This window comes from Netta rufina, assembly GCF_964035555.1.
Source record: "Netta rufina genome assembly, chromosome: 5".
In the NCBI taxonomy this organism is placed as follows: Eukaryota; Metazoa; Chordata; class Aves; order Anseriformes; family Anatidae; genus Netta; species Netta rufina.
Genome location: NC_140128.1, coordinates 47,342,222 through 47,414,310, shown reverse-complemented (window position 1 = coordinate 47,414,310; position 72,089 = coordinate 47,342,222). Strand labels below are relative to the sequence as shown.

Sequence of the window (72,089 nt, the reverse complement as noted above, 5' to 3'; positions counted from 1 at the left end):
GGTATGAACAATACGAGCTTCTGGGAACCAGCTGGGCCCAGCCCCCCCAGCTGGTGCTCCAAGATGGTAACTGGGAGCGTGGGCATGTGTCCACTCAAGGGAATAATTGAATGTGCTCCACGATAGTTACCTGGTCCTCACAACAACAGCTGGATCCTATTCAGGGTAACAGCTTAGTTCAGAAAAGGTGCTCTAAGAAATATCAGCTGTGATCTCTGTCTCCACCTGACTGGATCCTCCGTTGGGGAAATTTACAGTAATCGTAAATTTCGGGTGCTGCTGAAAAGTTATCAGTGGAAAACATGCCCTTATTCCTCAGTGTGCAAATGTAATTATTATGCAAAGTGCCGTAACTCTTCTTGAAATTATTTGCATTTTTGGTGCAACTTTATATAGAGATGCTGTTAGGTCTGAAATACTCATTTAATCATTGTAGACCAGATTTCCCAACTCCAATTCTATTTTTACCACTGCACACAAGCCATTGTATATCTGAATCCTTGAATGCTCTTGCAGACTGGTTGCTTCAAAGCCCAGATAAGAAAAGTTTTGGGCAGACATAAAATAGACTCCCTCATAAACACCAGAATCTCAGTCTTGCCATCTGACAGAAAGCAATGGGCAACTACTAGATGGGCAATCTACCCATCAGGCACAACAGCTCTGACCCACACTAGAATTACTAATTAAAAAAAAAAAAAAAAAAGTTACTCATGCTCTTGGCAAGTTACATATTGCCATCTGTAGTAGCAGATACATCACAACCAGCATTTCTTTAGAAAATGAGAGTATTTTATTCTTTCAAATATCTGCAGAAATGTTCAGGTGTTGCTAGCAGCTTTGCTGCTAATTACACTTAAACTAAAGTGAAATATAATAAATAAATAGACAGATCATGAGATAATTACAAGGTGCTTAGAATGTCAGATAAATAAGAGAATAATCAATAAACAAATATTTCTAACAACTGTTTCTGTGGAAACTGGAGACTGATTAAACAGAGATACAGATAGAGTGACTCAGGTGCTGGGCCCGAGCCAAGGATCTGCTGAGTACTCATCGCTCGTTCCCAGCGCAGTCGGTGCTTTCTGCCTTGTAGGATTAGACCCATTTGCGAAGTGATGCATTGTAATGTTTGCAACTAAATGAGCAAGAAGGATTTGGCAAATGCTCTTCTGTAAGAGGTGTTGGAAGTTGGTCCATCCAGTATGAGGCTGCAGCCATCTCTGGTTAAAATATGGTGTCTGAATAAGAAAAAGCAGGACATTACACAGCAGTTTTGAAGATGGTGTTGGACTCAGTTGCCCTGAGACATGAATCTGGTGTCAGCCATGCCCAGAGAGATCTGCGTTGCCTCTAGTCACTGTCACAAGTATTGAGAGTCTCCCAGAGGTCCTATCATATCTGCCAACCCCCTGCATATGCTCCAGCTGCCCTGAATTGGTATGTATAGTCAACATGCAAATCTAAATGCTAGTGGTCACATTTTTGATCATATAGCTTCCCGTTGCACTTCCAGTCCTGCTGTTTTGCATGGTTTGCAAGTCCTTTGTTCTTGTGTGTCAATGTCCTTCATCTCTCAGGTGCTCACTGCAAGTCTAAATGCTGGCTGACATTGCTCCATCATTGCAGGTGGTGTTCTCCTCCGTCCTCCCAATGGGTGACTGGGACCCAGAAAGAGGAGGAGAATGGGACAGGTAAATGGCTGAGGGGGTGGTGTCTAGACCTAGGCTTTGAGTATTTTGATCTTGGGCAGGCCTTTGAGAAGCCGGTTATGTGGGCTTCTGATGGACTCCGACTCAGCAAGTGGGGTACAAGTGCATTGGGGAGCAAGCTCTCTGGATTGATTACCAGGACTTTAAACTAGGTTCGACAGGAAAAGGGAGTTATTTATGACAGAGAAGGGCTGGAGGATGTTGTCACTGCTGTCACTGTTGAAGATAATAGGGAAAAACCTCCGAGTTGTCCCATAGGATTGTCTGAGGGCTCCTCAGAGAAGGTAATGATCCTGATACCCCACCCAGAATCTTCTTGTGTCCCTCTAGGGGCAACTGCACCTGCTGCTTCCCTAAAGTGCCTGTATACCAATATGCATAGCATGGGAAATAAACAAACAAACAAACAAACAAACAAATATACAAAATAAACAAAATAAAAATAACAACAATATAAAACAGTAAACAAAAATAAAGGTGGGAAATAAACAGGCAGAAACAAGCCTTCCAAAGACCTGGAATGCAGCTGGGAAGGTCCTTGCACACTGAGGATGTTGTTCCCCAAGATTCACACAACCACAACCCTTTCCAAAGAAATCGTTCAGCATCGTCAACCACAGCCAAAAAGGCAAAGGCAAAACTATAGCGATAAGCCACTGGTCAAGCAACTGCTATAAACTCACCAGCCGTGGCCAGGAAAAGCAGCACTATCAAAGTCAGGAGTAGGTATTACCAGGCAGAGAGGTGCTTCAGTTTGAGGAAGTGTTTTAAACTACTGCCTTGAGGCTCCAGGAACCTTCAGGTCGGTGTAACCCACTGCCTCCTCATCTACTGCCCTCTCCTGACAGCTACGAGTGACCCTCCCCAGACAGCAGGGCCTGGCCTACCCCAGCCTCCTGCCCAGGGCCTCCCTGCAGAGCCCCCAGCCCCTGGCCCTGCTAGGTGCCCCTCTCGTGTCCCACATCTGCGCCCTCCGCCCAGGCTCTCTGATGCACTCACTGGTGTCACAGAGCTGGCAGCGACCTCACAGTCTCACTCCTGCCCTTATCCCCTGGTGACAGCAGCCACAGAGGCCAGTGTCACACGGAGAAGCATCTCCAGAGGATGGCACAGACACTTGTCTCTGGTCCCAGCATGCTGGATGTCCTGGGGCTGGCACTGCACAGCTGCCTCTGCCTTGGCCCCGGCCTTGTCCTGCTCCTGGTGGCCTGGGCCACCCTGCGCTGCTGCCGCAGCACCTCAGGCAAACGCCACCAGGTAGGAGGGAGGCACCAGGCCAGCCCTCCTCGGGAAGCCTGGCAGTGCAGGGAGGCTGGGGACTTGGGTGTTCCCCCTGCACCGTGGGATGGGACACGAGGCCTCTCGGTGGGCTCAGCTGGGGCCAGGCTCACTGGGGTTCTGCTCTCTGCCAGCAGGTCTGTGCTGGGAGCCGAGGCAGGGAAAGGCACAGGACGGTCCATGAAACAGGTAGAGCTCTCCTTGGCCCTGGCACTGGCTCCTGCATGTGCTGGAGTCCCCCAGGGCCCTGCTGCTGCCCGGGGCTGGGCCATGTCCCAGCTGGGGGCAGCCAGGCCCCACCTTCAGAGGCCACTGGCCACCTGGACCAGGCGCAGGGCCCATCCCAGCAGACACTTGCTCACGGCACTCCACGTCCCCCATCTCTTGCAGATGCTGAGTCAAGCACTCATGGCTGTAGGAGCAGCCTGATCTGGATCGGCAGCAGACCCTTAGGCCAGCTTCTGTGTTACGATCTCAACTGTGAACGCTGCAGCCAGGCTGTCAGGGAGAGGCAGCAGCGGCTTCTTGCCAGGCAGGCCGGAGCCTCCTGCTGTCCACACTCCTCTTCAGACTCCAGCAGCTCCTGTCAGCACAGGGCCACGGGCAGCTCATTCTGCCCTGCCAAGCTAACATCCATCAGATCCTGGTGGCAGCCAGTGTTGCGGAACAGAAAGCAGAGGAGACCCTTTCCCCAGTGTGCAGCGATGCCCCAAACAGCACTGAAAATCCATGGGGCAAACACACTCCCCTGCGATGCTGGGTCTCTCAGATGGGCTGAGGAGCTTGCCAAGATGGCTCCCAGGCACCACGAGGCTGGCTCGCCCCCCATTACAGGCTCTGACACAGCTGACAAGGACGGCAACCTGCCCGCTGGTGCGGATCCTCATCCCATGAAAAGGCTGGAGCAAGGACTGGACTTCTGGAAGCTGCTGCGCATGCACACCCTGAGGAAGTCCATAGAGACCAAGCTGGGAGCCCTCCCCACCATGGTGCAGCACTCCCACAGGAGGTACACATACAGGATGGCACGCCACACAACTCCCACACCGCTGCACTCCCATCCTGCCCCCTCCTACTTCTGCTCAGCGGAGGCTCTGTTCCTGCATGAGGACGTGCGGGAGTTCCTGGAGATGCACATTCGTGAGAAGAAGCTGCACCACCAATGGGGCTTGCCTGCAGGGTCACTGAGAGGACCCCAGGCACTGCCATCTGTCTCCTAACAGCAGTGTGCAGGTCTCCACGTTCAGCACCACCCTCAAGATCCAGGGTTGGGCACCAGGAAAGCAGGTGTCCGATGGAAAATGTCCCCTGTTGCCGAGGGACAGAAGCTGTGAGGGAACGTGGAGGCCTCCCCATCACTGACTCTTCCTATTCCTGTTAAATCCATTAAACCCATTCCTATTAAATATCCACCTCTTCTGGGCAGCTGCACTGATATGAGTAGAGATGTCGGGGAGGGCTCTGAGGCTCACCATGGTGCCAATGAACCAGGGCTGTGGGATGAAGAACATGGCACCCCTAACCATGCTGTCCACCTCAGCAGAGTGGGACTTCCAGAGAGCAGCCCCTATGCAGGGCTCATGGGACCATTTTGATGTCCCTCTTTGGGCTCTTGCCCTGGGAGCACCGGCAGTGAAGTGAAAGGCAGGCGCAGGATGGCTCTGGGAGAGCAAAATCTTAGCTGTCCCCATCCTCATTAGGCGACACCACCTCAGGGTGCCAAAGGGAAGAGGAAGTCCTGATGCGGGCAAGCAAATGAAGAGGGGATCATACTCACATTGGATCTGTCTCTCGACACATGGCCCACGAGAGGAAAGGGGCTGGATCCTCGTCTCTGCTCAGAGCAGAAGGAGGTGTCTGACAGGACAAGGGGCAATGGCCAGAAAATGGAGCACAGGAAGTTCTGCACCAATACATAAAAGAACTTCTTAATGGCGAGGGTGACGGAGCACTGGAGCAGGGTGCCCAGGGAGGTTGTGGAGTCTCCTTCTCTGGAGATGTTCAAGGCCTGTCTGGACACCTACCTGGGCAGCCTGCTCTAGGGAACCTGCTTTGGCAGAGGGGTTGGACCCTGCCAAATCTCTGGAGGTCCCTTCCAACCCCTACAATTCTGTGATTACCACTCTGGTTGCCTGGAGAGTCCCAGGAGAAACCCCTGTTCTCAAGCTCTGTACAAGAGTAGGAGACTTCTCCAACCTTGCTGGCAGTGCTGCAGATGGCAGGAATGCATCTGTGTACTCAGAGATGCTCTTGCTTACCATTCGTGTATAGCAGCCACCATCACCTCTGTGTTTGTGGCTGCTTTGTAAACACAAAGTCCTCTTCCCTTCAAGGATGGATTTGTTTTGGGAAGATCTCACTGTGTTTTTGTCTGTGGCTGTAGTGACTGGGCTGCAATGAGAACAGTGCTCCTTCCTTCATGCAGTGCTGGTCCCCACCAGGACACAGAGCCTGGGGTCTGCCCATCTCCAGCCCACCAGCATCACCTTCCCTGGCTGCCTGTGAGGATGGGAGCTGAGATGCCAGCTTGTGATGAACAGTGAAGGACATCATGATAAAATGCAGGTCACTGCTTGATACATGTGGGCAGGGCAAATGATAATCAGCAGGCACAGGCTGATAACTTCTACCTGAGGAGGAAGAGAAAGAAAAATCATGTTATCGCATTTAAATGCAAGCCAAATGCTCGCCCACAGTCATTTTCAGGCAGAAAATTTAGGTGTGGTCTTCAGCCTTTTCTATTTGTATCACAGATGGTGAATACATTAACCAGCTCGTCCCAATTTTTAGCTGTGACTGTGTATGTTTCCTACACATATTCCTCCATTTGCAGAGACTCCCAGTACAGGTGTTATTCCCCACAAACCTGAGCTGGTAGGGAGTCACAGTCATGTGCTAGTGATGTAAAAAGTGGGTCATGGCAGATGTGGTAAGGTCAGGGTTTGTAAAATAATTCCCTGTCCCTCCTGTTTCTTATAAGATCTCTTTTTAAAAACCCATGTCTCTCCATAGAGTGATTCTACCTTGTCGTGTGTACAGCATCTTGTATTACCAAATACGACTGTGGAATCCTTGCATCACTGTTGTATAAATGCCGTTAAATATGTTCTTGATTTAGGAGAAACAAGATTGTGTCTCTCTCTGTTCATATCCTAAGATCAGATCTCTCACATTCTGGATATTTAAATCAATTTAATAAAATAAATAAATAAAGTAAATAAAAGGCTTCACTAGAAAATAACACATTTTTATGCATTTCAGTATAAAAAAGAATATGCAAAGAGCAAAGAAGTTTCACAGTTCCAGAAATAATTACAGTTACATATTTGTTCTTAATCTTCAGGTCAATCTGGAGCACTAATGTGCTCAGTCAGAAAATTCAGTTGATCAAAGCAAACCTTAGCTCCCAGCTTAACATTAAAAACTAAAATACAATATTGTTGACATAAAATAAGCAGGCATGCCCTAGAGGTACATACGAAATGTCACAGTTTCATACAAGACCGAATTTAGGATGATACTAACATGAAATACAATGCAAAACATGTCAATAACAGAAAATAAAAAGCCTTTTCTAAGATGTGCTGCCTGTTCCATGCTTATATATATTTTTAGAGAGGGACTTATTGTTCACAAAGGAAAGACTACAAAAATATGTATGTGAAAATATACAACAGCTTTTAGCTGTTAAAAGCACTGCAGAGAATTCGGGAAAGACAAATATGTGCCTATTTTTTCTGTTGGGGGGTGGCTTTGCATAAGCATAATTAGGAACCTCAGAGAACAGTTTATTTTAGGGCAAGCCAAGGACTGAATCAGGGAGTCACTTTTTATCTTATTTTACTTCACTTCTTTCTGGACCACTGCCAGGACCTGCAGGACTCCTGTCTGCTCGCTGCCGCTGCTGCTCGCTGATTATTTCCCCTTCTTGCATAACCCAGTCCCAGCCCCAAAGTCTAAGGCATCAGGCACCGCAGCAGTCAGGGGGAGTCAGCGTGCTTAACCAGACCTCCTAAATAATTCATGCTCCTTAAATGCCACCAGTGCTCATTCCCGGACACCCGCCATTTCGTGAGACTCCTCCAGGTGTCTTGCAGTGGCAATGCTGATGCCTGGCTTGTGTCCCCCTGACCTCCTGCAAGGGAGGGAGGTGAGGAGCCACTGGGAGGGAGCTGGGGCTGCCAAAAGGCTCCGCATCCTGCTGCAGCTCTCTCTCCTGCCCTTGGAGAAGGGTGGGCAGAGAGGTGAGATGTGCATGGGGAGTGGGAAGGCGGCATGACAGCCAGACTTGATTTGGACTTGGTTTTGCCCTCCAGAGATGCTTGGGATCTGCTGTCTCACAGGTTCTGCCCCATCCAAGACCCGACACTGGCCTGGGGACAGGCAGTAGCTTCTCCCACCCGCTGCTCTGTGTCAGCATAATAAATTCCCATCGCTTCCAGATCCATTGAGGCTTTCCCAGTGGAATCAATCATTTTTCAGTGACCTCAAGTTTCACACAGATCCAGGGACTCTGGTTCAAGTGCGCTGTGTGTTTTTAGCAGTTATGGTCCCAGGCTGGCTTCAGAATAGCTCCGACGGACTTGGCTGTGTTTGGATTTCCATGTCTCCGGTGGAGATGGCAGTGTTTAAGCATTAATTTGTTCTGCTTGAGCTTGCACAGGAGGCAAACACAGAGGTCAGCCTCTGCCACGTTGAATCATGAGGGCCTCTTAGTTCTGCCTGCCCGCCTGCCTGCTTATCAAGGTTAATAAGAGCTGGCACGCTCCAGGGACCCGCTTACACTGATTGCTTTAAAATCTTTCAGAGGCCACGCTGACTATCAGGGGTACAATCAATGGTGTCTGTCCCCCTGGAGTTACGTCTGCTTACCCTAGTTGTTAATTTATCTATTAGAGTGCTGCTGAGATAAGCCACCTTTCTTAGATCAATATTTATTTGAGCTGAAACTGCACTGAAATGGGGATTTAAAGCATTTGCATAAACAGACTGATACAGGATCTACTTGTGTACTGCACCTCCCACATCAGCAGTGCAAAGAAAGTTTAAGAATTTAATGAAATCTTACTCCTCTGGGGCTGACACCAGACATCCCAGTCACTGGAGGAAGGAGGAGAAGATCCTTCCTTTCATGTGGTTGTTCATCAGGTTCCTTGATCCATCAAATAAGCCTACAGAGCAGCTTTGGTCTGGCCCAGAGCAGCAGACCAATGTTTCACACCTGAGCTGAACTTCTCTGCTGAGCTACTGCCTGAGGCCCGGACCCATGAAGGAATGAAGGTAGTGTTTAGGTTCAAGAGCACAGTCCCAGAACCATTGCCTATGTCCTACACATTTAAAAAGTTGTGAATCCCTAAGTTCACGCTGTGCCTAAAATAGTTTCCTTATTGCTTGGCAGGGCATCTCCACACTTACTGCACATCCACACTTAGGTTAGAAATCCGAATCTCTTCCCATTAATCTTCCATGCCCCATGTAAGAGTATTTGGGCATAGCACAGATAACTACTGTCCTGAATTCAGGGCAAAATTTCAAAGTGATTTCATTTCAAAGCAGTAATGCTGTTGGTGAGGGAAGAATGGGAAGGCAGCATCCACTTTTTCAAGAGACTGTAATGATGGATGTATAATGAAGCCTGTGCTTTATCTGAAAGAGAAGGCTCAGATGTTTAAGTCTGGAGTGGGTGCTGAGCTATGAGCACCAGCCTTACACAGGCACTGGTCTCATGTCACAGAGAAACGCCTGCATTCGGGGGTGGAAACATGATTTCTGACAGCTATTGTCAACATTTCTGTTTCAGAGCTGCCCTCCCCAGCCTGCTGTCGGACAGAAACTCTATCTGGAGGTCGGTCATTGCCCCAGTGTACCTCAGCAGAGCCCGTCTACACAGGGCCAGCCAGGCCCTGCCCCCAGAGGACGGGGACAATGGATCATCTGGCAGCAAAAATGTTAGGTGGAGTTTCCTGACAGAGTGCCTGAGTGCCAGCTGCCCTCACCCTGACACTGAGAGGTCAAGAGGATAATCCTCAGTGCTACATGAGGCTAGGAGGTGCATTTTCACCTCTGGGCAGAAGGAGCAGCACAGAGTGACAGCAGAGCAGAGATGCTTTGGGGAAGAGGATTGGGTTTGCTGCTCAGCATCACAGCCTGGACACCGGGCTCCCTTTTGGCTATCCAATATGATCTGAAAGAAGCCATAGGTAACACACACTGCTTCATGGCCAATCATTCACAGACGCTGCCATCACAGCCAGGGCTTTGCGGTGATCTTACAGTAACAGGCGTCTGCGTGGGAGGGAGCGGGGCACGTTCAGCATAATCCATCCGGAGGTCTTCTCAGTACAGCAGGGTTCACTGGAGGACTAGCTGAGTGTGCTGGTTCAGAGGTCACTAATGCAATTGTGCGATTAATTCTTGTCTGGGCTTTTGCTTGCTCTGAACGCTGTGCTCGGTGGGGATGGGCAGCGTAATGCGGCAAGTCACTTCCACAGCGAACTGTCCCCTGACGGAGGTGACTGCTGGCCTGCCAGCCCTCCTTCAAAGCAGGCGTGAGTCACTGCCCCTGGGGGACAGCGAGCGCTGCAATGACACTGACAATTGAGAGACAGTGAGGTGGAACAAACAAGGTAATTTCTTAATAAATATTTATTTCCAGGAAACATATTGGGCTTAATCCTCCTTCCCCGACGTTAATGAAAGCTTTGCGCTGACAAGAGGTACTACAGAACTTGCGATGTGTTTTGACATCTGTGGATGAAAGGTTCTAAATAATATCTGAGGATTTATGTATTCCTCAGTGAGAACACGAGCTAACCCACTGGATAAATTAATAAACACATTGTTATGTTAAGTGTGGCAAAACGCTTCTGATGCTTAAACTTGATGTGTTGACAAAAGGAAGCTGAGGATTTGGTTTATTTCATTTTACTAAAATTTCATACTTCAAGCTTGCCTGAAAAATCTCCATGTGCTTACACTTTTAAGACAGTAAGTCTCCAAAAAGAAACAAACATTTTAGTGCTGTTTCACAGACCAAGAAATTGAGATATGCAAAAGGTCACTAAGACTTTAAGGTCATGGGACCGGTGAACTAATGGCTGTGCCTTTGGTTATTACAATATCCAGGAAGAGATATTTAATTATTTTCATTGTGGAAAAAACTCAAAAGGTCTTAAGAAAAGAAAGGCACCTTCCTGGTGTAAAAAAATCACAAATCAGATGTTCTTCATGTTTAGATATGTAGTAATGGCCAAGAAAATTTACTGTGCGCTCACCCTGCTATATATTATACTCTATCCTAACTCTCACCATGAATGCTACATTTGTGGAAGACCACAGTGGTTTTCTCTGCTGTGTGGAATATTCGCTCCAGTCTTTAGGGGTTTCATTGTTAGTTTCCCAAAGCTTCTTAGAAAATTTTATCATCCATCCACCCTGCTGGATTTGCTGGATCACTGTGCAGCATTGCCAGCGTGTGCTAAAAGCTTGTGCTTGCTTTAGCAAGTAGGTCTGCAAAGTGCTGCTGTAGTTAAGTCAAAGACCTTTATTCTTATCTTCTTTCATCTAGATTCCTGAACTTATTTTAAGCACTTGTACAGTGCTTTCTGTGGTAATGGAGAATCTTCTGAACACCAAACCTGATCTCAAAACTGAAATGTCCATCACAGTGATGTTCAGTGGTAACACAAACCACAAATATGTTTTCAACCATTAGACTACATGGTACATAAGTACTAAATGCATAAGTACTAAATACAGCCTGGTATGGAGTACTAGAAACAAATTACAAAATATATCATGGGAGTGGTTCTGTTTTGCAGGTACAGCCCACATCCCTCCTGTAAAAGAAGCCCATAGAAATGACCAAGCGTGCACCTAGCTATTAACTTCCAGCTGCCAGTCCTTCTGGCTTAGTCTGGTTTTGTATTTTCTGCACCCTCAGCAACTCTACAATTATTCTCCCAGACTGGGACAAAGTAATGACTAACAGCTCACTTTCCAGATGATGATAGTTTCTTCAGAGTAGAATAGAGTTGGATTTGAAAGTTTTTTTCTTTTTAATTCATTTTTCCTTCAGGTTTACTGATATATGCCTGAAAGAGTTCAGTACCCTGCCTTTTGTTCCTGGACATCCAGTCTGAAGACTACACTGATATCTATGCAATGAGGTGTAATGCTTTTTAAAGGCTTATTTTCATGACATTATACAGACCAGGTCTCCGGTCTCTTAGATGTTTTACTGGCGGCTTCTACTAAGAGGCAATGCCACATCAAGTCACAAAAGGATTTAAATGATAAAGCAAACAGGCAAGCAAATATAAATATAAATATAAATATAAATATAAATATAAATATAAATATAAATATAAATATATATATATAAATATAAATAAATATATATATATATATATATAAAAAAAAGCCTTTTGATATTTCCAGCCACTTGCTTTCTGTTCTACCTGAAACTACCTGAAATCTGTTATATTCCTGTGGGAATGAGGTTTGGCATGATTGTGCTGTCTGCATGTCTCTCTGTACGCCTTCCAGCTTCAGTGACATTTGGTAGAGGTAATGGTCTAAAAGAGACAGTCCTTTCCCAATTCTCCTAAATTCTCTAGAGGTGATTCTCCAGAGGAGGCTGACAGAGAAGGAACCAGGGTTGGAAACTTATGTACCGTTAGACAGCAGGGGATTCAAGAGGTAAAGTTGCTTTATACATCCCAATCACAAATAAAAATTCCATGTTTATACCGTATAATGTACAAAAACAATCATCTCAGGCAAAATATCCTTGGGAAATCAGTTCTGCCTTGTTATGGTTCCCTAGTCTTGTTCCCTGCATTTTTTAATGTGTTTCATCCACTTAGATGACTCACGGGGACAAGGACTGCCTCTTAATAGACGTCTGTACCCAGCACAGTGAGTACCAGTCTCCGCTGAGTCAAGAGCTCTTCCACAGTGAAGGCAATTACGCTCTGATGGCGCCTGTTCACTATGCAGCAATAACACTCAGATCAATCAGGTCGATCATAATCTCCCTTTTCTTCTCTTAGAAGTAGCTAATGGAGATTCTGCTTTCCAATACCCCTCTGTTATTAATAGGAAGAATTATTTATTACCACAGAAAAAGAAAAAGCCACAGATGAGAAGAAAATTCATTCCAACAGAGTGGAGACTCTTTCTTCTGTAAGTCTTTCATACTGGAGTCAAAACATGAAGTCTGTGCAACAAGGGGGCAGTTGGAGTTTGCACCAGGTTTGTTTGGATGTAAGGGAGTGTACAACCCAGGGTGGAAGAAAACCAGACGTCCCTCTGCTCTCTCGTTACAGAAGGGCATGCCTTTCCAAATGGGTGTTGTCTTCATCCTCCCATCATGGCTACTTATGTCAAAACCTCTTCTTGTCGCTTCTTTATGTGCAAGGAGAGTGCTGCAGGAGCAGGGCAGGGAGCAACTACAGATGGTTGCTGCAGACCGTCTGGGCCTAGTGCCTGTGTTTGCCCTTAGCTTTTAACCAGATGTTCAGGTTGCTGTGGGGTGCTTCCCTCTGGTCACAGCAGTGAGCAGTGATTCCCCTCTCATGTCCCAGCAGCTAGCATGCTGCTGACTCCCCTGCCTGATGCTCTCTTTCCAAAATAATTGCTCACAAAGACCAACCACTTCAGGATGCTTTTAGGATGATCTCCGCTACTGACCTTTTCCTAGCCCTGTGAGACCAGGCAGGCCTTTTGCTTCCTGCTTGGCCCTGCCAAGCCTAACACCTGCCTGCATCAGCTCAGTCTCCTGCCTCCACAGCCCTTGATCCTCCTCCGCTGCCCTCCCGTCCCCACGCAGACGCCAGCCTGGGCACCGTGCCCAGCTGTGGGGCCGCAGCGCCCACTACTTGCCCCGCCAGGCCCACGCGGCCTGCAGGGACTGTCCAAGCCCATGCCATGGAGACGCTCCCCTCCGCCTGCCTGCACCACCACAGCCACTGCCACGCTCCTGGCCCTCATTAGCACTGCGCTTACGGTCCTCGTTAGCACTACTCCGCTCCCCTGGCCAGAGCAGTAGTGGGGCTGTACACGTAGATTTAGTTACCGTGGGCTAGAGGCTGAAAGGAAACCCTGCGTTACAGCTCTGATTACACTTACATGGCAGGAGAATACTCCTAAGGCTGCAGCTGACATTTTCTTTTTGTTTGCATTTGTTTTCTAAGCTGTTCTTCCTCTTCTTTGCTGTGTGTGATCTTTTTATTTATTTATTTATTTTTCTTTCTCTTATTTGTCTTTGTGCAGCTGCTCATGAACCATCTGTGAAAGGCTTCATCCCTTGTAGCCATGCAGCGTAGCACTCCCTGAGCTGCACAGGCAGTCCCTGTTACAGATGAGGGCAAGGAAGAGGATGGAAACAGAGGGTGGTGGCTGCAGGCCTTTTGGGAGGAGGCAGGAGCAGCCAGTCCATGGTTTGGACTGGCTGGAGACTTCAAGACAGCAATAGCTGTTTCCCAGGCAGCCTGCTCTGATTCCAGGTTGCAGAAGGAAAATCTCTCCCCACTCAAAGGCTGCAGAGGATACTGCCCATTGCTTTTTCTTTCCAATGAGCTCTAGCACAACCTCCACTGCTCTAGACGCTGCTTTGCTTCTCATATTTTCAGCACATCATTCTCCCAGTGCAGTTGCACCCTAAACAATTTATAAACTTCAAGGTCTTGCTAAGAAAACATTTTCAAATGTATTATCTTTTCACATAATTTGTTTGTGATATAACAGCTTTTTTTTTCTTTTTTTTTTTTTTTCTTTCAGATCATGCCATTTTATTACATCTGCCTCAACTTTCCTCCTCTTTTCCAGCTCTTAACTTTACATTCCACCATTTCTTTCTCCCTCTTACAATGTCCGTGTTATTTAAGTGCAAAATAATAAAGGATGATGTGCTCTAAAAGATGTTGCATCAGGTGTAGTCACACTGCAGAAGGGTTCTTTAAATGTCAAAAAGGCAATAGCATTATTCTTCCAATGGAAATTATCAAATGAAGAAACATTAAGTTGCTTAAGATAATTTGTAATGTTCAGCACTTCTTTGGGAGCATTCAAGTATCTGTGTTTCACTGTGTTCTTCTTCAGAAGGAAATAAATCGCACAGCCTGAGAGGTCCCTCCTGTATAGAAATGCCATAGTGTGTGTGTTGGCACGAGCTTTGCTCCTTTGGCTCCAGTGCCTGCTGTCGGTGCTGCTGGCCTCACACATGCTGCAGCGAGGTCTCTGTCACTGAGAGAGTCCATGTGCCTGATTCGCCTCCTCCCCGCAGGCTGCTGGGACCAGCTGTGCCGGTGGGCAACATCCTGGTGTGGGAGAAAAGCTGTGGCATCGCCAGGCAGGCAGCCTGGCTGGCCCAGATCTCCATAGGAGCTAATATTTGGGTCTGGAAAAGATGAGAGATGTCTCTCTGTCACTGATGTGCTAAGTGGTTAATCTGAGCAGATGAGAAGTAAGCATTCAACAAATAAGGGGGCAGTCCACCCTCTAACAGCAAGTATTTGTTGGATATGTATACCACAGCACTCAGTTACATCGGTTCGGTTAATGGGAGCTCACCAATCCCCCAGCCATGTGTTCTAGGTTATGGGAACCTGGAAAGGACATATGGTTCATACGGCATATAGACATACATATGAATAAGTATAAATGTATTGTGCATGTGTGTACTGTGATTCAGTATTATAATCAACGACGATCTTTCTTTCTTTTTTTTTTTTTTTTTCCCCATTACCTTGAGACTGGTATCCTGTGCATACTCAGGTGGCCTCTATCACCACCACTCCTGAACCATTACTTTGCTTATCTGCACCCATCCCATTTACAAAATCAAAAACTGGGCTGAGGCAGCTGTCTTTCTGCTGCACCAGGCTGCTGAGCTGCAGCTAATTTGGCACCCCCTTCAGGTGGTGCTGAGTGTTGATGCCTTGATGCCCTTTTTTCCACCTGTACCTGCAGCACTGCTGAGAAGGAAGAGCTGGCCTCATTGCTCTGTGGAGATGTAAGGGAAACGACTCTGTGCCCCTTGAGAACACCTCAGCTGCCTCTGTCTGAGAGGCCTGGATGCAGGAAGGATAACAGCAACAAGCATGTGGCAGTATTTTTATTTTTATTTTTTTCCAGGATTGCTCGTATAATATAAAGAGTGCAACTTCATGAGGAAAGTTAAACCCAGGGAAGGGCACCCGTGCTTTTCCTCACTTTCTCTACTCTTGTGCTGGGCACATCAAGCAGTGGTGCCACAGGCTGGTGGTGCCTTGTTTTCCCCTTGGATCTGTCATTTACCCTCTACTAAAAGCACAGATTTCACTTGAAAACAAACCAACAGAATGTTGCTGATACAGAAAGCCCTATCTACAAGAATAGATCCCAAGTGTGTTATTTTTACAGTTGCCTGATTGTGGAGGTGGGACTGACCCCAAGCTTTCTGCATTTGACTTGGCAGAAGCCACCAGCCTCATGCCTCAGCCTCTTGAGCATTAGTCTCCTTCGCTCCAGACGTATATGTGTCTTTGCAGTGCAGATTGTACACAGCACACATTGTTACTTGTTTCTTTTCTGCCTGGAAAAATATTTTCCTTTCATGTAGTTCAATGTCATCTAAATGAATGCTTGCTGTCTTTCTGTCATTCTGAAGCACAAGTTGATTCTGCAGACAGTGCAGCACATAGCATTCAATGTTTAAGCTGCCTATTGAGCTCTACCCAAACACCATGGCCTTGAAATGAATATGTTACACCACGGAATAAACTCATTGCAGAGAATTATGACTAATTCTGGTAACTGGATTTAACAGATTATGTTTATGAAGAAGCTGTTTCATTCTTTTCATTTCATGTCACATCCTATTCCATTTAAACTTGACATCCTATTTTTTAACGGAACAGATGCCACAACTTTAATGACTGAGAAACAGTATCTCATTAGTCTCAAAAAAAAGAAAAAAAATAAAAACAAAACCAAAAAACTTCACAGCTTATCATCAACTTTCATGAGAGAACTTGCAGACAGAGCAGGAAAGTGGGATCAGGAACCTGATGAGGAATACAGAGAAATGTTAAATAAATTATTACTTGTGCATTATTAAAAATAATAGGCACACTTCTATAGCTCCTGTCACATAATGAACTCAAAGCCATTCATAATTAATTTAAGAACACCAGGTGGGTGAAGTAACTATACCACGTTGTTTTTATGAGCAAAGAGCTGAGATATCAGGAATTGAAGTGTTTAAAGTAACTCAGACCCCCCTTGAGCAGCACCAGTGGGTTTTTCCCAAAGGGCACTCTGTCAGGTAAATAACGTGGGCAGGCATCCCTATTTGTTTCCCATATTCCAAGCTTGTGGAGCTGGGACCATCTGTCTGTCCTGCATTTGGCTGGAGCCTGACCTGTGTGTCTTAGGCCTTGCCCGCACTAGCCCAGTACCAGTAACTGCACGGGATGTGGGCTGTTCCGCCCCTTCACCACGAAATCCCGAATTGCCAAAAAGATGTCTCACAGTGCAATGCCGTGACAGTGCACTGAGGTCTTGCGTCACGTCACTTACTCTTGGTGAAGTCTGAGAAACTGTAATGCTGCACAGGACAGGGAATAAAACAGCCCCCCAATGCACAGGCACTGCTTTAACTCATGGATAGACGGACAGAAAGCGCTAAGACTGGGAGCTGCCATGCCAGCTGCACCCAGGAGGGGCAAGAAGATTTCACCTGCTGCTGAGCTCAGAGAGGAAATTAAAGCCCTATCCCAGAAGATTTTCTAATGTGGTATATTCCAGAAAAAAGAAATGACATTTACTGGCATACTGACAGTAACACAGCAGAGTGTTTTATCAGAGCTTAAGTCAACTGTGCAGCTCGGATTATTTCCACTTTTGTAGGCTGGGCTGCAGAGTGCTGTGGGAAGCAGTATTTCAGGAAACAGCACGGCAAAAGAGTCTGAGCTGTGCTCACCCAGGAGAGCGTGACTTGCCCTTGTTTCCGCTGCGATGCTTGGCTTTGCAAATGGCAGATGTTTCTTTTTCACAGCTTTCATCCTTATTTTACTTCTTGTCAGCAACTGAGTCAAATTGCACTGTACGTGTGGTGTCCTGTGACCGTGTTCCTCATCTGGAAATGACAAATTTTCTGTGAAACAAAATGATATCTTCTTAAGTTGTCATTTTGCTCCAGATTAAGGCACACTGAGGTGGGTTCTGTCTGCACCTGCTCACTGCATCGCACAGGGAGCAGCAGTGAGGTCCTGCAGGCAGAAAATACTATTTTTGGTTCTGTACTTTAAAAGCTTATCTCTTCTTGCTCTTCCTAACATTGTGTGCTTTATCTAGTCATGTTTTAGAACTACTATGAAATTCTGCATTTAAAACACTTCCCCAGAAATCAGTAGGCTCTCTTTGGTAGAGAGATAAGTAGGAAGAACTCATCCCATGTCACAGCTCTGAAAATAAAGCTCCTGGCAAATTACTGTTGCTTCCTTCTCATTTTGCTTTAAATTTAAGCTCTTGCTTGTAGGGTTGGCATCTGGCAAGAAGTGTCTGCAAGTGGCTCCAGTACTGGGCCTGGTAAATGCTCTTCTGAAAGACCCAGGGAGTGTCAGGGAAAGGGATGGCCATGTTCTCTGAAGATCAGCAGGCCTCCTCCAGAAGGCAATGTCTGAATTGTGAAAACAGGTAATTTTTTATTTGTGTCATGGCAGAAAGACTGTCAGGACTCCAGCTGCTGACAAATGGATAAACGAGCTGTTTCTCACGAAGGTTACCATGAGTTTTAGCTGCACTAAACATGAGATTTCCTTCCCCAAGGCACCATCCTTTTCATGGGAAATACCTTGGTAATTCTTGCCACTGCTTTAGAGCATAAGTGTACTACAGGGACTGCCTTATAAAATGGGCTATGTGAAGATTTAATGACTGCTGTGATATTTGTAATAACCCGGTGAACAGCATACTCTTCTCTCTGTATTTGAAAGAGAATGAAGACAGGAAACCTGTGATGAAAAATGGCCCCATGAATAATTTATTTGACATAAAGCTGTTTTGTATCTTGACAAAAATCTTGTAACCCTGTGACAGTGGAGCTCCTGAAGCAGCACAGTTTGCTTCCAGGGCAATCTGGTTTTCTGTTATCTTCATTTCTTCTTTTGTAGCAAGAGTCTTGTTTACTGTTAGATATCAGAATTCATCATTAGTAATTATACATCAGGAATTTTCTATCTCTACCAGCAATTGTTTTGCCATTGTGCACTGCACATTTGCAGAGTGAACAAAAGACAATTTATTGTATATTTAATAAGAAAGATATGGCCAGGAAACATTTATGTTTTTGTGAATTAACAAAAAGAATGAAAGATCTGAACAACAGAATTATGTACAGGTTTGGCTTTTGATTGCATTTTTACCTAGTAAAAATGACATTAGGACTAGAATTAGATTTTCCAAAATCAGATTTTCTGGAAAAAAAAAAAAAAAAGGAAAAAAAAAAAGGAAAAGAAAGGGTTAACTCAACTTTTTTGTAGTTAGAAGACGGCATGCAAAAGAGGCATTTAATACCACCAGGGAGCCATCCAGCATTTATGCAGATTTGACATTTTCTTCTTTCTCCACTGTTTGCACCTGGAGCCCAGGGTGAGCGGTCTCCCCGTGTTTGCTGTCTCTAAATGTCTCTGTCTCGGCAGCTCTTCGTTCAGGGCCTGTGCACACACAGAATGGCGAGGACCTCCGGCCCAATGTAATATGAAAGGCCAAGGCTTGCCACTCACGGCCTTGGCCTTACCTCACTGTGCAAACAAGTGCCCTCCTCTCCCTTCTGAGGCACACGCCAGCCTCCCCCCCACAGAAGTCCCAGGGACTCGTGGCAGGAGCAGGAGGTGACACCAGGACAGGGAAGATGCTGTGGCCCAGAGGAGAAGTGCTATGAAGTGCTGTGGCTTCACCAGAGCCAAGGAAGAAGCCCGGACAATGCTACATTTTTATGTAAATCACAAATATAAATTTGAATCATGAAAAAATACCACCCCAGAGCTGCAAAGGCTGAAGGGCAGGTTAAAGCCCCAGTCACCAGGGTATGTGTAGTCTGCTCCATCATCCCGCCTGCTATGTCCTATGCCAGGGGACGGCCAGCCCAGAGTAAAGGGCAGCTTCAGCAGTAAGACAACATCTGCATTCAGGGATAGAATGCATGGCTAAATCAGGAAGCCGCACAGTGATGATCTGTCTTCAGTAATCTCTTCAGGGCTTCCTATTCCCCTTTGCTTTTTGTCAGCTAGGAAGGGTGTGCAGGTGATGGGGAGGGGAGGCTTCTGATTTTCAGGTGGATCAGCAAGGACTCTTGTGTTCGCTGTGCCCTCATTAGTGCTCTTGAGGGGCACACTTCCCACAGATAGTACTTAAATTAGCACCACTTCAGTGCTATTCAGCACATATTCTTTCATATTTGAAATTGGAAAGAAACTTTCTGGTCCTCTCTCTGATCCAAGAGATATTTGTTGCAGCAAGGTTGGTATCAGCTAACTTTGATTCAGATCTGCCTGCTGGTTTGCCTTTCACCAACCTATGAGTTCACCTATGAGTTCAGACACTGCAGTTTGTGCTTTCTTCTCACCTGCACTGTGCAGTCAGCTGTGAACTTGGCCCTTGTGTAACTGCTCACAGCACACTTGGCCCCTTTCATGCTCCGTCCTGCTCCCTCCTTCCAGAGGAGCTCATTCACACATGGCCTCCAGCAATTCCTGCTGCTCCAGCAGGAGCCCAGAGTACCTGTTTGTGTGTTTGTGATTTCCCTTAGTGAAATGAATATTTGATAGAGCATGGAAATGACTTGTGGCAATGACACCTACCATGGTTATCAACACAGTATCAGTGAACTCGGCAGTGCTAGATCCTATTTTCAATACAATTCTTTCATTTTATTCTCAGTCATTTCTGGTACCGCTTATTGCCTTGGTCCCCCAGCACCTCTGCAGCGTGGTGCCATTTAAGACGATAATGCCTTCTCTCCAGAGCACCTTCCCAAATGGTTCTTAGCTGCTTGTAGGTGTCAGGCACACCCTAGCCACCAGCTGGCCTGTATTGACTGTCTGCTGTCTTACAGGGCTACACAAGCAAAGATCTTGCTGCTGGGATCCAGCCTGTGCAGACTTTTTGCTTTCTTTGAGTCCCTTTGCATTGGGTCCAGGGCAGCAGGACCCAGGAAGGCAGCATGAGCTCGTGCTATATGAGCACAGGGTCCCTTGAGGCACCATAAGCACCCCTGCACAGTACGAATACACGATCTTGTGGCTGTTCAGGGCCCTCTCATGCTACTTGTGTCCACCAACAAATCCAGCCTTCTGTTTGTTACATGTAGGGTCACAAAGTAGAAAACCATGTGCTGTAAATGCACAGCGAACATGCACTGTAGGGGAAATGGGACTGGAAAGTGTCCAAATACATCTCTTGCTTAGAAGGGGTGATTTGGCTGCTGTGAGCTGCTCGAGCATCTCAGTGAATATTATCTCTGCTGCCACCATAAATTTTAGAAATCACACAGAGACTTGAGACGTTCAAGAGATTCCAGTGTATTAAAGCAAGAGGTGGTGGAGATAGATAAAATTAAATGCTGTGTGTGTCTACTGTTGTACCTAAACCTCCAGAGCATAGAAAAAGGACATTGGGTTAAATACAAGTTATCAGGCTGGAAAAGGATGAAATTCTTGCCACTGTCAGTGTGATCAATTAAATGGAAGGTAATTTATTTTCCAAATGTGTGCACTGGGACAAGTCCAAAGCATCCAGCTGACAAGCCCCACCAAAATGGACTGACTATTTCTCTTCAAGCAAATGGAAAGGCTGAACCATATCCAGGGTTTCTGGGAGCTTTGTAGCAAAGCTGGCCTGAATGGAGTTGAAGCTCATCTGAGGAATGCATTTCTTTGGGAACAGGCAGGCTGATACCATCAACAGCTGTACAGGCAAATAAATGCTTTTGAGGTCCCATGGACAAAAGTCACTGAGCATACAAACAGTGTGGCAGGATGAACACATCATGAGAGAAAAGATGAAATTAGGTCATCAAACTGAGCAAGGAGGAGAAACCACACTTGCTATTTGTTAGTGATTCTTTGATTGCATTGTAACACAGATCAAAAATGACTTCTATTTCTAGCCTGTTTTTAAGAAAACAAAAAACAAACAAACAAAAAAACCCTCTTATTCTAGAAGCTAAAGGTATTTCCTACTTCAGCTGCCATATGCCAGCCTGCTCCAGCTATGCATCCCAGCTGTAACTCGCAGGAAGGGGCTGGTGCTCCTTGTCATAACCTCACTGGTAGCACTGCCAGCACCTGGGCATCCCACGTGCCAGCAAAGGGAGGCAGAAAGCAGCCTCCTGAGCCTCCAGGAGCCAGGAAAAGGCATGGGGCACCAAGATCTTCTTAACAACTTTCTTTGAAAGGTAAGACAAGTCTTAAAATAACTGCCTGGACTGTTTTTGGTTCATTGTGCTTTTTATCAAGAGTATATTTAGCTGACAAAGCTTAGCTAAAGCCTCACTGGAGACGTTATATTCATACTGAGGCTTGTCCGTGTAAGAGAGCAGCTCTGAGCATAGCTGGGAGTACCACAGGGTGGTTTCTCTTTGCCCACTGAGAAGTGTTCAGTGTGAGTGCTCTCATTTCTCAGCAACTATGAGGGACTATCACCTCTGCTGTTCCTCTGCTGCTAGCAGTTTCATCACCTAAGTAGAGACAAAAATAGTTAAACAACAAAACAAACAAAACCAGCCTGAAATAGGGGGGGGGGGGGGGGGGGGGGAATAATTATTTTACTACAGATATAATCAACTAATGGGACAAGCATCTCTGTCTACCTGCTGTGGATCTGTACGAGGGGAGAAAAGAGTGAAAAAAGCATTTATCTTTCCTGTAAATAGCTCCTTTGTTATCCTTAAACACAGAATTGCTATATTTAGTGTGCATGCTGATAGGATGAAGCAGCAGAAAGAGATTATGACATGACCGTGTCTAGCACAGGCTTTCAACATGCACAGCTGTGGCGAGAGGAACCATGCCATTCCCAGGAAGGTGGCAACATGACATTTGCCTGTGCTCTGCAAAGCCCTTAGAGTCCAGCAGATTTATGGTCTACCACAAACAATTCGAAGACTGTTAAAATACATGCTGTGGTGTTTTAAACCACAGCTCAAATGGGGCTTCTAAAGGGGGAAGGAGAATTTGTTTATAGTACGTACATCTTAGAGTCCCATGTAACACGAGTGGTTATGTTTCCTCGGGGTGCTTGGATAGATTTGTATGGGTAACACTTGCCTGCTGGCCTATGGTGATAAACATGTCGTCGTGCTGCAGTAGAACTCTGTCTTAGCAAAGCCTGCTATGTTGCTAGGTGAAAATCTCTGAGACCCAGAGGTGCCTCAGTATCAGAGGGCAATATTGTTTCCTGTCTAAATAATATGTTGTGGGTTTTCTTGTGCTCTTCTTTGTTCAAGAGACTTGTGCCTGAATTACTTTCCACTCATCCAGAAATGAAAGGTACTTTGCCAGAAAGGGATTTGCTTATCAGCTATGTTAGTTGACATTGCATCACTGATGTATTTTGCAGCACAGTAGGGTCCACCAAGTTAACATGACATGAAGTTACAGGTGATGATATGACACGAGGGACAGGGTACTCCAAGACAGAAACAACTCTCCTTGTAAATTTGCAGCAGCCCTACACTTTTAATAAATTCCAGAAAGTGGAGAAAACTGTGAGCTGTCTCTCACGACATCTTTCTGATGAAAGCTCACCCTTTCTGTGACTCCACGGTAACTTTGTGCCCCATGTTGCATATTGCAGTGCGTTTGGGCAGTCTCATCTGAAAACAGGGTAAATGGCAATTTGGAGAACTCCCTGGGGTGCGGCAGAACAGGATGGCATCTTACCGGGTCTTTTACTCAGCTTGTTTGGTGTCCTGGCAGGCAGCTAGAGTTATCCTCAACTGATTTTTGACCCACGTTTTAGACTGTCCAATTCTGCCCCTGCTCAAGAGACATAGCCTGACGATAAGCTTCCTCAACAGCTTTTCCTTGATGTTTGGGGGGAAGCTGCATGTCCTAGTTTTGGCAAGTAGGTTGGTGTGAGACATTCTTCTAAGCTCTGGACTTCTTGTCACCTATGACTGGGAAACAGTTAGTTTGGTCAAAAGCAACTGCCACGGATGCCATTCACACCCTCTAGCATCCCTGGTGACAAAGTGGGTATCGGAGGAGGCAGAACGGCCACGGTCCCACTGGTGTGGGAGTGCAATGGGTAGCCACTGGAGAGGGGCAGGTAAAGGGGAGGACATGAGTGAACTTGCAATCACCTATTAGAAGGATGACAAGCAGAAGATAGTGAGAGTGCTTACACATAAAATCTTTCACAGAAAATACTGTAGCTTTTTTACCTCAAAACTTGAGCTGCTCTGGCAGGTAATCAATTGTGAAGTACAAACTGGGTTCATCAAAAAGAGCAACTGTCTTAAAAGGTTTGGCCCACATGGTATCAGAGATCTGATGGACCTCAAAATCTCTAGCCTGCAAAGACAGGAACCAATCAAAGGGAAAAAGAAAGAAAGACAAAGAAAATGGGATTGTTATCCAAAGTTTTAGAGTGACAGAACTGGTGCTGACTGGCAAACTGCTCTTACCCTGTCCAAGTGACCTCTGAGGTTGGTTTTTGCAGCTAAAACGACCCACAAACATTACTTGTGAATTCTGATGAATTTCAGCCAGTTTTGTGACTGGTATTCTGGCTCTGACACCTTGCAAAACAACCCAAATCCAGTAATAAACCTTCCCTATCAACTTTTAAATGGACTCAGCCATCAGAAAGATCCCAGGAACAGGGCTGGTGTGAAGACTGCCTGGCATTGCTGCTAACAGCCATAAACCATAGTCCTTTCCTGTAGGGAGGCAGAAACTGCAAGACCTCCCAGCAATCTGCTTTGAGTTTAATTCCAGACAACATTGTTGTGGACACTGTCTCCCTGTAGATTGAAAAATTCTGCATGTTGTTTTTTTTTTATTGTATTTTATTTTTCTCCCAAAGGGCTTTATGAATGCTGGCTGGACAGCGCTGGAGCTGTGCTACAGGTTAGAGGAAAAATGATTTCTGTGTTACAGAAATGCTGCCTGCAATATTAAGGTCACTCTGTCCTAACATGATTCCACCACAGAGATGAATACAGATTGTGATGCACTGTGTTACGCCGTGTCGTACTGAATTAACTGAAGGCGGTTTGCCCCAGGGGCTGCCAATTCATCTGTTCACTGGAGCTCACCCCGAATCAACATAAAACAAAATCGAAAGATTCTTCCACGACAAACCGCCTGCTCATTCATCTGTTGTTTCACTGCGGTGCTGTTCTCATTACCACATTTGATTTAATTTGTACGTGTACTACTCATGGAAAAAAATAAAAAATTCCATCATACCCTTGCTTTGGGGCGTGAAAGGTCAACAAAGCAAGTAGCTGCTGCCTTTTGGGGCAATCAAAACACACTGTGTAGGATTAATTTGGAATGGCTTGCTTTAAACTAAGGAGCTAAAAAGGTTTTAATCCTTACTTAGAGGTGTGTGTGTTTTAAATCAATTTACACCAGAATATTGTATAAAGGATTCCTTATCATACATGGGCCTTTTCCCTTTCAAAGTCCACACATATCCCAATATTAAATGAATTATCATGTTAGATCTATGTTCTAAGGAGTACGATTTCCTAAAAATAAAAAGTTATTCAGCTCATCAACTTGAGTAGTGATCGCAGTAGGTGGGATCTTATAAAAACACCTCTAAGGAACAACTGAGCTGCCACACAGTGGATTAAAAACTTAATTTCTATTAGGATTTTCAGTTTTGGCCCATGTAGTAAGAATTTTATTTACTATGCAATCTTAAAAATACTTTGAATTAATAATATGACCTTCACAAATTCTCAACAGGTGTATTTAAACTGCTAAGACATTTTCTTTTCTGATAGCTTGGCTTGGTAAGTTTAGCACTGTCAACTGAAACAACGTAAGTGGAGTAGATCAAAGGAGGAAAGTTCCTTATAAATTCTTCCTCTATAGCAGAAAGTAAAATCTAAGTTAGGTAATGAAAATGACTGATAACTAAGGTTCTGTCATCATTAGCTTGTGACAAAATTTTGACAATATAAAGTTCAACATAGAAAAAATGAGATTTCCACTAAAGGTGCTGCATTTCTTCAACAGACAATGCTTTTGCATTTCACAACACGTTGTGACACCTGTTTGTTATTGTATTGCTAACTGTCACCTCCAGACTGCTTTCTGACTTCTCGAAGATCCCCAGCACCTACCTTCATCAGCCACAACGATCATACAAATACAAGGGTTTGGAAATAATGGATACTAAAAAGGAAGATATAATATTCGTAAGTGTGTTTAGGGTTGCTCCTAAGCCAAGACAATCATTAAGCATGTAAAGATTTTTAAAGGATGTTAGAATGCCTTAACATCCCACATTTCTTAAAGGTCAAGTTGGGAAATCATGCCAATTTATCACTTTTAGTTACAACACAAAGGTAAGTGACAAAGTCTTTGCTTCTTATTAGTAGCATTCATGTAGTTAGGATGATCCTAACAACTATTTAGCAACAGTGCTTACCTGGTAGCACAGATAACCACCCAGTCACTGTTTCATTCTCAGTCATTAGTAGTTAACTCTGCAAGCTTTTTACTGACATATCCTTTTCCCTCAGTGAAATGAAGATTAAGCTCTCTCAGTAAAAAGGAGCACACGTATTTCTGCGATTTAGTACCACTTCTGCTGAGTCTTTCCAAATACTTTATGGCCTCTGACTCTTATTTTCAAGGCAGTAAGGATGCAATTTTAATTTATATAAGTAAACACGACAAACCATACAAACTGGAATTTATTCCACTCATAAAGTACAACAAGGAATATAAGAACTTCTGTTTTGCATCTATGTTTTTAAATGCATTTTTGGTTACTTTAATTTTAAAATTTAACATTCTGTAAGAAAGTACACTATCAAAAGCTATGTTTGAAGACCAGTTAGGAAGTATTCTTACTCTGTGTTGCTTGACAGATTGTCACACAGGAATATTTTAAAACTTTTTTTTTTTTTCTGCAGAAAAGTCAGAAAAAAATCTTTTAAAATGCTCATTAATCTTAAATGAGGACTTACTTGTTAATATATCAGACAACCATTTGAAAATTGAATATTGGCAATATCCTGCCACCCTTGTATTCTCAGCTGTATGTAGTTGTAACATGTTCTAGCTTCATTTTGATAAGTCATGAGTTTTAAGATGACACACACTAATTAGGACTCTTGAACCTTTTCTGCTACTCTAAGCAGCACAGGTTTTGCAAGAGGAATTAAGTATTGTTTATCTACTTACAATAAAATATATGGGATATTAACTCTGGCTAACTTTATTTTTTTTTTACATGTTAAAAATATGTCATCAGAGCATAGCAAAGCGCTCTTTTAATCTTTTGATGAGCTGTTGTGTATCAACATGGCCTGGGAATGCTTCCGCTGACTTTTGAGCAGCTGTGTAACTCCTCTGAAGATCTCCAACCTGTAAGAAACACACAAACTAGTTTTGTAAATGCAAGCACTACAGTATTTGCATCATATATTCTGTAAAGTACAGTTCTGACACTCACAAATGTTTAAACATAGCTGGTCCTCAGACACAACAAATAAAACAGACAGTATGCAATTTTTCAGACTCAGGATTTTTTCCCTCTTACTTTAAGGGGTGAGAATAAAAATAAGTGTGTGTTTTCTTTTTTAATGGGAGGGATGCATCAAGGCAGTAACTTTATATCTTACCTGACTTCTTGGAGAAAGGACAAGGTACCCTACGCTCAGTGCTTAAAGTTAGGAGGAATAAAAAATGGAAGACTTGGTTTTAAATCCCATAAATGCTGTCTCATAGAAAAGAGAGAGCCAATCAGGCCTCTGCAAAGGTCACAACTCCATGTGATCTGCAACCTCACAGAGATGCAGGATAGCACACAGAGCTGATGAGATGTATATTGCTCCTCTATTGTTTTTTGAAGTATGTTTCCACATTAGGAAAAAGTAAAGTTGGGAGCAAATAGACATCATTTCTTTGAAGAGGGAAGTGATGTAAGGAGAGCACCTCAGAAAGTGGGTTCAGAAAAAAAGAACCCAAAAGTTTGAAACCCCATCTAGAAAAAGTGATAGCTTCTGGATGGAAAGGGAGAAGCAGCAGAAAGTGGCAGCAGGTGATCTTTGTTGCCTGTGTGTCTGTCAACACAGAGGTTCAGTACAGCAAAAATTCTCTGGAGGAGAAGAAAACCAGGGTCCTGGTCAGAGAAGTTACGTCCTATAAACCATGACATTACACTGAATCTAAGAATTGCATTATCACACTGCATAAACAGTTAGTTGACCTTGCCATTTGTCTTCTTCCACAGCCTGTGCAGTTCCTCTGTGCAAAAGCTACATAACTAACCATTTGCAGACTAGGATTTAGTCATTAATCAGTAAGTATATAATGCAATTATTCCAAACCATATTCTGTTTCACAATGAAGAGGATATGCTTACAAAGTAATGGGTTGTTCACTCCTTGATGCAATCTGTAGGAGTTGGGCTGCCCACACAACACAGACTCATAAAAGAATCTTGAAGATACAGGCACAAGCCAAGAAATACTATTTTTCTTGTAAAAATATGGGGACTTGGACAAGTTTCTCCTTATTAATAGTAATGTCAGACACGCTGTTAATTCAGTGTCTGAGACACTCATTATGAAACAAAATATTAACACACAAAATTCAGTGGTCATAAAGCTGAAGAAGAGATATTACTTTTGAGATTACTAAAACCATGGGATGAATGATTGGGATTCCATATTTATATATATATTATATAATCACTGATAAATCATTTGATACTATTTCAGTTCACATTCTGAAAAAGCCGATGACTGTAAAGAGTGTAGATGGAATTATTAATGGACTGTCCATCTTCAGTGCATTTGGAGAATTGCAAAGTTACTCTATGGCTAGTTGGCCTCACATTCTCAAAACCAAACATTCAAATGGCAACTTTTATACATATTCTGGGTATTAAAATGTAACTTCAGTTCTATCTTGAGTTTGCGCAGTACATACTCATAGAATCATAGAATCATTCAAGTTGGAAAAGACCTCTAAGATCATATAGTCCAACCTTTAAACTAGTACTGAAGTCCACAACTAAACCATGCTACTAAATTTCAAATATACAGTTTTCTTGAAGACCTTCAGGGATGGTGACTCAACCACTTCCCTGGGCAGCATATTCCAATGCCACGCAACCCTTTCAGTAAAGAAATTTCTCCTAATATCCAACCTAAGTATTGTTTTGTCTTAGCTGTTTAGAACTCTGAGTAATAACAATAAAAACTCGACTGCCCCCCCACCAAGGCTCAATTTTTAAGATTTTAAAATAGGACAGTACATTACCTTCTCTGAGAGTATTGCAAAATTAAAATGGGGCTCATACATATGAGGTGCTAAATATGAAGCAGTCTGCAGCAAAGCTCTTGCCTGTGTAGAGAAAGAAAAAAAAAAAGTAGTGAAATCTGCGAGGGAGGGTAACAAGAATCTAAAGCAATTTTCATCTTTCTTGAAAGAAACCATTTTGGGTTCTCTTTACTAGGCCTTTGCTAATAATGCCACACTACATATGGGTTACACTACATATAAGCTACACCAATAGTAAATCTAGGCATAATACAGTTTAAAAGTAATGAAATGAACAAGACTCTTGATGGAGTTAGAAAGGCTGTGTTGGGACCGTATTTAATTAGGCAATTCAGCTCTATATACTGAATATAGTCATTTAAAAAAAGGCAGTTAAAATCCCACTGAAGGTATCCATTGTCCCTGACGGCACTGTGTAACAGTGATTCAGTCTTAAGCATCCCCAGAAATCTAAACTTTATCATAAAAATGAAACAGTTCACACATTCAACATTTTGCATAAAAGCCTTCAATGCTATTTCCACTCTTCCTATTAGCATAAAAAGAAAAGAAAACAAACAAACAAAAGAACATGAGATCAAGGTGGTTTATAAGGCATCCAGAACCAGGTTAATAACTAATATAATGCCCCTCTGTTATTGTCCCTGCAGCTTTGTTTGTGTGTGGAATTGAAATGGCCAAGTTGTGCTTTCCTCAGAACTTAGATAGTAGAGCTTTTATCACTTTCTCTTTAGGGATGAAGGGAGAGTTGAAGGGATGGACAGATGTGTGTGACCATACATTCTCTCAAATGACCACACATGTTGTCTTGCTCAGCCTAAGCCGCCCAGACTTTTGGAGAAATACAGTAAAATGATCCCTCCATGAAAGAAAGAAAAAAAAAAAAAAAAAGAAAGAAAAGAAAAAGATCCTTGGGGCTGAGGTGGACTTTGAAACAAATCACTGAGGGAATATGAAGTTGTAAAGCTTGACATTACTCAATACATTAAAAATTAAACAGTCTACTTGCTGGATTCGATCTTTTTTACAATCAGCAAAACACTAGTATTAAAAATTAATTAAAAAATTAAGAATCAAAAGGTGAATTCTTGTGCCATAATTTCAATTAAACAATCAGGTCAACTTGTGAATGCTTTCACAAAAAAATGGAGAGTTTTGAAAATATATAAATATATCAGATCTTTTAATAGCAATGGTATCTACTAACTTTTTTGAAAGGCAGAGCAAAGAATTTAATAAAAATCCCTTAATTTGACAATGTTGAGTAAATGCATGTACTAACATTGTAAAATAAAATAAAACCAAAGATAAGCAAAATATCTTCATATTTTTTATTGTCCTATACATGCATTTATTGCTGTGATCCTGAATTTTTATTATTCATGTGATACAAGAAGAAATTTGAAATTTTAAAGCTGAAAAATAAAATGGACATAAAACATTTCATTATAATGGAAAGACTCTGGAATCCTGACTATTATCAGTGACAACCTCCATAGAAATTGGATAGACATTCCAGATGGGTTTTAAATATCAGTAGTATGCCTGAAACCAAACTGAAACCAAAACCAAACTTCATTTGTCACTGAAAACATCCAGTGTTGGGTTCATTTCAATGTTTCCATGACAATTGCCAGCCCACCTGAATAAAGTTATCTTATAAGAATTATTTGCTCTTCAAAAAGATTTTCAAAAAATCTTTATATAATATTGCAGCTTTTTGAAGTCTACACAAACCCATCACAATAGTCTTGCTCCCATTGCTCCCATAGCTCCCATAGAGAAAGATTAAAACAGTCCAGAGTAGTTCTAATGGACCAACAAATAGAAAATAACTTTCATTTCATGTGTATAAAAATTACTACTTTCAATCCACTATGCATGTCAATTATATAGCTAATTGCAACACAACACAGTGTACTCACAGTAGGTAAAATGAACCACCAAGGTTACTGATATGAAAATGTTTCACAAGAATCTGCTGCTTTGGGACTAAACTTGAAAGCAGTCTCCTTGTTGAAAAAATCTTTTAAGAGGTGATCTGATTGTTGTTTTCTGTTGCCCAACAAAAGTATATTATCTACACTTTAAATTGAATATATAGTCAAAGTTGTAATTTAAGTGATGACTATAGTATGATAGGTTTTGTTATAGGCATCAATTTAGAAAAAAAGATCTCAACAACTTCGAAGTCACTGCAAACCTTGTTCATCTTGGATGAATCATTTGGATATGCCTAAGAATAAGCAGTTTAATGGGAGACAGCATGATAATGTGGAGGTTACACTGAACCATTCATAAAATTCATCATTTTTTGTGCCTATAGTAGTAACCTTCAAGTACAAACAGGCCAAAGAAAGCATTCTGCTTAGGCTGAGGTTAATACCAACCTGCTCAATGTGACCTTTTTGCATTTCCAGTACAGCCAAGTTATTGTAAGCTTCCGCATGGTCATTATTGTTGACTAATGTCAGCTTGAAACACTGGTAAGCCAGATTCAGGTCTCCTATCCCCTAAAAGAAAGATTGTATTTTAATTTGTGAAAAGATTGGAAACAACATGCATCTGTTTTGTTGTCTTGGCTATCTTTTCATCCATATGTACTATCATGAAATGCAAATTACAATAAAAACATGCTGATCAGAACCATATGTGCTTTTTTCCCAGACCATCTCATTTGCTTCTCATTCTTTACTGAGACAGAATTGTTCCTCTCCAGCACAAATGTACATGCTTTAAGTGAGATTCTTCATCTAACTGAATGCTTAGATGGCTAAAGTGCCATCTATACTGACCATGCTATATGCTACCCTTTTAGTAGGGTAAGAAAAACAGAGATGTCTCCAGGGGAAAAGTTATCTTGCTTCTCTGTCTTTAAATGGATTCAAAAAGAAAGCAAACACATATAAGCCTACTTATTAGAAGACAAAAACAAAAGGAGATTTATCTCTTTGTATGGAGACATTGTCTACATGTTAATGTTCTAGTTTTATGACCAACATTGACACAGCATCAGGTTAAACCTTAAAAGTGAAAAATGCTGAAGAATATATGCATATCAGTTCCAATTTCAGTGTTTTAGGTAGTATAAATCAACATGTTATCCTAGTTGATACACAATCAAGATGAACAGTTCAGTTTCTCTCTGACTTAAGTTAAATAGCAATCAGCATTTGGACAGAACCCATGCGAGAAAGCTAGCAAAACATTATTTGATAACTTTATTGTGGACAGATAAACAGAAATCTAACATAACTTCTGGAATAACATCTTCAAAAATGGGCAATGGATGAAAATTAGTGTACGAATTTAACAAATTTGATGACACAATTAAACAATATCTCTGTTGCTGCCTACAAAACAGAAGACTAGGTATTTTAGTGTCTGTTCCACGATGCTCAATAGGCACTTTTGACAACAAAATTAATCTAATGCTCCATGTCATATAAATAAAAGCTCAGAGAAAAAACATCTTGAATTCAATTTTATGTCAGATTAGCTTGTATTGCTGCAAAGGCCCTCAAGGGCTGGTACGTGTTACAAATTTTCAGAAATAAGGGAAGGTTAAAGACTGTTAGAAAGGGAGAATCTTTTAGCAGGAGTAAACCACATTCTGTGATGATGTATAGAGCTTTTTTCTTTTCCTCTTCCTCTCTCTGAAGTGCAAATAAACCCTTAATTAAGTCTGTACTATACTTTATCCAATACACTAGCAGGTTTCATATTTCAAAGTAGGACAATGATTCCTTCCTGGCTATTCTTTTTCCGGTTTCTGTAAAATCACACTCATTCAGAAGGATTGTTAATATTTTTCATACCACAGCCACGTGTCCCAAGTTATACCACACATCTGCCGTCTCTTCCTCATTTGCAGCCAAAAACAGTGCACGTTCAAATGAAGTTAGTGTCATATCATATTGCTGGGCATAGAAGCAACAGAGGCCCAGATTGTTAAAAAGCTGGCAGTTATAGACACCCATCTGCAGAAGCCGCCTAGATTGAAAGAAAATATTTCTTATTTTTTATATTTATTTCAAATCTGAATTCAATTCTAAATGACAAAATTTTCTCCTCCTTCCTCCCTGTACCAAGAGTGTAATAGCCATGTACCTTAACTTTATTTTGAACTCAGACAATTTTGTTACAGTTTTACACTTGGTAAAGGTTTCATGAAGGGCAGTGCAGAGCATTTCTGATTAGTAGAATCAGAGCTGTGCAACACAGTCTTTGTGTAAATTAGATGACTCCTGGCATTTTGACTGTTACATGATCTGACTTTATGGTCAGACAGAGCTGTACACAGAATTTCTCCATTTCTTCTTTCCAATCCTTCAACCTCAACCATGCTGTAATTGCTGCAGTTAATGTTCATAACTCTTCAGGCTTCAAATTTTTACTTGATTCCTGTCCTGCAGCACTGCTCTGATCAGTGCTAGTATACCTAGCGTATGAATTTACATTGATCTTAAATTTGAAACATAAGTCAAATTTTGATTCAAATTGATATTGAGTCAGACTCATTTGCAACCTGTCTCAAAATAAAATGCAAGTAGCATCCTTTAATACTGTCTTTTTATTTCTTTCAGTAAAACATAGGGGAACCCCAGCTCACATTCAAGTAAGAGGTTTTGTGGTCACAACTGCCTATGGCTTCAGGTGGAGTTTTTCAAAAACTACTCCTTTACAGAGGGCTGAATAGGAAGTCCATTTGCTTCCTGAAGGCAAATGAAGCTGAGAGTAAGGCTTGGCACTCTTAAACCTCCTCATGTTGTGAAAGATAATTTCTTGTTTATTAACCAAACAATCAACTGTTTTGATAATCTGCTGATATAAGCTTCAAGCACAATGATGACAAATCTGTAGAAGAGATGTACTTATCACTGGCAGAGAAGATACGTACATTGGTGAGTTGTTGCGCTGATTTTATGCTGATATTTCTCCAAAAGCTTGATCAACCTCCCATGTCAGTTTCCCAATGCTCTTGTTTTGCTACCAGCATTACAAAAATCAACCCTATTACCATTCCATGTGTCCAGTTCCTCCTTCCTCCCCACAAGTGCATATACCTATAAAACCGCAGAGCTATCTCAGGCTGGTCTGAATAAAAACGGTTGCTGCCAATGCATGCAATAGCTTCCACGTGAGTATTGTCTTGTTTTAAGACTTCTTTATAGTACTCTGTAGCTGAGGAAATATTGTTCATTTCCTATACAATGAGAAAAAAAAAAAATTTAGTTCTACTTTTTATCACCAATTTTTATAATAAAACTTTCTAAAATGTCAATCTATTGAGTGCTTTATCTCTGCCTTGTACAGTACTTAACTGAGATGAATTATGTATGCCCTTACAGTTCTCTAATTGTACAATGCAACATCACTAATTGGCAGCTTCACAAGTATCACACACATGGACAAGAAGAAGGTGTATTCATTTATCAGTGCCAGCTGTACCTGTCATAACTTAATGCCATTGGTACAAAAAAAGGGTGGTTTTTGTTGTTGTTGTTGTTTGGTTTGGTTTGGTTTGTTTTTTAAGGAAAAAAGATTGGTCACAAGCTTAGTATGTGCAATGGGTATTTGCTACGTTTTGCACAATGCCTTGTGATATAGAGTACTGTACAGCTGATTTCCCAGTATGGTAACATACAGAAGATTTATTTCCCCAGTCAATGTCTCAATTACTTTCAATGCTTTGTAAATCAATGTCTGAATTTCTCTGAACATAAACGACAATATAATGGCATACCAAGAATTATTATGTGCCTTTGAAAACAGAAAGCATGGATTTACTACCATAACTTGTACTGGGTAGGATACGCCAGTTAAGAGAGCTGTATTTTATCAAAAAATATGCTTGGATGTATGCTAGTTGGAAGATGAATTAGGGTGGACTCCTTGCTGTAAATGTCACACTGTTTCTGAGAAGTGCAAGTCACCACAGGACTCTGCCCCATATTAGAAGAAAATAAACTACAATGGTTAAAACACATTTCTGTGGTTAGAGAGGAATGATTTCTACCTATGTGCTGTAGATGTATGTGGTGGTTTTACCGTGCTAGGCAGCTAAATATCACAACTGCTCTCTCACTCCCCCTCCTTAGATGAGGAGGGGAAGAAGTAAAGTAAAGAACAACTCATGGGTTGAGATAAGGATAATTTAATTAAAGTAAAAAAAAATAATAATTATTATTAAGGAAAGATTAGTATTAAGTAAACAATTTAACTAAAGGGAAAAAAAAAAGGGAAAGGGGAAAAGGGAGGGGGAAAGGCAAGAAAACAAAACAAAACAAAGCAAAACAAATAAAGGCTATGTGGAAGTGCAGAGGAAATAAATTACTCTCTATTTCCCACAAACGAGCGATGCTTGACCACGTCCTTGAAGCAGGGCCTCAATGCACGTAGCTGGTGTTCAGGAGAAGGACTGACATTTTCCCAATGAGAGCCCACCCCTCCCCTCTTCTTCCTGTTTCCACCTTTTATTGCTGAGTGTGATATCAAATGGTATGGAATATACCTTCGGTTGGTTTAGGTCAGCTGCCCTGGTGATGTTTCTCTTCTCACTTTTTTGCCCACCCCCTAGGAGGGTTAGAGAGAGTCCCGATGCTGTGTCAGCACTGCTCAGCAGCAGACACAACACTGGTGCGATACCACTGCTGTTCTAGCTACAAGTGCAGAGCACAGCACTGTATGGGCTGCTGTAGGTAAAGTTAACATCCCAGCCAGACCCAGTACAATGTACTGTACTCTTAACCTGACTAAAGAACAAGCTTTTTTTTTTTTTTTTTTTTTTTTTTTAACCTATGTAGCACATTTAGCCATGAAAACGTGTGTTGTCTTTTTTTTTTTTTCAATTAAGTAAAACAGTATTAAAGCAGTCCCTTTACATATATACATGTAGATATATTATTATTATTATTTTAAACCGAGTAAGGCCTACAACTCTTCCCATAGCCAAAAGGTAGTGACAGAGAATGAAAGCTCTGATTAAGATGCCTGATGCGCACATTCCACTTGTGAGTGTATGTAATAAGAACAGCCCTGTGCTGCAGTACAAATCTTTGCTAATAAAGCTATAATCCTGCACTCAGGTGTCAGTGCAAAAGTATATTCTGTCAAGTATATGCAGCCTTTTGTAATTCCTTAAAGGGTTATGCAATGTTATGTATGGTTCTGCAAAATCATATCCATATTAAAAACTGTTTAGCAATTCAGGAAGAAAAGCCTTCAAAAATTATGCAGCTGTTTTCTTCCTTGCTGAAGGACAAAAAGGATTTAATATGAAAATGGATTAATGCTTAGGGGCTAGATGAGAATGATGAGAACAGGAAAGAATGCCAAGTATCAATGTAGACAAAAAAACCCATGATGTTTAAAACATTGGTTTTGGAACAGCATCATTACCAACTTTTAGTGTAGCACAATATTAAGTCCACTGACATGAAAATACACTTTTAAAATGCAAAATACATGGTTACCAAGCTAAAACGAAATGACTACTTTAAGACTAATCCTACTTAAAATAACATCTACTTCAAAACCAAGAAACACTCACATTCCAACTGTTCTCACTGGCTTAAGAAATCAACAAAGTGGCTTACAGCACAATAAAGACAGCATTGATCTGTTGACTATCTTGCTGTTTAATCCTGCCAGCGGGCTGTTGGTGACTTGAGCAGTTTTAGTCCGATGAAAAATATATGAACTTGACCAAGCTACACGGACAATATCTGGACCACCTGACTAAATGTGGTCATGCTTCTGCATGTCTGAACAAGGTCTTGTGGGTGTGATTAACCATTTAAACAAACAAGCATGCAAAACTCCCCCAACATTACTTTGGTATCTTAGATAATGTTACCTGTTTTGCATTAGTGATACCAGAAATCACTGTAGTTAATTTTTGATGCCCTTAAATTTATATTCAAATATTGGCTCTTTTTCTTGCTCGAGCAGCTAACCTTGGCTACAATTGCATAGTGCATGCATACCTCATAGATTCTGGCAATTCCACAAAGAAGAGTCACTTCTCCAGGAAATCGTTCTAATCCTTGCTTAAAAAGGTTTAATGCTGTTACAGGCTGGTCCAAGCGCATATACACCTATGCAAATAAAAAGTGTACATAAATTTCAAATGTCTTTATATTCATACTGCTGTTTGACAAGGCAGGTTAAATGGAAGGAATGACACCTCACTTTATGCAGTAAAACATTAGCAGAGATGGTGAATTATGAAAATAATGGAGTTAATACTGAAAAAAAATCTCTGTAATGTAGAGAAAATAGGCTAAATAAGATAATTAAATTTGCATGCATGTCATCTAGACATTATTAATTCATCTGGACATTACTAATAAACTAAAGAAGTTATCTATTATCGTATCAAAAATATACTTTAACACTAAGGTGAAGGTTTTACCTTGAATATTTTCCTGTTTAATATATTTTTAAAACTATACATTTGGGCTTGAAAGAACTGGATCTTCTGGTTGATAGTGCTGGAATAACAAAATATTTTACTTAGTTAAATAAGACTGCACTGCACCAGGCACTGATGCTTTCAAATCTCCTTAGTGCTCTGACAACTTTCGCTGTCCTAAATCATAAAATCCTTTAGTGGTAAGAAGGCAGTTTGGTCCCTGTGATTTTGGCTTCTGTGTTGATTATGACAACACATGATGTAGATAATTTTGTGTGAGAACTGGAGAGAGGGCATCAACGTGTTGACAGAGACCACCTGTACAGCTGTCTGAGAGTACAACTCTAAAGCCCTCCTGTTGTGGGGTATGCTAACAACAGCTACAGCAAAGGGAAAAACCCCACACACCTACTTTGGGAAAGGAGTTGACTACAGTGATTAATCTGTCCCCCACTGAGTGGAAAAGTGTTTTGAGTGTTACTGTTAGAGAAATATTACATTAAATAAAAATACTTAATATGAGTGAAAAGGGGAAACAATCTGTGACTGGCATCTTTGTGGGGAAAAAAAAAAAAAAAAAAAAAAAAAACTTATGATGAAATTTAGGAAAATATCAATGTTAACAGAACACCCAAGAAACCTCAAAATGCATTTTCTGTTTCTGCTCTCAAGCCTCAGACATATTTATTTTTTTGATGTGGAGGGAGTACTTGGTAGACTTGGACTTGGACTCCAATGACATCATCAATTAATATGCCCTAAGTCATCAATCTATTCCTAATGAATTTTATATCTGGGTATCTAAAACAGACTTCAAATCATTTGCTATAGTTTTTCATTTATAAGCTATGCAGCAGCTGCTGATGAATTTAATGTCTGCATTGAATTTTAAACTTCAAATAAACATCTCCATTGTGACTATCATGCTCCATTCACCATTCTTTAATCAAGACTTGAAGTTTTATATTCTTTTAGCAATAGTTTACTACTATGAAACTACTCTTTACAGAGTCAGATGAAAGAGAATAAATTATATTTGGGTATAACATCTTAATTATGAAGAACCTTGGCTGATCATTTTACTCCTAAGTAACACCAGCGTGAGTAACTTGCATAATAGTCTAAATCTGCTTTATAAGCTAGTGCATACCAACGTACCTTCAAATAACTTTTTTCTTTTTTGAACTGAGAATTTTAATAAGCTGGTTTTTTGTTTTCTTGTTTGTTTTTCAACCTGATCTAACTATGAAGAATAGCTATCTTCATATTCTTAGGGCAAAAGGGTAAAAAATGGAGGTGAAGGAACTCCATGAGATCTGTTCCTTTTTAAAATCTTTTTATCTTTGTTTATGAGGTATGTTTTCTCTCTACCTGTGGTATAAAAATCCCATTTCCAGCCCTGCTGGGTCATGAAATATTTTGTAACTCCTTGGCAATATTCTGTATATTTTTTTTTAGTTTTCTTTCAATCTTTTATCCTTTCATAAATTACATTTCAAGGGAGAGTTAGTTTTGAGGAAAATATATTAAAAAAAAAAAACAAGATTCTGATAACAGTTGTTATACAGAATATAACCAGAAAACTAATTGGTAGTCTGGTATCAGTCAGTTTGCACAGAACTTGATGCACATCTATTATTTTTTATTGGCTGCTTAACTCTAGACTTTTCAGTATTGTCAGATTGTGCTAGAACTCAGTGCCCTACCCTATTGCCTGTCAGCCAACAGTCACTAAATTATGTTGTGTGATGCCTTATACTTGAGCTAGCTGGGCTATGGAGTGGGAGGTGGAAGTTCAAATACAGCTCCTACTTGTGCTACTAAGTGGGGGAAGCTTCTAAGCTTCTAAGGGGGAGGGAGAGCAAAATCACTGTTAATCCAATTACTCTGCCAATTTAATCACCCTGTAGCTCATGAATTTTGCAGAATGACTCCTGCTAGTGAAAGAAATCTAAAATGACTAAGCTGAATTGAATAAACTAACTCAAAATGCTGTACTGAAGACAAGCCTTCAGATATCAATGGTGGTAATTTAAATAACTAAAAGTAAACAGCTCAAGGAATGCAAAGGTACAGCAAGTATTATAATATGAACATATTTTGGATTGACTTGAATCAGGTGGCTTCAAGGTAGCTGACAAAGAGCAACTGATTTCATCTCTTCCTAGGATGAGAAGAATGAAAATGCAGTTTTAGTTTCTCATAGGCAACATCTTTTTGAATATCTTTGAAAATGTTCAGTCTGATACAAATCTCTGCAAACAAGTAATTCTGAGGCTTACCTGTACCACTTGTTTTTTTAAAGCTTTTAATGCCTTTATTTTGACAGAACATTCTCTGCTTCAAGGTCTCTGACTCCTTCCTTTAACTTACTTTGTTTTGATTTTGCTTGTGAAACTAGGATTTTGAGCTTCACTCTTCACGTACTGATTTATTGCACTAGTTTCCTAGGGGACCACAGATAGCTACACTGTTCTTCCTGCTGAAACTCCAATAATTCTTTAGCTGTGTAATACTCACTGGAACTTAGACCAAAGAATATCCTGAGGTAGCAGAAGGGTTTTTCATGAAATAAGCAAACTCCAGAATCTTTTTTTAAACTATACACTTCAATTTCAACTGTAAGTATTGTTTCAGGTCCACGTAAAGATGACACACTATTAAACTCAAGAGCTTATCAAGCTCAATACTCAACTATTCTGGTGTATGAACTTCACTGGGAAAGGCTGGAATTTCACTTCATTCTGAAATAAGCAAATTGGTGACTTACTTTTGCCAAATACAAGATTGTATCAACCATGTCCTGTTGCTTGAGAGCTGACTTGAATTGTTTTTCAGCTTCACGATATAATCCTAACCTAAAGAGACAACAGATAGATGTAGAAGGTTGTTTTCTGGATTTTTTTTTTTTAAATAAAGCTTATTAAGTAATGAAGCAGGGCACGCTAAACCAAAGAGGAACTGTCCAAAAGCATACTTTAACATCATTTATTTGTGTGCATGTGAACAAAAACCATGAATATATTATTATAAAGACAAGCATTTAAAATTATGAAAAAATCAAATTCATTAAATTGGAATTCTACATAAACAACAATAAGCAATTCTGGTTGTCTAACAGAATTGCACCCTGACTGACTGTAAAAAATCTCCTTGACTGACCATATAATTTTAACATTCTTTTAGTATTAACTATTTGTTACTCTTTCTTGAAAACATAAAAACAAAGCCATAAAAAATCCTGCCAAGAAAATGGATATTGCTAACATTAGAGCATTTTCAGTCTTTGTTCATCCGCGGTCCGCATATGTTTCCCTGTGTAGACACAGAACCCTGCTTAACGTGTTTAAGATTACTAACAATAGGTTTCTCTTCTTAGTTACTTCTGTAAATTAGTAATCCATGGCTCCACATGAAAACTGCTGCTTTATATACAGTAGCAGAAGCCTCTGCCATTCTGGTTAAATTATAGTTCGAAATGACAATAGGACATTGTTAGCTGTTTTCACATAGGTTTGGAGGGGAAGGTATGAATTTCTGGGCACTGTTCGAGTCTCTAGATAGGAATGTATTCTGGCTGGCCCAACACTGCTTCTGGTTTTCATCTTCAGGAACAGACATGACAGAGGCCCAGTCCTGTCTCTCTAAGCTACAATATCTCATTGTAATGCTGCATTTCTACTTGTTAGGCCTCCCTGCCCAGCCCAAAGTAGCCCCGTTTATCATTTTTTTCCTTCATCATCCACGATTGCTCATCTACACTTGCTCCCCTCAAGCTTTCCATTTTCCTTTCACATTTGTCAGTTTGTCTTCTGGACACCGCAGAGTCTTTGCCTTGGTTGTTCCCTTACTTTCACAGTTCCTCATCAGCAGAAAACACTTTCTCTTAGCCTGATCTCAGAAATAGCAAAACACCTGTTGCTAACATTAAAAATATTTAACTGTATGTTGAAAAAAAATCTGTACTGTAAACTACACCACGGCTCAGTCTTAAGTCTCTCATTTCCAGTCAATTTCTCAAGCCAATATTCTACTGTTCATTTTGTGTGGTCTGTTTTACCGGTAGTTTAATAAAGTTTAATAAAGTTTAATAAAGTTTAATAAAAGTGAATATGCAACTAAGTTAGTTACTTAAAGGTACTCAATACTGGTGCCTTTACCTCCAGTATCTGACCATAATCTCCTTGTATTAAAGGAGATTTAACTGTAATCACAGTCCTCTCCAACTAAATACATTCTGAATTATTTTTCACTCTTCAGCATTGCACAGTACACACATCAGTTCAGGTCCTGCACTTTTTCTCACTGTTCATAGAAGAAATGAACAATGGCTTACCTATAGCAGCACTTCCCAATTTGGACTTTCCACCACCAGTCCTTGAATTGTGCATGCTCGGTGGCAAGGGCTGCCAAATCTAGAGCCTTCCAAAACAAAGCCATCACCTTAACATTAGTGCCTTCAACATTTATGCAAAAAAACTTTTATTATGCAAAGACTTTTGTAAAGAGAAAATTTTGAATAAACAGTCCTGGTAAACTTGAGGAGGGTGCGCTGCTTTATGGTTACTATTTTTACAGTTGAAAAATAATGTAATCCTTATAGTTTATAGTAACAAAAAGAGAAAACACAAAATTAATTTGATTAGATTTATAAATTGTGGCTTCAGAATATTCCAAGTATTTGTGTGAGCCAACACACTTTTTTCAAGCCACCCTTCCTTGTTCAATAAAAATTGTTGAAAACATGCAGAACTATACTAAAATAAACAAATCAGCCAGTTTGAGATATTGAATTGTCATCTCATTGCTAGCATCAGGCTGCCTCTACTTCTGGGGACTCTCAGATGTGTACAGTTGGAAATACTTCTTCCTTTAAAAGCCTGACATAAAAATTATTCTACAATAGATAGTAAAAATAGATAAATATTCTAAGAAATAGTTAAGAGAGTGGAAGTCTACAACCTCTTCTATCTGGTATATCAGAAAAGTAGGCATGCTAATCAATGTGCTGCCATTGGCTATTGCAGACATAATCTATGGCTTTTCATGCTTTCCCTGTAATTTCTAAATTCCTATTAAAACAAATTGATGTGTTTTCTGTACCAAAACCTACCAAAGAGGCAATTGTTAGTGTTTACGTTTTGAAAGTACCAGTTTCTCCCAGAATATATCAGTCATACTACATGTTACTTCTATTTTAGGGATATCACCATAAATAGTCTTAAAGTCTTTAAAGCAGAATTTTTTATAACAAAGAACTCATTTTCTTTATTTTCATGAACATTTTGCTGACCACAGAAATCAGAAAATATGTCTATTGGGAACAGTATAGAAGAGTTCTGTGTGCTGGCCACTCTGTGGCATAGGATTTAATAGTTTCCAGGAAAAAATTGTATGTAATGTAATACATACAAATATGTAATACTTGAAATATGTCAAAGAGCTCAATTTAGTGATATGTACCTCTGGGCTTGATTCCATTTCTTCCTGATAGCAAAATGAGGCTGCAAGTAATCGACAGGTTACTTTGATATATTTGATTATTTGATATAGCACAGCAAAGTCAGTGGAGCTACAACAACTTACAAAAGTTGTTCTCTTTTGGCTCTGTGAAAAAGAGTATTTTTTCTATACCAATTCAGTGTAAGGAGTTGCATTGTTGGTGTCCTCAAAAGAAAGAGACAACTGGCAATCCCAGCTTCCATGACAGGAGAGAGAAAACCAAGGAAGATTTACAACTCTGAAGTCACTATCTGATCCAGGTGTGTGGTATCCTTGAAATCCTCAGATGGCAGAGCTTATTTGGGCAGCCTTTTGTTTCTTAATACCTTTGCAAATTGCACAGCCAGTCCCCTGGACACCACAACTGCCATGCAGAAAAAGCTCACTTCAAGATAGAAATTACATTTCCCTTCCAAACACTTTCACCTGAAAGTATATACACAATTTTGTCCCACTAGAGTTCACTGGGAAAACTCTGAAAAACAGCTGAAATTGAAGTATCACTTACTTTTGTTGTGTTTTCAAAATTGTTTGCATTTTCAAATTTGTAAAGAATGTGTGCATCTGCCAAATACCACACTTGTTTCTAATGGGGCACAAGTAGTCATGGAAAATGAGTAAGGATCCTACTGCAAATTATGTACTTTAAAGAGCCCTCCTTAGAGTGCTCTGATGACAAGTATTCAAGGAGAAGGACTGAATTTCAAACAGCCATCCCTTCTGTAGTTATACACTCAGCTTTCTTTCTGGTACCCTAATTATTTATGAAAACTATTTTATGTAAGGCTAACAATTCTGGCTGCTCTTAGAGAGTGGGAACTAAGACTGCTTCAGGCTTTGTAGACTAGCATCAGCACTTTTGCTGTTGGTGCAGATCCTGAAATCTTACTGGGATGTTATTACTAGCATCAAGAAACAAAATGTAACTTAATTTTGAAATTAATTTCTGAAATTAAGTAAATCCTGGTTTAATACTTTTCTGTTAAGGCAATAGGAAAGGAATAGGAACATCCTGTTTCTGATGCTTACATGCAATACAAATTTTTAGTCCACAAACACTACAAACGTTATCAACATTTCTAAAAGGTGTTTGCCTGAAAAGGCTTTGTGCATATCAGTGTCAGATTTCTGCACGTCAGACTTTCTGCTGGCATTACAACAAATCTTCTGACAATGTGGCCTTTGAAACGTTAGTAACTTGATTAAAACAGACCTTTAAAAGTCAAAGCCTTCACCATGCCATGTCAATACCAACTGCTAGCATATTTAAAGATCAGTTTGGTGCAAGGTTTTTTTTTAAATGCACAGTTTAGGTACAAATCAATGTTCAATCTGCAGAGCATGTTAATTGAAAAACAACCAGGAGTAACAGTAATAAGTTTTCCAGCTGTTCTGCATTCCCTTAACTGTCACTGTCCACGACTGTTCCAACTATCCTGCATCACCTCCCTCGCCCTACTGGTCACCCCTCTGTTGATGCTGCCCAGGTTGCAGTTGGCCTTCTGGGCTACAAGCATGAAAAGCTGGCTCGTGTCGAGGTCTCTTTCCACCAAAACTCCAAGTCTCTCATGGCAGGGCTACACTCAATGTGTCCTGCTCCCAGTCTGTGCTCATGTCTGGGATTGCCCTAACCCAAGTGCAGCATTTTGCATTTGAACTTGTTGAATTTGTAAGGTTCACATGGGCCTACTTTCCAAGCTTGTGCATATTTGTGCAAAAAAAAAAAAAACAAACTACAGTGATAATAAAAATCTTCTTTCACAAAGAATTTATCAAACCTGTATTTAGCATGATTGTGAGCTGTTTTTATTTATTTATTTTTACTATTACTCTCCTTGGATAAATTGTGCTATAAATTAAGACTTCCAAATCATCTACTGTCAGTATGTATAGAACTCAGTATGTATAGAACAGCTTATAGGGCTGTGGTAATTTACCGTGGTTTTGCAAAATCAAATTCTCCCAGCAATTGTTATTGACTAAATTCTTGTTTGTAGACAAACCGACACTGGCTAGTTTATAAAACAGCTGAATAAATAACATCAGCCAATTTATTTTGGTGAATGTCTTCTGGACTTCGATAGTTTGTAAATCTAACATAATTCCATTATAAATAGATATCTATCAGAGAGTATAAAGTTCAGAGTATTACAAAGAACTACGGTCATGATTTCTTAATCCAAGTATATATTGTACATTCTTTGCTCTTTCTCAGGACAAAGTGTGTTGTCATCATTACCCACCTATGAATAATGGCAGAATACAATGTCACAGCCTACTGCTGAAATAAGTAGAAGCTGAACTATTTCTGGACAAGTCTTTTACACTGCTCTGCTCTTATAGCACGTAGCCTGTAAAACAGCATTTAGAAATACTCAAGGAACATAGAAAGTCAGTTATTAAGTGTATGCCTTCAAAAGAGAACAAGTCAAGAACAATAATGGATAGGGTAATAGGAATTTCTTCAGAGAAGTGTTTAATTTTTCATTAAGTAAGATGAAAGAATTTTGAATGCATTTTCAAATGCTGAATAAGCTCAGTGCTTCTCTTTTCTTCTTCTGTCTCCAAGTTTCTGAAAATTGATAGATTATAGATATATTTACTTTTAATTTGGACTGAGTTCCTTGCATTGTTTGTGCAGCTGAACGCATACTGATTAATGATATTCCTCAACTGAAATTGCTAAGGCTTTTTTTTTTTTTTTTTTTCTATAGACTGGCTGAATACTAAGCAGAAGCAAAATAATAAAACCGCCTTTGCTTTTTAAATAATAATGCAGATGAGAACAGTACAGACTGTTCCAGATCTGCACATTGACAAAGGAACAATATCCTCACTACTACTTTTGTGTTTTATTTATGAAACTGCAGGAACTGGTCTTCCAATTCTACCCATGAAGAAAGCCTGCAAGTAGAGACTTTTCCATCTACACAGTCACTTTAAGTCAATTTCCCAGGCTTTGATCTAATAACTTCCAAGCTCTTTCATCTCATCTTGCACAGAAAAGTGTTTCGTACAAAGACGGAATAGATGTCACGGAATGTTGGATGATCAAGAGAGATCCAGATCAACTTTTAAACTGTTAACATCTCTGCTGAATCCAAATCATCTGAAATCTTTTCGGGGAGAAGGAAGAAAATGAATCAGTGAAATGTCTTTAGTGAACACACAGGTTTGACACAACCAAGTTTAAGCAAAAACTAAATTATTTCTTTTTTTGTTGTTTAAGAAAAATTAATGCAGATGAGACTCAAAAGGAAGAAGGTCAGTTTGGAGAACAGCAATATATTGAAAATGGTGGAGAAGGAATTGCAGAAGAAAAGAGGAATAAACACAATCAAGAGAAAAATACTGAACAGTCAAAAAATCTCTCTTCAGAGAAACACATTACAACATAAAGACACCTTGCACTGCGAACTGTGACTTTTTTTTTTTTTTTTTTTTTTTACAGGATGCTACCTTTAACCAAAAATGTAGATCTCCCTCTCATTACTCAATAAACAGTGGTGACTAAGCTGACACTTCTTTGCTTAGAGATTTATTCAGGTGACTAGGGTGCACAGAAAACCATAGGCAAAAATTTCCTGTAAGACAGTGATCCTGAATTCTCCAGCAGGGATTTCAAAGAACATGCAGTATAGGGCAAGAGTGTTTTACATTTTTTTTTTGCTGGAGTGCTTGGAAATTTGCTTGCATTTTATGTAATGATCTGTCCAGTCTGGGGATCCTGCATATCCTCCCAGTGTAGATAGCATACTGTGACCTATTCCTTGTGAACTGAGCTCTCAGTAACAAACAACATACATTCTAGTTATTAGAGACATAAAAAACAAGCCCTTCATGTTCAGTATCAGAATATGTAAATAATAGTTGCTATTTCTCTCTGACGTGTTTGACACTTGCACTTGCTGGTTCAACCACATTTTGTATTAACAATGCATTGCAATTCAATCCTCTTAGAAAAATGCTATGCAATAAATTGACAGTGTACAACTATAATCATTTGATACTATATTAAAAGCTTCACATAGCAGTACATTTGGAAATGGTTCTGATCTATATTGTCAACAACAAAATCTTCTTGTGTGTTATTAACTGGCTGAAAATGATGGTATCAAATAAGCAGCTTGAGAGCGTAACTTCAGATCTAATCACACACCAGTTAGTAGTGCAGGAGAAAGTTAAGTAACTGTTTAATCAGCTATGCACTATTGACACTACTACTATTGATACTACTCTCATACAAACTTCAAGCAGAAATTTTGATTCCATTTCGACCGGCTGCATGTATCTAACATAGTAATGAAATACGTTGACTCTTTATTCATTCAGTAAGCTAATTATTTCCCTTGGTAAGCTGCCAAAAAAAATCCTGCAACCTTTATTTATTTCTGAGAGCTTGAATAATACTTACACAAATTTGATCTTGCCCATTCAGTGCAACATCATATAAAGATCAGCAAAGTTTCAGACAGGGTAAGAGGGAAACTATATAATTAGGAAAATTATTAGGGACAACACACTCTTTCCCTTAAGGCCACAAAACACCTCAGCTCTACAGAAGTAAATTTCTAGCAAAACTGTCCAACTCCTACTGGCATTTTAGTTTTCACCAAATTTTTTGTAGTTTCACCAAATACATTTAATTTCTATTCACTCAAATACATAAGCATCATCTCAGAGGGTTCAAACGCCAAATTACGATCATGTCAAACACTAATTATTATGCAAGGTATTTTCACCTTCTTCTCATAATGGACAATCTTTTCAAACGTATCACTTTGTATTAGGCCTCAGGTACTCTGAACTTTCAAGACAGCTCAACTAACTGGTATATAGTGCTGCTCAGACTCCAGTAAATTCTGTTAAGGTGAAATAATTAAATATTTCACCTTACCATGTTGATAGATGAGGGATCTAACTTAATAATGTTATAACGCTTTGCCTCTCAAAAAAGATAGCAATAAGGAACATATAGGTATGTGCACATTACCTTACCTGTAGAAAGGGTTTCTTTCTCTTATACAATTTCTAATGCTTCACTTCTGAACTGAAATGTGATGTACTACTTGGATCCTTAGTTCAGCAGAATATTAACAGAAATAACACACTGATACTTAATAAAAACTGATAATGGAAAGTATGAATTACTCACAATTTTTATTTCATTTTCATGGTGAAAAATATATTCGAACAATGCCTGTCAGAAGAATATTTAAAACAATGTCATATTTAAAGATAAAAATTAGTAAATATTATCTTACAGAACTTCAGAATCTTGATTACATTAGGCAGAGACTAATTCTTTGTGCAAGCAATCACATTTGCACATCAGAACTACTGACATTTACATTTCATTAAGACCCCAATAGACAAAAACTATACATTGTTATATTGTCATTACAGGAAAGCATTTTAATTCTTAATTTGCTGCAAGAGATTAGTGGAATTGTCTTTAATCATTGGTCTTTAAAGTCACCTTAAAAAAACAGAGAGCTATAATTTGAAAGTGAATGTAAATTTGAAAACCCAGTACCATTTTCATGACTTCCCAACTGTAAAATCAACAAGTTATCTAACAAAGAGTTTTTGCAATGTGTAGATAGGTGCTAATGTAGAGCTAAGTCTAATTAGAGTAAACATACATTTATTAGGCATGTAAGCTGAGCAAATTCTGTCTTAGGGAAAAGAAAACAAAACTTTCTAAACCCTACATAATTTTGGGATCTGTAATGGAAGAATTGCCTTTTTATTTATAAATGGTAAGTGCTAACAATATCACATTCCTGAAATTCCACACTATAACAATACCAATAACAAACCATAATTATACAAAAGGTTCAAGATTTCAAGTCTCTTATTATTCCTTTATAAAGCTAAGCAAGTAATACCACCTTCTAACTGTTCTAAACTGGAATACAGAAGGGTACATAACTGCTAATGGAGGTAGCATTTGAAGTGAATATAATGATGCTGAAAGATAGTACATATTTAAAGGGAGACTGGAAGCCTCTATCCCCAGAACTGGATAAGGGTGTTAGTAACAAAAAGCATTACTAACTTTTTGAGCAACCATATTCCAGGTTTAAATTGCTGCAAAAGAACGTTGTTGGTTTTTTTTCCTAATTCATAGTATTCATTTTTAATAAAAATTAAACATCCCCAGATGAAAACTTTGGCCCATAAAGGAAGGAAGGAGGTAAGGAAGGGAGGAAGGGAGGAAGGAAGGAAAGAAGGAAAAGACAGCAATCCTGTAAAGCTTCCATGACTCCTCTGCCAGCATTTCTCAAGCAAATTCTTAAAAGATTTACCTTAAGAAAAATAGAAAATTACTAATTAATTGTCATTCTTGGTGAGGAAGTAAACCACAACCTACTTTTCTTCTACTGTTTTTCAGAAAAGAATGTCCAGAGAGTATTAAAAGAAAGTAAGGAATGATTAATAAAAATGTGTTTATAGGAAGATTAGAACTAGACATTTATTTATTGGGTGTTTAGAAGTGAAAATAACAAAATAACAGAAAATAAAGAAGTAGCAGTACAACTTCTCCTCTAGTGCAATAACAAGGAAACATTCAGTAAAAGTGAGTAAATCTATAAGTGATAAAAAAGATATCTTCTTGGATGGCTGGCATGAGGAATTTACTGTGGCTATCTATAGGCCCTGACCTTCAAAAATTACTGAACATTCACTTGGATAAAAATATCTAGAATTATCTTAATAACTCTATTAAAAATCCACAAGCTGAAGAAGATAAAATTTCCTGTTTCATAGCATAAACCAGTTGCCAACTGAGATTTAATAGAGGCTATCTCTGGGGACAGGTGATATCTCTTATGTCTGCTATGGCGCTTCCTGCAGTAGTCCTTAACACGGCTGATGCTTCAGTCACAGACTAGCGACTTAGCAAACTTATTTTGTCCATTCCTTCATACTTCAAGGAAGACATGGTCAAACAATGAAAAAATAGATAATCTAATGTAAAAGAAGACGTGATAAACATATTTTTCAAACATAAGGAAGAAATAGGTAGGAAGATTATATACCAACATGAATACAAAGGCTAATTATGTGAGTTTAATAGTTGCAAGATTTATCATCTTGTGTCTAAGACAGGTGACAGCTCAAAGAGTTTTAAAACTTTAATCAGTGATTCTCAACCCAAAGTACAGTCTGCATTTTCAACTCCTGCTTTGGCTTTAGCCTTAATGCTATCTTGTTTTACAAAAAAGAAGAAAGAAAAAAAAAGTTATAAATTCATGCAGCGCTAAATTTAAACTTAGAACTTATATTCTGTATGAAACATTAATGTCATATCGTATTAGCTTCATAATACTGACAAGTACACTTTCTGCCTATGGATGTTTTCCATGAGGACTGTTGATTTATAATTTTTGGCTTAAGTCTCTTTTATATGAAATTGAAGGACAGAGCTACTCTGTCTTCCCTGAAAACTCTAATTTAAAAAAAAAAAAAAGTTAAAAATATCTATGTCTTTGCATTTCTGAGAGCTGTTGCTGAGAATAAATATTTCACCTGAAAGCAACCCTACCTATTTAAAAACTATACAGAGTTATCAAAAGAAAAATTGAAAGCTAGCTGTCTTGAAGGAGAAGAGCTAAGCCTGGTTTCATACGAATGTGTCTTGTTCCTTAATCCTCCTAGGGTTTCTTACATTCTCTCTATTTTATAAGCTCTAATTGGTTTAGCATAGTTGTGTGCTGACTTACTGGTGATAAGAACATAACTGGACAAAAGGCGTGCAGCTTTTTTCTAGAACTGACTTGTAACTGCCCTCAGTGGAGATGGTAGTCCTTCATTATCTAGCCAGGCTTGAACTTACTGTATTTGATTATCTATTCTTTTGTCTAGTTTGGTTAAGAGGCCAAGGGACAGAACTGTAAGAAGTGAGTAAGGAATGAAGTGCAATCACACAAAACTTATTTTCTTTGAAAACCACATTGAAAAGCAATGCATAAGTCCCAATCAGGTTTTAAAAAGCATCTTGAAAAAAAAAAAAAAAACACAAAGGAATTTGCTAATCATTTGTGGAAAGTTATTAACTAAAGTTTTAGACTGGGGAGGTAACTTTCACCAGCAGAAGATTAGGTACTAGCAGTCTTCTAAAAGCATTCATTGCTACATTTCTCAAAACAGACTAAATACACAGGGGTTCTATCACTTCTGTGTTGCCAATTAAACAAAACTCCTGAGAAATCTATCCAATAGTGGTTTGATACCTCATGAAAAATGAGTTGTTGGTCATAATCCAACATTAATTTTCTGTGACCAACATATGCACAGAAAACATATTCATCTATACATAACTGGTTATATTGGTGAAGACTCAACTGAAATGCCACACAGGGAAATCATTACACAATTTTTAGGTCCCTTCCACTCAGAGCTGAAACCACAAGTTGGGCAGATGGCCTCAGTTTCAATGGCTGTCAATCACAAGATCTTAATTGAAAATGAAATGAATTCCGAACAAAAAAGATGAAAAAAAATTGTATAAAAAAGATTGACATAAATTCATGACATAAAATCAAAGAGAAAAATCCAAACCAGTTGAAATTTTTTAGGTCAGGATTGCCATCTGTTTGTATTTCTGGCCAACCAGAAAGGTTCTGCTGTTCCCCTCCCCCCCCTTTTTTTTTAGTTGCCCTTCATCACTCCTATACAGAGAGTTCAAGGCAATTTACTATTAGAGTATTTTAGTATATATGTAGGTTTTTGCTACCTTATACTTTCAAAATGACTGCATCACACATATTTTCAATTCCAAGTCTGATAACCCCTGTTAGTGGACGAAAGATATGTAACACACTATTTATATGAAATTTATATCTTGAACACAGTTCATCATTGTTTCCATCCCCAATCTCATGTATCATTAGAATGATGCTAGAAAATTAGAAACAGATATCACAATTGTAACCAAAATAATTACATACCTTTGCCAGTTTCGGTTTTTCAGCATAGTTTCCTAAATTCAGTCGAGACAGATTTATGAAAGGGCCATCTGGATTTGTTATCATTGAAGCCTGAAGGGGAGAAACAAGTTTTTAAGTGGGAAGATCCCCTACACTTTTAGTGAAAATTTTCAAAATAGTAGCAGTATGCCAAAAAAAAAAATAAAAGAAAAAAGAAACAACACAACAATACAGTTTTAGATGCATTCCTCTGCTTCACAATAAGGATTCATCTTAATTTCATCTTTTCTGAAAGTGAGGAATCTATCCTACTCCCATACAATCCCTGAAAGAGGTTGCATGAACTACCTCCTGGAACTACCTTTTTCTTCCCTCTCTCCACTTCTTTCATAATGTGCCTAAGCATGCAGCTTACGCTGTTAGATGAACTGAAGGCAGGTGGGATACATAAAAGATCTTCAAGAAATATTTAGGGAGATCCGTTTGTACCCGTGATATTAAGAACTTGCCAGTAACATGCTACTAATCTGTATTACATGTTCATGCCTGTTGCAGTGTGTTAATTTTGAGAATAGATCAGAATAAAACTAGTACATCTTATTTTCTTTATCTTCTGAAGTAATAGAGACTGAAAGATTAGTAATTGCTTTGTAGCAAACTGAAAATCTTACAGACTCCGGCATACTTATGGTGAAATCATGTCATAGTCTTTTCATGGTCTTCAGTGAATAAAAATCAGTCTCAAAAAACTTGTGAATTTGTAAAACTTGTATGAATTTTTGTGAAATTCTGTACATATGTACATTGTATCCATGAATAGACTAGCAAACTAATGAGGTAGTATTTTCAAACTTGACTTTGGAAACAATTTAAACAAAATATTAAAAATACTGACCTCCCTCAAACTTGAGTTTAGATGCAGCTTTTAAGTTAAGTACAATGTCATTGTGCTATGATCAAGATGCTTTCTAAGAACAGAGTCAAGCAACTTACCGTCCCTATCCTGACAGATCTCCCAGAAGCACTAGTAACTGGACGAGCTGTGAGAGCTGTTCGAGGTGTTTTTATAGCCTGTTCCATAGTACTCGGCCGTCCACTTTGTGTGCTGGGTCTCACAAATCCTGTAATAGGCCTTCCTGACTGAGTGACTGGCCTGAAGATGGTAAGCATATTAACCTCACATCAAATGATATTTACTCATAGAGAGTTTAAACATAACTTATATTGGAAGTTTCATTTTTATGATGTAAATTTAGGATTTGCTTATGTGCAACAAGTCACATTTTTAAAAAATAAATTATCACGTACCTAACAGCTGGGCTGGGGCCTGCATCTTGGCTAGTTCCAGGGACTTTCAAAGATGTTCCTGGTCCTATAAAATAAGAGCATTGTTCACTTCATCTTGAGATACTACACCCTTGTCCAAGGGGCTTTAAAAATGCCTGTGTCTTACAATAAACTGGAAATTTCTTGGTTCAAACTGGAGAGAGATAGCACTAGAGAAAGAAGACAAGAAGAAAGAAAACTGCATTGTACTACTGGTAAATTGTCAGATCACTGCAAGAAAGATGTCATCATTAACATGGGAAAAAGTAATCTTCTGTAGATTATTCCTCTAGTTCTGTTTCTCTCTTCACCCTTTCTCTGTAGATGGTAAGGATGTGCTGCTTCTCCTTCCTTTTCCCCCTCATATATCCTACAGATTTCAAGTATGTCTAGTACCTGTACACTAGTACCTGTACAACATCCATTTCACTGGATTTTAAATTATCATTTGAGTCCTTCTCTTCACTGAAGGCAAGCAATATTGCCTTTGCGCACGTTCTACAACAGACTGTCTTCTCAAGAACATCTTAGGATAGTGTTTAAGTAAGAAAGGCTATTGGAATAATGAGATCAAACTAATTTAAAATGGTATATTTTCTACCTGGGATTCAAATACTATCCAGGTTTGATCAAGTAAACCACAATCTTTAGCCACAGGACAGCTATCTCCTGTCACTAGATCATGTAGGACCCCCATCCACAATTTAGAGCATAGTAAATTTCAAACTCATTTATATCCAAAGGTAATCAATGTAAATACCGAATTGGTTTGGACCCAAGCAAACAAATAGAGGGTTCCCCTTTTCACAACTTTCTGCTTTGATAGTGGATCATTAAGAATTACTAGTTCCTGAATATATCACTTCTACTGACATTTAATTATAATCATTTTTCCTAGCCTTCTATGAGAACGTCTAAGATAAGGTTTTAAAAATTTGTTTAAAAGTAAAATATGACATCTACATCAGCCTGTCTGTCCACCGCTTGCTACCACGTACAGAAGGAAATGAGATTTAAGTTGAAAAAGGTAGCTCTTGACAAATCTCTGTTGCTCACATACTTATTTTCTAGGTACCTATGAACAGCTCTTATTGCAAAGACTTCCAAGAACTGGAGTTATATATTGATAGCTAGGCAGTTTCCTGCCTCCTTATTTTCCCCACAGTATAACCCCCCATGTTTGCCCTTTCTTCAGCCTTCTCTCATACTTCCACCCTCAAGATGTAATTATCTCTGAGGCGCTACCATTCCACTATTTAAGTAAGAATACGAATACAAAAAAGATATTAACCATGATCTCCTTGGTAAATCCTAGTCAATATGTACATGATGCTGAAATAAGGACCAGAACTCAGGATTCTCTCTCTTCTGGCTAGCCACACTTAGGTTCTCTGTTGATTATGTGCTCTTTGAAGTACTATGAACCTTGAATTTTTCACTCCACAGCAGAAAGGGTGGACAGTCCACCAAGCAGAGTTTCTAAGGTGGTATCTAGGGCATCTTTCTTTCTTCTGAGAAATGGACGAAGGGCTTTCAACTTTTCAGGCTAGCAAACAATGAACCAGTCTTTTACTTTCTCAGCATCTTTTTAAAACTATCACAATAAGATAAAAAAGACAGGGCATTTTAATCCCTTTCCAGACATTTTTGTTTTGTGCTTTCATGTACTTGGAGAATGCTTACAGGATTTATTTCCCTTGATCTCACCCTAAGCAACTCAGTTCTGAGCCCTACTTTGACAATTGCAACTGAACTAGCTATGAATAGGCATCAAGAGAAAACAGCAATTCATGTGCTCATTAGAAGCTGCTGCAGAATTTAAGAGCTTAATTTCAGCAGTCAGTGATGGCTGCAGATGACTCCTTTAACTCCCTATTTAATAAAATAGCTGTGATTATCCATAATGCCAATTAGTATGAGTTTCTGAAAAATATGTTGTCAAGGTAACACATTTTAACAAGACTACAACCTTAGCTGATAAAATTGATGGTGTTGAGTTCAAAAGTAACAGACTAGGAACTTTCTGTAAAATGATGCTACAGGGTATTTTCATTAATAAACAAGAATGCTGGAAAACTAACACATCAAAACAACAAGAATTTTAAAAATGGGTAAAATACAAATTTCAGTATATATGCATGAAGAGGAGCCACAGAAAAGTAGTTGTTTCTAGTGGACTCTATATGATTAATTATTTAATGATGCGAGAGAGAGATAAATTGTTATTAAGATAGTTCTGTCGGGAAACTAAGATAGGGACAGATGAAAAATTCCAGTGCATGTGTAACTGATGTAAAAGAATTTGAACTGCTGAGTAAGCAAACTACAGATAATAGGAGTTGTACTACAGTTGGTGTAACTACACATCTAAAAATCTTAAAATGTTGTAAGCTATAACAAGAGCGGGGGAGGATATCCTGATAAGTTTGCCTCAGTAAAAGACCCCAAGTCAAGACCAACTACAGCTAACACTTTTTAACAGCAACAGAAAAAGCCGACATCCAGCAAGCATCTGTTCTTATTGTCACATGTAGAAGTGGAAGTGATACCTGTGCTTAACTTTTATATAAAAAGTTTAACAGAAAAGTACTTCATTGTTATGCAGAAAGTAAAATTAAGCTGTAGAAGAAAACCATGTTTTGTACATGGTTTTCTATATGGTGCCAGTGGACTGTTGGTTTGGTGACTGCAACAGAAAAAGGATGTGGATAAATTGGAAAGGGACAAGATGAGAATTTCAAGACTCAATTCAACAATTAAAATATAAACCTCAAAATGAAACGTTCATTTGGTTCATCAAAGAAAAGATCACTGAATGACTTAAGCACAGTTTTAGCTATTTACTCTATATACCTTTGAATATAAAGACTATACATATATATAAAAGGTATATTAAAAGATATAAAAATATACCTTTGAAAATAAAGACTTCATATCAGGCATAAAAAGTACACAAAGAAGCAACAGCTGAAGCCACAGTTGATAATTCCCACTAGGGATATGGCATACATTGATACAAGCAAATTTAGTAATTTAACAAAGACTGCAGTCTTTCTCTCTGAAAGTTTTTATACTTTCCAATAAACTACACGCTATCTCAGGCACGTGTGGTAGATTTGAAGCATGAACAACATTATTTATCTTATTTATCTCAGTGATTCTGGAGTGCAGGTTATACTACCATAAAAATTTTCCTTGTCTTTGAAATTTGTGACATTCTATCCAAAAAGTCACCTCTTTTTCAGTTTAGTATGAAAGTATTTTTCCTGAATGCTCCATTTCTCAATAATATTCCTCAAATGATTTTTCTTGGCAGATGGTCTTTACCACAGGGTGCAAAGAGTTTAAGTAAGATTACTATGCTGTTTTGAGACAAATACATATAATTAAATTATCAAAATGTATAAACACAACTTGAGTACTGCTTGACTGTTTATATGTGACCAAGCATGTAATGACAATTTTAAAAAATGCAATCAGATGGATAAAAATACACAGTTGCCTACTTCTATCCAGATAAGAAAAGCTTTTAATGATTCAAAAATTAATTCTAATCTATGTCCAATTCTTCCCTTAAATTCTCTTACATGGTCGGTGGTTGAGAGTCGTATCTAATAAGATGCATAAAAATTCCCATATGGACCATAATGGAGAAACACAGCAAATAGAAATAATGTCAAAAAGTACAGAAGTAATGGAAGACTATAATGACTGCCCGCTTAGATAGGATCTCATGAAACTGAAAAGAGCTTCATGCAGGAAACAATGACAGTGCTGAAGAAGTGCCCTGGAAAGCAAGAGAGGAAAAAGAAGAGAAAAGCAGAAGAAAGCAAAAGCAGTTTAGAAAATGTTTGTAGGAAATGCAACGAATCAGTGATGTCAGATTTGGCCTGACTGTTGTCTACAGTACAGGCATAGGGATGGGATACTTAGTACACCAAGGGCGTATTTTTCTTTTGTTTCCCACTAGAGAAGAAGCCAGAAATCAATGCACTGATGGAAAAGAGACAGCTAGTACAGAAATGTAGAGGAAAAGCTGACAAAACACTTTTCATCCAAATCCCTGGAAGACAGGCCTAAGCAGTATATCAAGATCATGTGGTCAATGCAATCAGAAAACAATTGAAAGCTCTTCTTGTAACAATAGCTAAAAGCTGTAACAGACCACTCCATTGTGTACTATTTTATGATAGATGACAATCCTGATCAAAACAGCTCCTGTTGCATCAGTGTACTTAAGAGAAAGTCGTTCTTACGTGCGACTTGAGCAATGGCATTTTCATCTAGCATCATCTCTGCAATTCCTTCTTGATCCATATCGATTTCATCCACATACACCATTTCTGTCAAAGCTCGTGTTTTCAGGCTCCAGGCAGCCTGAATAAGGATAAAGTACAAAAAGACAAGTATCTTCAGGACACCAATTAAATCATCTAAACAGCATTTTTTTTTTTAATTATTTTATTGTTCCTTTCACAGTTTTAATAAGCTTGAATAAGCTATTGATTGGAACAACCGGGTGTATCTGAACATACGCTATAGGTGGACCTAATGCTGCTCTTAAAATCCATTGCCTGACATGCAGGTCACAAGTGCAGCTTCAAGCATGGCGCCAGCATGTTTGGGAAAGCACACAGGGAGCCCATGTGTTCAAGCAGGCTCATTCATTGCTTGTCCTGTCAATCAAGGCAACGTGCTGGCAGTTCCCTCCTGGTCCAGCCATACAGTTGCCTGACAGAGGTGGAGAGGGGACCAGAACTTAGACCACTCTTTTGGAGTGGAATAGGTAAAGTCCCTGAGTTTGGAGGACAGAATTTCACGCCTGATCAAAGTTAGGACTAATTTATGTCACAGGCAACTGAGATCTTCTGCTCCTGAAGAAATCCTCAGCTACAAGTGCCATTCAAAACCCATTGCTGATGGACACCTTGTTTAAATTGGGATGGGAGAGCAAGCTAAGTAAAGCCACTATAATGCAAAGCAATTCCCTTCACAGGCATCTGTAAAGAAAGAAGGAAGATCTCATAACCAGAGGTTCAAGATACATTACTATAGCATTAAGTATCCAAAAGTGATAGTCTTTAAAAAGATCATCTCAAATTCAGAGCATAAACTGTAAAAGCGTGTAAATGTATAAGCATCTCAGTCTGTGAGATTATTGAAGTACTTAATAGACACCTGAAATGATAAACTGCTATGTTAAATGTCCTGTGGAGCGATGTGAGTAGTGTGGAAAGGCAAACATAACCTTAGACTACCTGACCATGTAGACTATAGAGATAGCAAATCAATGGGGAGAAAACAAACACCAGTCGGTACTGAAATACAGAATCACAGAATCACAGAATTGTCTAGGTTGGAAGAGACCTCAAGATCGAGTCCAACCTCTGACCTAACACTAACAAGTACTCCACTAAACCATATCACTAAGTTCAACATCTAAACGTCGTTTAAAGACCTCCAGGGATGGTGACTCCACCACTTCCCTGGGCAGCCCATTCCAATGCTTCACAACCCTCTCAGTAAAGAAGTTCTTCCTAATATCCAACCTAAAACGTCCCTGGCACAACTTTAGCCCGTTCCCCCTCATCCTGTCACCAGGCACGTGGGAGAACAGACCAACCCCCACCTCGCTACAGCCTCCTTTAAGGTACTTATAAAGAGTGATAAGGTCGCCCCTCAGCCTCCTTTTCTTCAGGCCGAACAAGCCCAGCTCCCTCAGCCGCTCCTCATAGGACTTGTTCTCCAGTCCCCTCACCAGCTTCGTTGCCCTTCTCTGGACTGCTTCGAGCACTTCCACGTCCTTCTTGTAGCGAGGAGTCCAAAACTGAACACAGTACTCAAGGCGAGGCCTCACCAGAGCCAAGTACATGGGGACCATCACTTCCCTAGACCTGCTGGACACACTGCTTCTTATACAAGCCAGGATGCCATTGGCCTTCTTGGCCACCTGAGCACACTGCTGGCTCATATTCAGCCGACTATCCACCAATACTCCCAGGTCCTTCTCCATCTGGCAGCTCTCCAACCACTCATCTCCCAGCCTGTAGCTCTGCTTGGGGTTATTGCACCCCAGGTGCAGGACCTGGCACTTGGCCTTGTTGAACTTCATGCAGTTGACCTCAGCCCATCGGTCTAGCCTATCCAGATCCTCCTGCAGAGCCTTCCTACCCTCAAGCAGATTGACACACACACCCAACTTGGTATCATCTGCAAACTTACTGAGGGTGCACTCGATCCCCTCATCCAGATAATCGATAAAGATATTAAAAAGGACTGGCCCCAGTACCGAGCCCTGGAGAACGCCACTAGCAACCGGCCTCCAGCTGGACTTGACTCCATTCACCACTACTCTTTGGGCCCGGCTATCCAGCCAGTTTTTAACCCAACGAAGCGTGCGCCAGTCCAAGCCACAAGCAGGCAGTTTCTTGAGGAGAATGCTGTGGGAAACGGTGTCAAAAGCCTTGCTGAAGTCAAGGTAGACCACATCCACAGCCTTTCCCTCATCCACCAAGCGCGTCACTTTGTCATAGGAGATCAGGTTTGTCAAGCAGAACCTGCCTTTCATAAACCCATGCTGACTGGGCCTGATCGCCTGGTTGCCCTGTAAGTGCCGTGTGATGAAACAAGATAATCTGCTCCATGAGTTACCCTGGCACTGAGGTCAAACTGACAGGCCTATAGTTTCCCGGGTCTGCCCTCCGGCCCTTCTTGTAGATGGGCGTCATGTTTGCTAGCCACCAGTCGACTGGGACCTCCCCCGATAGCCAGGACTGTTGATAAATGATGGAGAGCGGCTTGGCCAGCTCCTCTGCTAGTTCTCTCAGTATCCTTGGGTGGATCCCATCTGGCCCCATTGACTTGCATACATCCAAGTGCCGTAACAGGTCGCCAACCATTTCCTCATGGATAGTGAGGGCCACATTCTGCTCCCCATCCCCTTCCACCAATTCAGGGTACTGGGTATCCTTATAGTCCTCCCGAGTGGCCCACCCTCTTTTCCAAAGATTGTAAATCCTCTTTTTTCTCCTAAGCTCAAGCCACAACTCTCTGTTCAGCCAGGCCGGTCTTCTTCCACTCCAGCTCGTCTTTGGGCACGTGGGGACAGACCGCTCCTGCGCCATTAAGATTTCCTTCTTGAAGAGCGCCCAGCCTTCCTGGACTCCTCTGCCCATCAGAACCGCCTCCCAAGGGACTCTACCAACCAGTGTCCTGAGCAGCTCAAAGTCAGCCCTCTGGAAGTCCAATACAACGGTTTTACTGGTCCCCTTCCTGGCTTCTCCAAGAATGGAGAACTCTACCATTTCATGGTCACTCTGCCCAAAACAGTTTCCAACCACCACATCTCCCACCAGTCCTTCTCTGTTTGTGAAGAGAAGGTCTAGCGGGGCACCTCCCCTGGTAAGCTCACTAACCAGCTGTGTCATGAAGCTATCTTCCACACTCTCCAGAAACCTCCTAGACTGCTTTCTCTGGGATGTGTTGTACTTCCAGGATATATCTGAGAAGTTGAAGTGCCCCACAAGAACAAGTGCTGACGATTTTGCAACTTTTGTCAGCTGCCTGTAGAACTCCTCATCAGTCTCCTCATCCTGGTTCGGTGGTCTATAACAGACCCCCACCAGGATGCTTCCCTTGTTGGCCTTCCTGCTGATCCTAACCCATAGGGACTCAACCTTATCATTCCCAGCCTCAAGTTACAAGACATCGAAACTCTCTCTGATATAGAGAGCCACACCACCACCCCTTCCATGCTGCCTGTCCCTTCTGAAGAGCCTATAGCCAGACATTGCAGCACTCCAGTCATGAGAGTGGACCTACCACGTTTCCGTGATGGCAACCAAGTCGTAGCCTGCCTGCTGCACAGTGGCTTCCAGCTCCTCCTGTTTGTTACCCATGCTGCGTGCATTAGTGTAGATGCAATTCAGCTGGGCCATTGCCTTCTCTCCCAGTCTTGCCATTGTTATCCCTGGCACAGCTCTAACAAGCCTTGTTTCAGCCCCGTCCCCCTTCTCACCTAGTTTAAAGCCCTCTCAATGCGCCCCGACAGCTCCTGGCCCAGGATCTGTTTTCCCCTTAGAGATAGGGACCCATCTGTGGCCATCAGGCCAGGTGCTGAGTAAAGCGCCCCATGGTCAAAAAAACACAAAATTTCTGTGTTGGCAGCAGCCTCTGAGCCACATGTTTATCAGGTGGGCTTTCCGTGTCCTCTCTGTACCCCTCCCTGCCACCATAGGGATGGACAAAAACACCACCTGTACTCCCGCTCCATCCACTAACCGTCCCAGTCCCCTATAGTAATTGTTTGATGGTCTTCAGGCTTCTCTCTTCAATGTCATCACTGCCAGCCTGGACTATTAAAAGAGGATAATAGTCAGAGGGGCGAACCAGGTTGGGAAGCTTTCTGGCAATGTCCCTGACCCTGGCCCCAGGGAGGTAACAGACTTCCCTACAGGAAGGGAGTCGCCCACAACAATCACCCTTCTTTCTGTCCTGGTGGAGGCAGTCCTGAGGCGTGGAGTCGACTTCCTTGCCCTAGGCATCCTCCTGGGTAGACTTTCTACCTCTTCCTCAGCTACCTGTCGCTCAAGCTCCAGGGCCTCAAACCTGTTGCGTAGGGGCACCTGGGAAGGTGGGGCTGGTGGGGGGAAGGCATCGCCTGGAGACTTCCTGGAGAGCGCACTGTGCCTGGTGTACACCATTGCAGCTGAGCTAGCGGTAGACCGCCATTAAAGGACATGTTCGTATGGGTGGGGGGTAGCGCTCTGCCCTTCCTGTGCTAACTGCCATGCCAACTGCCACACCACGCCCTAACTGCCACGCCACGCCCTTCTGCCATGCCACGCCCTTACTGCTGCACCACGCCCTTCTGACATGCCACGCCCTGTTTGCCCATGCTGTTCGCCGCCCTCCTGGTCGCCGCGCTCCTGGTCACTCACACTCTCTAGGGGCAGCTAATCTAAGAATCACTAATATTTGCTAAGGAAACATTTCAGAATAGAAACAGAATTATGCTACTCTTAATGGAACTGAAGGCCCAACACATGGCAACATCTGTTCTTTAAATAAAAGAGAGAAGATTTCATAATTTAAGTCGTTATGTAATGAGACATTTCTTGTTCATCAGTTCTCAGACCATGCCTTCCTCTAACCTTATCTGATATAATATTTCTATGCAACTTGATAACTGCCTAACAAAAAGAAAGTATACCTAAATATGTTGAGATATTTAACATTAATTTTCTTCCAAGCAGAAATAAAGGAGGCATTTAGGCAGCCAGTTCTGCCACAATTAGAAACCTTTGTTCAAGTAAGAAGAGAAAGTAGCAAAGCAGGGTGATTTGAATCTAGGCCAGACAGACGAAATCTAGATTTGTTTATTATCTTTTAATTTCTTCCTCTGTAGTAGGGTGACAACCATTAATTAGCATTGATATTTACAGTTAGATGTTCAATATCCTTAACCATCTTTCATTATTCTAGACAAGTAGTTAGTTTGTTGATTTTTTTAACAACTTGAAGGAAGTCTGCTTTTTTCAAAGACATGTATGTCTGAAGTCAACATAACCGAGTCTATATTGAGAACACGTTGCAATTAGAGCTCTCAGTATACTCAAACACAGGCTAATAATTTCCTAACAGTTATAAGAAAAGCTGCCCATAGTAACGATCTTTTTCTGGCAATTGAAAGTAGCAACTTCTCTAAGCTAATTGCTAAAACAGAACAGTTCTTAACATAGACATATTGCTCTGATTTTTTCCAATAACAAATATCAGAGGATGTGTTTTTAAAGCCATACATTTCTTTATGATTATCAGATGTATCTGCCATGAACAATAGGTTCCTTGGGCTGCTCTTCCAGTCTTAAGCTCCTAGTCTGGGGCTTCACAGCCAACAATAATCTTGAATATCATGTATTATTCGTTAATTAGACATCAGTCTGTAGATGATAGTATTGCCCGTAGCAATGCTTGTTATACAATTTCTGACTAGAACAGCAAGAAAAAGAATGTCAAATTCGTTACTTAAGCTACAGAAAGATGACCTTTACCTTAGGAGACAAGAAAATTTTTTACTACTTCAAAATTCTTAACTACTACTAACAAGACCCATTTAAAACAAAAGTAACATTTAGTTAGCTTTAGTAGTTTACTGTAGTACAATGCACAGTTTTTGCTCTGTGAAAACCTGTAACATTTTAATCTGAAACTAAAGCAGAAGCTGAAAAACGTCAATTAAGATGAGTAAGAACAGCACTAAACTGGAAGAGCCACATTGCCAACAGCAAGAGGAAAGCTGACTTATGATCACAAAAAGCCGAGAAAATAAATTCATGCATTTCTGAGTAACCATGTACGGATATTGAGACCTCTACTTTGTACAAGTTTGTCTACTTGAACTGTTGTCTCAGATTCCATTTGTATCATCTGCTCCCCCTGTGCAGGGTTGTATTGGGTTTACATGGCAAGATTTTGGTAGCGGGGAGCTGCAGGTGTGGCCTCTGTGAGAAAAGTCCATAAGCTGCCATGTGTTAGATAAGGTCCAGTTCCAGCCATCTCCAAAGGGACATGCCACAAATTTTATTCCGTACAACACAGAGCCTAAAAGAACAGACTGCAATAACTACCTTGAAACGTGATCTTTAAAATCAAGAAGATATCCATCAGTATTTCCCTGAAATCATTTTGTATTCAAACAACTTACACGACTTCACTGGAACTAATAGGAGACTTGTAGAATATGTTTCTAACTGTGGGCTAGGGCTAAAAGAAGCCAAGACTTGCACATTACTCTCCTTCCCATTGCTGTAATCTAGTAGTAACACGGACAGAATGAACAATGCATTACTCTCAGTCTTCCATTAGCACAGCAAGGGATCATCACGCAGCTTCAAGATTCCACACTCTACACAAGGTAGGCAGGGAGAAAGAGCTGCAGGAGCAGGAAGGGCATGGGTAATAGCCCACCATTACACTGGATTAGATGAAACATGAAAAAGCCCTGAGAACATAAAGGTTGTTCGATCTGTGAAATACACACTGTTTTTTTCCTAATCTCGCTAGCTGATGGAGGTCATTTTGTTCAAGATAGATTCACTGTAGCTTTCACAAGGCACTGAGCTACTGAACTGCTGAATAAACCTGAAAAATATGTGAGAGAAATATATGTTTATTTTGTATAAAAACTGCCTATTTAAAATAACCGTTATCAAAATAGTGCCTCACCAGTGATGAAAAACAAGTTTATGCCATTAAGGATTTAACAATGAAACAAGTATTATTCAGCATATTAGAAATACTTCCCAATTATTGCATCTAATGATTATATTTAGGGAAAGAATTTTACCTCAAACACGGAGTATCCAGTATCAGGCTCCTGAAAAGAAAAGAAGAGAAATTGAAGAATGGAGAAGCAACAAAAAGTAAAGAAGAACACCCAAAGAATTATGAAATTAAATCAAAATACTTTGTGACCTCCTTATCTTGCAGAAACATTTTCTGACACATATATCCAAATTTCCATTTTATTGCATTTTCTCAATTTACAGACATTTCTGAGTTCATCAATATGTTACAGAACAAAAGCAGATTTACAGTAAGTACTTTTTTCAGACACTGTTTGTTTTTTTGCTGCTGTGGAATCATGCTGGCCCAAACTTAGATTAACATTACAGAATTACTAAAGTGAAAGATGGTCTATTTTCAGAGGAGAGGAGAGGAGAGGAAAGGAAAGGAAAATGTAAGCAAATTTCTCAAAAGTTAACTAGATGATTAAGCCACACACTTCATAATTCCTGCATAATAAAATCCCTTGTTGGTTGCTGGCGGTGCTGACACCGATATCACACAAGTACATAAAGGAAATTTTCTTCACATGACAAAAGCTCTTTTTTTTGTACCTTTATGATAGAAGTGACATATTTATTGCATACCAGACAGTAATGCTTTAATGAACTAAAAACAGCAGCCTAATTAAGTTTACCTCAAACAGCTGGAATTTCCATACACTTGAAAAATTGAGGTGAAATTAAGTAAATAATAACAACAGGAAACATGGCTCTATCATAATTTGTTGTGCAATTACCACATTTATATAGTATTTAATGATTCTTCAGTGCTTCTGCTGTTCAATTGCAGGGACCCCAGCATATTAACTGAGCTTTAGGGGGAAATATAGGGAAGGTGGGAGACAGACATTACTTTGTCTACATCACCATGAATCTTCTGTAGAGTCTGATTATTTCTTTTCTGATCCTAGAGGCATTGGTAAATTTTTTATGTATCTGGCCTTGTGTAAATCTACCACAGTTAAGCCAGCTATGTTCAATTCAATATAGAATCACAGGATAATTCAGAGCAGAAAGACACTTCAGGAGCTCTTTAGTCCAAAGCCCTGCTCAAAGCAATCTCTGCTGTGAGGTCACGTGAGATTGCTTAGAGCTTTGTCCTGTCAGGTCTTGAAACCTTCCAAGGATGGAGATTGCACAGTGCCTCTGTGCGACCTGTTCCTCTGCCTGGATCAGAGAAACGTTTTTCCTTATATCAAGTCAAAACCTCTTTCATTTCAGTTGATGTCTGTGGTCTCTCTCCCCATGCACCACTGCTGCAAAGAGCCTAGCTCTGTCTTCTTCACACCCTCTGAGTAGTACTAGAAGGCTGTTATCAGGCCACATCAATGTCTTCTCCAAGCTGAACAACTTCAGTTCCCTCAGCCTCTCCTTGCTCCATCCCCTGATCACCTCAATGGTTCTCTGCTCCAATTGGCAACAACTCTTAATGGAGAGCTCAAACTTGGATGTATTCTAGATGGACTCTAGTAAATACATAAGTTGAATCACTTCACTCAGTCTACTGGTTACATTCCTCTTAAATAGTACCCAGCATGCGGTTAGATTCTTTTGCAAGCAGGGCACACCACTGTTTCATGCTTCACCAAGAGATTGGAGAGGGCAGGCTCTTTCCTTTCCTGCATAGTATGACACATGGTCTACATCTCCCAGTTTGAGATTCCCATTTTTATTCAGTAAATTCCAGGACAGCAGGTACCTGGAACACTAGTGATGCCTTCATCTTCCTTCTGTAGCACGCAGCAAATCCTATGCCCTTTTAAGCATCATATTTGAAATCATAAAGTTGTTCATCAGTGCTGAGTGCATAAAAGAGCTTAAGAATTGAGTACATGGAACTAAACTTTAAGGGAGGGATTAATCTGAGCTGTCTGAGATATACTTGTGCTTGAGCAAGGCACTTAAATCACCTTTACATTTTAATCACATCTTATTAAAAGAGTATGGAGTTCATTTAATATGTAATTTTATTTATAGTGTTTGTTCTCTACAAAACAAGCTGATCTACCTAAGCAATAAAGGAAAGGACATTGCAATATTTGGGCTTGTATTTTACTCACCCCATTGTGTCCGAGTGTTACAGCACATATGGTGTACTAGAAAACGGTTTAAGAGCAGTAGGTGATCTTCCATACCATATGTGCTACAGTAACTAATGAGGGCAAGGTTAAGAATACCACGTCAACACTAACTCAGAAATGCCTTGATGTTACAGCTGTGTATCTCACTTCAGGCACTATTCATTAGTTTAAATAAATAAATAAATAGAAATGAACCAAATTCGCCTATGTAGGAGCATTCATACTGCTAATAATGTTCAGAAAGTGACACCCCTCATCACTTAGAAAAAAAATAAAGTTGATCAATTATACTTAGTAAAAACAATATTCTGTCTTAATTGTAGATGTTAATATTTGGTGTACATCCTAACATAGTTTTTCAGTTTTTGACAAGAACTAACTTAAGAAACTCAAGCAGGGGATAGAACGCTCTCATTGAAAACAAGATAGAAAAAACAGAAACTAAAATTAAAATGTGTTTTAACATAGGTGGATCCAGTAGCTGTTACTTGTGCAAGTAATCCACTGGAACTAGGTTCAGAGTAAAGATTTCTTTGAGAGGATTAACAAATAGCATTGTCCTGTAAGCTTGTACCTCAAAACAAAAGGTCAAATTTATTCTTCATTTACACATATAAATCTTCTTTGAAATTAATAAGATTGTAAAAGCAACGAAGGAAGGATTTAACCCAGATCTCTAAATCCACTGAGGGTATTTTAAAATTAATGTATAGAGTCGGTTAATTTTAAGAACAAAAATATTTAGAAAAACAAAGTTTTCTGATGCTTATAGCTTAGAAAAGGAAATGAAACAAGAATACATACCCTATATTCTAAAAAAGCTTCGTTTTACAATTTATTTCAGTTGAGTATGATTTAATACAAGCAGAATATTAAAATCAGTATATATGAAAATGCTCTTCAAGAAGAGCAGAAATACAAAAAATATTACCCAGGAACAGTGACATTACTGTATGTATCAATGTTATGCATAAATTTATTAATTACAGACTTTTGAACCAATAGCTGATCCCAGCTTTTTCATATCAAGTTCCATGTACATGAACATATACGTGATACTTTTATTACGATCTTAAAAAAAAAACTGTATGTAAGTAATAGTAGTTGAAAGCATACCCTGGGAGAAAAAAAGGACAAATGAACAAGAGCAAATTCTCACAGCAGACAGTTAATCAAGTTAAAGGCAGGACATCCACTTTATGTCCACTAATTACATTAGGCAATTTATTTATTTTTTGTTAAACTACAGCAGGCCTTGTACATTGGTGCTGGTTTACTGCCTTAAATCTGACATATGGAACACAAAGAAGAGTAATCAGATTAGGTAACTAATCAGGATGATCAACAGAGACAGCCATGGATTGTATTTCCTCTAGGTCATTCTATTACTATAAACATAGAAGACAATGTCTGCTTGGTTACAATAGGGAATAACTGAATTGAACATCAGTGCTCTGTGTGTTTGTATGCCCAAATGCTGGTTATAGACCATGCAGTTTTATCTATCTTCAGATAAGATTATTATCACAGAAGTAAACTTCATCAATAAACATAATATTCCTATTTTTAAATGAAGAAGTGCACAAAACATTTTATATAAAAAAAATATTTGTCTTCCACAAAATAGAACTCAGCAGGAGTTGATTATCATTCTATCACAACGTTAATCATATTTTATTCAAGAACTCTTTAGGAATACGTAACTGATTTTTAAACGTTTTGATTTCACTGATGTGTTTTATAAGCATGCAACTTTATAATTGATTTGATACCACTGCATAAGAAAATTCCTGATTTTAGCTCAGTTGGCTAAAAGGTCACCACCATACCTCTAAAAGCTTCTGATGCCTGCCACATCTGATGACCAAGTTCAAAGAGAGTTCTACACCAATTAAGATAGCTTGTAAATGTACATAATGTAAGTATTAGATCATCAGTATACCTATTTTTCAGATCTTCAAATCATCTTACTGTGTTCTACAGAAGACACATTCGGAATACTAAGTTATATTTCTTAATTTACCACTCTCCATACACTTATCAGGATGTACTAGCCAAGAAAACATATTTCGTTTATAAGTGTGACTGGCAAAAATACGTACTTCCTAGGGTATTGTAAAGAGCTGATTTCAACTGCTTCTAGCTTTGTGACAGTGTTGCTGTTGCAATGGAGCAGAAGTGGTGATACCATTTAGCAGACCAGCTGACACAGCTGGGAAAAACAGGCTGTCAGGCATACAGTCTTCTCTCTTAGGCATGACAACACTCAGATTATGTTCTGTTAGTCTCTTCTTTTACTTACTATCATTAAATCATGCCTTACAAGGGAGAAAGCTAGTTGCCTGAGCTTGAAAAAGTTCTGGTCTGCAACAGTCTCAGTTAAACTCAACCATTCCTGGGCATCTCTTTAAAGGATACCATCTCCTATGGCTTGGTCTGTACTATCTCCTCTAAGGCTGTCCAAAGAAATGAATCTCTGCACAGTGAGAGAAGCTACTGCTCCTTCTGTCAACTGGTTGCAGAGGTTGGGAGGCATGTGCTAAGTGAAATACGGGACAACAGGATGAGAACAGATGGCACTGTGATTACAGCAGTTGAGTACTGCCTTGTGGTACACAGCAGCTCACTTAATCCAAACTTTCCATGAGTGTTGTCATTTGTCTGTTTGCTTTCCTGGTGTCCAGCATGACGTATCATGGTCCTGATTTGCAAAAATGCCCCTATTAAGGAAGACAGCAGTTCTAAAACATTTGATGGTCAAACCCTATGTGCTTTTTAAGCACAATAAAATGGACATTTCAGGTTAGGCACTGGAAATGATATACATATCCAGTTTTAGATGTTTCTCCAGGTTATACTAAAATAATAATTTAGTTCACATGAGCAGACAACAGCACCATTTTCCTGGTAGGCACTTACAGAGGACAGAAATAAAGTTGGATCAAAATGTGTAGCAACTATCAATTTCATAATTTCATTAACCCCACTTTCAAAAGTAAAACAAACTTCAGGAATCAAGAGTCAATCTGCTTGAGAATGGTCCTGGATTCTTAATTAACTTTTTTTTATTAAAAAAAAAAAAAAGCAATCTTAAATCACTTTTATAGTATTCACAATCACAGCAACAAAACTGATTTTTAATTGCCTCAACGTTAGAGTTTAGTATTTTTCAAAGATTTCTAAAAGTAACAATTCTATTAAATGCAAAGTAAACACACTGCAGTACATGAACATATGTTTTTTGTTGTTTTTGTTTTTTTTTTTGTTTTTTTTTTTCATTATGTTGTATTAAGTAGGTTAAAAATAGCTTGTAAGGTTTCAACTACATATAAAATACATTTGTGAGACATATTACTATTTCCTTTTCTCTAGGCCTGAAGTCAGGCAGGGTAAACATGTGACAGATTGGTACCTGAAAGCAACAGGCATTCGAAGGTAAGGAGCTGTAAGTTAGGGAAAAGACCACAGCTAGGAAAAGACACAGCTAGGGAAAAGACATGCCAGGCTTTAAGTATGAGAAGCGGAGTAATAAAATACAAGTGTACATGGACAGATAACCGATATTAAGATTTTGTGTTGGTTACAACAAAATTCTACATCTGAAACATAATGAGAACAATTGACTTACATAGAGAAATTCCATTCTATGTTAACTCTGCCATGAACGTTGAAGCTATATTTTAACTTAGATAATTAGAAAATGTTTCACCTAAACAGATTTCAAGAGCAAGATTTTGTATGCTGAGTTGGCAAGTCTGGTTCAAGTTGCATTCTTGAAAATGACTTAGCCAATACTCCAATTTTTCTAATGTAGGTGATTCATTTTAAAGTATTTTTTAAATCATTAATTCCTGCTTAAGCAGAGCACTTGATAAGGATTCCTCAAGAAAATTACATCGAGCAACAGCAAAACAAACTATATTTCAAGTTTATCTCTACGGAAAGCAAAAGACATTTCCTTCTAAATTTTCAGGTAGGTTGGAAATACACTGCTGAAATGCACACACTGCGTTTTAAAGCTTTTGACGTGCACAGAAGTGATGCTCAATTCCATTTAGTGTTCAGGATGAATTTTCTTGGAATTTCTTCTTTAGTAAGAGTTTTTCAGCTCGTGGCTCTTTGTTGGTGCCTTAGAGTATAAACCATAAACAAAAGCACTTTTTAAATATCTATCCTAAACCAATGTAAACACTTATTGTGCTATATATTTACACAGTCATGTGATTGCGCAGCTTTCTTTAAAGATACTTTTACCCTGTGATAAAAAGAATTGCCTTCAAGATTCTTAAAAACTGTGCCTATAAAATGCTTTGGGAGACATGATTTACTATAAAGTAACTGTGATGAAGACGATCAATTTGATTGCTGCTTTCCAAATCTAGCTGTAAAAACTTTGTCACACAGAGAAATATTAATTCAGATGTAATGTTACCATATCCTTCCATTTACAGAACAGTGAAAAAATATGTAGGTATAAAACAGATGTCCAATGTTTGCAACTTTGCAACTGTGGAAAGCTAACAGAGAGGGCTATTCTGTGGTAGTGCTGGGAGCCAGGCTGAGGTAAAAGGGTTTCAGTCACCGTGACACCGAACATCAGTGTAAAATCAACAGCAAACAGGACTGATTAGGGCCTTGGCTTTTCCTCCTTCGGCAGCTCCAAGTGTTCAGGGAGGGCGAGCAGCGGTGGCTCCCCGCTGCTGTCGGGGCTGCGTTCCCCTCACCCGGCGGGCCAGGGCGGGGCAGGGGTAGGGGCAGGGCAGCTCGGTGCCGCCCCGGCCAGGCCCCGGCCCGCTAATAGGGCTCGCAGCGGGTCTCTCCAGCAGCACCTGCGAGCACAGCGAGGGGCACCGCCGAGGAACCCCCACCCCGGCCCGGCCCGGCCCGGCCCGGCCCCTCGGCGCCCCCGGCCCGGCCTCCCCGCCCGGCCCGGCCCCGCTACCTGCTCGCCGGGCGCCGCCTCCAGCAGCTGCGAGCAGAGCTCGGCGCACTGCCGGAATTTCCTCCGCCTGAAGCAGCTCCAGGCCCGCAGCAGCGGCTCCATGTCGGGCCCCATCCCGCCGCTCAGCCGGGCCGGGGCGGAGCAGGAGGGGGAGCCGGGCTGGAGGGGGAGCCGGGCCGCGGCTACGGAAATGGCAGGCTCCGCCTCGGCCCCCCGGGCCTGCGCGCCGCCATGGCGACCTGCGGCTTGGTCCGCTCAGCCCCTGTGCCCACCCCTCTCGGGGGTACCCCAAAAACCGGGGGGTAGTCCAGCCCCTGTAGGTGGCCACAGCTGAAGTTAAGCCTGCGGGTTTCAAGGAATGCGGCTTTAGCCTTGGGTTCACTCGTTGACCTATTTTCAGCGTGTATTTTGTGCTGTTCCAGTGTCTGAGCGCAAAGCTCCTCACAGGCCGCTGGAGAAGCTGTTGGAGTTAAGTCAGTACCGAAGAGACTTTCACTGTGTAAATCAGTAAAACTCCTATGAATTTAACCAGGGCTTAAAGCTGATTCTTACTGAAGTCAGAGCTAGATTTCATATTGCCTTCAAAGAAAGAAGGGTTAGGCTCATTATTGATGGCTGAAAGAGGAGTTAAATCTGTTGCGCTGAGATCAGCAGACTTCAAATAAACCCAGTGCTCTAAAATTGTGTCCTACTGCTTGCTGCTATAGTTTCCAAAATGTAAATTATTAAGATCCATTTGGAATTGAAATATATGCCGAAACAAGAAGAATATAGTTCCTTAATCCTCATTTGAGTAAAATGTCCTATAGAGCTATGGGAGTCTTGCATGAAAAGGGCACAGACTGCTGTGAATAAGTCTTGCAGACTCCATTGGTTCCTTCATTAGTTTCTGTAAAGGCAAAATAAGACAGATGTTTAGAAGAGAAAAAAGCTAGAACACAACTTGTACTTTGTATTGTAAGATTCTGATTGCAACCATCAGCCCAAGGAAGAAAAAATCTCTAGGGATGCTTGAAGAAACG

At 40.3% G+C, this 72,089-nt stretch overlaps 1 protein-coding gene across 1 annotated transcript; it reads right to left on the bottom strand.

Moving 5' to 3' along the window:
* Positions 1-26,002: 26,002 nt before the first annotated feature.
* On the bottom strand, positions 26,003-71,193 carry TTC8 (tetratricopeptide repeat domain 8). The gene is made up of 15 exons (XM_084287890.1): positions 71,068-71,193; positions 64,044-64,073; positions 56,953-57,073; positions 52,679-52,742; positions 52,364-52,523; positions 51,392-51,481; positions 47,590-47,634; positions 41,269-41,354; positions 39,703-39,790; positions 36,505-36,615; positions 33,583-33,722; positions 32,335-32,509; positions 30,907-31,029; positions 28,496-28,579; positions 26,003-26,593 (listed from the first exon to the last, which is right to left on the bottom strand). Exons 1-15 carry the CDS (start codon positions 71,179-71,181, stop codon positions 26,477-26,479), a joined length of 1,548 nt encoding a protein of 515 aa, XP_084144016.1. The 5' UTR covers positions 71,182-71,193; the 3' UTR covers positions 26,003-26,476.
* Between the last annotated feature and the right edge of the window lie 896 nt (positions 71,194-72,089).

Excerpts from the sequence above, each read along its gene's own strand:
- TTC8 (XM_084287890.1), bottom strand. The coding sequence starts at position 71,181 with ATGGGGCCCGACATGGAGCCGCTGCTGCGGGCCTGGAGCTGCTTCAGG. Across the intron at positions 47,635-51,391 it reads AAAAACCGAAACTGGCAAAG|GCATTGTTCGAATATATTTT; the intron begins GTATGTAATTAT and ends TTCTTCTGACAG. Across the intron at positions 33,723-36,504 it reads GAATTGCCAGAATCTATGAG|GAAATGAACAATATTTCCTC; the intron begins GTATGCATGCAC and ends CTCATTGTATAG.